This window comes from Cucumis melo, chromosome 5, assembly GCF_025177605.1.
Source record: "Cucumis melo cultivar AY chromosome 5, USDA_Cmelo_AY_1.0, whole genome shotgun sequence".
NCBI lineage: Eukaryota > Viridiplantae > Streptophyta > Magnoliopsida > Cucurbitales > Cucurbitaceae > Cucumis > Cucumis melo.
In genome coordinates, this window is record NC_066861.1 from 11402707 (window position 1) to 11474795 (window position 72089).

At 34.8% G+C, this 72089-nt stretch overlaps 3 protein-coding genes and 1 long non-coding RNA gene across 6 annotated transcripts; all 4 read left to right on the forward strand.

Moving 5' to 3' along the window:
* The first annotated feature begins 916 nt into the window (after positions 1 to 916).
* On the forward strand, positions 917 to 6119 carry LOC103496890 (uncharacterized). Of its 3 annotated transcripts, none has more exons than XM_008458922.3 (2): positions 917 to 1106; positions 3470 to 6119. In XM_008458922.3, the coding sequence occupies exon 2, from the start codon at positions 3912 to 3914 to the stop codon at positions 5826 to 5828; it is 1917 nt and encodes a 638-aa protein (XP_008457144.1). In that variant the 5' UTR covers positions 917 to 1106; positions 3470 to 3911; the 3' UTR covers positions 5829 to 6119. The 3 variants fall into 3 exon arrangements, with proteins under 3 accessions (XP_008457144.1, XP_008457145.1, XP_050940918.1); XM_008458923.3 differs by having other exon boundaries at positions 939 to 1106; positions 3572 to 6119; XM_051084961.1 differs by lacking the exon at positions 917 to 1106 and adding an exon at positions 2495 to 2610.
* A 12673-nt stretch (positions 6120 to 18792) lies between these two features.
* On the forward strand, positions 18793 to 19275 carry LOC127149541 (uncharacterized mitochondrial protein AtMg00860-like). The gene has a single exon (XM_051085321.1). It carries the CDS (start codon positions 18793 to 18795, stop codon positions 19273 to 19275), a length of 483 nt encoding a protein of 160 aa, XP_050941278.1.
* A 12930-nt stretch (positions 19276 to 32205) lies between these two features.
* Positions 32206 to 33953, forward strand: LOC127149312 (uncharacterized). The gene is made up of 3 exons (XR_007820754.1): positions 32206 to 32595; positions 33596 to 33749; positions 33847 to 33953. It is a non-coding gene; the product is annotated as an uncharacterized LOC127149312 (long non-coding RNA).
* Positions 33954 to 34216: 263 nt separating this feature from the next.
* LOC107992309 (sister chromatid cohesion protein SCC2-like) lies at positions 34217 to 35165 on the forward strand. Its single transcript, XM_051085322.1, has 4 exons — positions 34217 to 34248; positions 34414 to 34567; positions 34670 to 34739; positions 34970 to 35165. Exons 1-4 carry the CDS (start codon positions 34217 to 34219, stop codon positions 35014 to 35016), a joined length of 303 nt encoding a protein of 100 aa, XP_050941279.1. The 3' UTR covers positions 35017 to 35165.
* The last annotated feature ends 36924 nt before the right edge of the window (positions 35166 to 72089 follow it).

Below are 72089 nucleotides of genomic sequence, written 5' to 3' on the forward strand. Positions count from 1 at the left end.
AATGATTATTTAAACGATGTTGATACTCTCGAATACGATTAAAATGAAAGAAGAATATTGAGTCAATCGTGAAATAGCTTAAAAAATGTTGCTGAAAACGATGAAGAAGATTATTTAAACGATGTTGATATTCTCGAATATGATTAAAATGAAGAAGAATATTGAGTCATTAACGATGAAGAAGATTATTTAAACAGTAGAATAAATCGTTTAAAAATAAAAGAAAATCTGAAAGGAAAGATGAAATGAAAAAAATATGGAAAAGAAGAAAAACACGGAGAAAAGAGAAGAAGAAAGAGAAATGAAGAACTGTTTACGATATTCAAAAGTAAATCTAAAAATTATAAAAATAGTTTACCAAATTTATAGACTTTTACTTTAACATAGGATAAATATTTTGTTGATTTTGTTACATCTATCTAAATTATCCAAGTTTTAAAAGTGATTGTTGGTGAGTATTTTAGCAATATTTTCATTTTTGAGGAATTTTTTTTAATAAATAATGAGCATATAATAAAATTAAATATATTTGATACTCGTACCTAAGAAACATCATTTGCATTCCAAATGGGTGGTTAGGTGATTATAATGTATAGATATTTATATTTCTCAAAATGTATATATAAAAAAGAAAGAGAAAAGAAAAGAAAGTGTGGATTTACGAAAACATCCCTCCAACAAAAAACAGAAAAATGGAGGGAGAATAGAAGAAGTCATGAAATAATAAGAAAATAAAAGTTGTCGTTTAGTGTGAAGGAAAAAGGCTATTTATGGAATTGAAAGGGCATTAAAGAGGGGAGTGCCCCATGTATCTGAAATTGGTGTTCTAAGATTCCATATGAGCCGCCCACATCAAATTCCATTTTCTAAAAAACCAAATTTATTAAATTAATAATTATTTAATTACCACATCCTCTTCCACCACAATTTCTTTTCTTCTCTTCCACTTGGACTTCGAGTTTTTTGTTCGCTCCTTTTTTCTGTTTTTCTTTCTCTCTTTTTTCCCCCATTTCTCTCTCATTCTCTTACAACGTTTCCTCATGCCTTAGATTGCTCCTCTACTTTCTACTCTTCTCCGATTCTCTTCTACATATTGCTTCATCACGGTACATCATTTCTGTTTCCTTTTCCTTTCCTCCGATTTCCCGTTTCTACCTTCTCTTTTCTCTTAGATTTTCTTGTGTTTTCGAATTTCATTTCTGCGCTTTGTTTTGTTTCTATTTTACTTCAATCTATTACGATTAGGAGTAGAATCTTCTAGTATTACTGATTATACATGTGTGTTGTGCATTTTGTTGTTAGAAATCCTAACTTTTGGTTTTTGGTCTCGTCGTCTTTTTTTCTCTTTTCGATATGATGGTTGTGATTAAGCGTACGTATCTTCTTTTTGAATCTCTTTTGCTCTCTGTGTATGGATTTTTTTTGTTTTGTTTTGTTTTTTTCAAAATTTTTTCTTAGTTGTTGAGTTGTGATGTATTTGAAGATCTAACAAGGGTATCCTTTAATTATTTTTTATTTGCATGATTAAGCACTGTTTATACCCAAAAGTTCATTTTCTTGATTTTCTGTGGGAGTGCAGCTAGTGATTCGTGTCGCCTATTCTGATTCATGGAGGTTGACTTCCTTCTATTATTTGCTTTTTCTACGATTTGAGTGAAGTTCGGTTTTCTTTCTGGTTAAGGAATCCTTGTTTTGTTGTTTTGTTGTTTTTTTTTTTTTTTTTTTATCAAAAATGTATCTGCTACTACTTGGCCGGTTGTTACTTTATGGTTTCAGAAGATTTTGAGGCGACATGCTTTGATGCTAATCAGTGGTAGCTGTAAATTTAAAAAGAAATCAGGAATTGGAACATATTTACTGCAGAAGAATCCTTATTGCATTTTGAAACTATTGAGTCTTGTGTTCTTCTATATCAGGAAATTAGGGGCGATATAAAACTAGTTTTTGTCAAAAACATGAATGAACAAAATCTAAGGAGAGACTCACTAAAAAGATTGAAAGAATAGGGTCTTCTTGAAACAAGGGGGACACCGTCCAAAACAATTATTGAAGTGTTTCCCAACTTCTGGTAATAAAAAACAAAGGGTAGTCATATGATAGAGAGTTCATGGATAAGAATTGGATTGGATAATACCACATTCCAAATCTTCACATCCTTCCAATAATTGTTTTTTCAAGGGAACACTCCTTTTCCTTTCTGCTTTAAATAGGGAAAAAAATGCCTAGGAACTTACCTGCAGTGGAACCTGATCCCTTCCCTAGAAATGAGAATCTGCTACTTCCATTACGGGTTCTTGGATGTTCGATATTTGATGAGTGAATGCTAAACTGAACTCTTAACAAAAGTGATTTCAAACTCTAGCTGATTAGTAGTGCAACCACAAAAGATTATTCACAATTTCACATAAAATCAAGTAACAGTCTTTCCCAAGGAGAAACACAATTGAAGATATGTTATTATTATTTTTGTTGTGGACATGGTCATGATTTTATTCACAAGGAAGAATAAAAGAAAGGGTTGTTTCCACCCAAAGCGCTATGAGAGCTTCTGAGAAAGGATTTCACTCATGTTAGTTTGGGTTTCTCAATATCCTTCTTGCAATTTGAAAGGTAATTGTATATCCTATAAAACTTATAATTGTTATTGTTGCTAATTATCGAGGACATGCTATATAGTGAAATATAGGTGTCTCAATGAAATATGTTATAAGAAAGGTATTTCTAAGTGAAGTGTACAAGACTAAACCTGTTACTGAAGTTGGATGCTTAAAAGAAGTTGACAAAAAAATCGGTGTCATTTCAATAATCATAACAACTTTAGCTCATTATCTACATGTATGCATTCTGCATCAGCAAAAGTGCATCTGTTTCAACTTAGTTGTTATGTTGTTCTATTTCTTTTTATTTTACCCTCTTTACTGTTTGCTTTCTCATTAGTTTAGTTATTAGTTTTTCCGTACTTTCTGTTACATCCACATGACTTAAAGTGACTTTGACCACATCTACCATGCGTCCGTGATTCCAAATGCATTTACAACGTATATGCATTGAACTTTGTATATAATTGATTTTCCATTTATGAAGTTGTAAAGAAGCAACGACAATAAATAAAAAGGTCCATAGTAATGTTTCTGCAATTGTTGGAGTTGTGAATTGATATGTTTTATTACATGCTTCTCCAGTGCCATTTTTCAAGCATGTAACCAATTCATTTATTGTTTGCATTTACCTTAAATTTTGGATGAGCATCCTGTGACTGCACTCATTTCAGATTGGTGATTATTGTATCTGTTCATAACTTATATATCTTTCAATTAAGAAGTCATGTTATTTCAGAAAGTTGGGATGTAAAACTTGTGAATTGTTTCTGTAATGTTCTCAAAATTGTATTGACAGTGGTCATATGACTGGAGATTTATTTTAAAACATTCTTCCTGACATCAACTTTAAATCCTCTTTGCTTCAACAGTACCTACTATTCTGCTATTGTTGTGTCCAACAATGCGTTTGAATTGATGGAGAGGCATCATTTCATTGACATTGGTCGTGTTATAAGATGTACCATTTTCAGGGTTGATGAAGCTGAATGAGTTCTCATCAAGGAGCATAAGGAGCTCCCCAGATTTCTGCATATCAACATTACTCGTTCTCATCAAGGGGTTCTATCCAAGAAACGTCATTAGATACACTAGTAATTGATTAAAAAGAAATTGTTGCATTTTTGGTGGGAAGATCTTTGGTTAGCATATAAAGCTGATGGATAGATCAGATACGTCGGGCTTTGTTAGCGGTGGAGGTAGTAGTAATCTGTTAGAATCTGTTTTGGGTGCTGATATGTACATCTGCTTTTAGTATTCCTTACACCTTGTTGGCAAGATTATCCTATTAGTTTGAACTTCAGTGTTGAAAGAATGGATTTGAACAAGACTGTAGCACATTATTCTCAAAATGGCGATCTCACAAAAGATGACAACTTTGGTGACACTACTTTGAGCTTGAATTGTTTTGGCTTTGGAGTAAGAAAATCTTCTGGATGTGAGGTTGCTTTAAATGACCTCAACTTCAACTTCAGTTACGCCCCAGATGATGGATGTAGACTGGTACTTGGACTTGGTCCAACTCCAAGTGCTAACTGTGATGATTATTACAATGTTGGATATAATAAGACTAAGACACAAGTTGCATCTTTACCAGAAGAAATATCACCGAGTGACTCAATATTGCAGCTTGGTCTTTCTGGAGGGACTAATGAAGTTTCAAGTGTGGTCGAATGTTCAGTTTCAGCAGAAACTGATGTCAGTGCAACTTATCTGATAAACCAATGGACTGCTGAAGCTAATCAACTGTCTATCCCACTGGTTGATGAGGGTTCTACCTCAGCAAAAAAATCGGGTGGGTATATGCCATCACTTCTTTTTGCTCCAAGAATGGGCACTTCAAACCTTCTGATTCAACAGGAGGTTCTTGAAATTGATAGCAGAAATCAGCTGAGCCAAGAACTATCACCTACTGTAGAATACTCTTTAGGAACTGTAATTGACCAGACAACCAAAAGCGTGTGTTCAGATCATCAAGCAAATAATCCTAAAAGGTGCAAATACTTTGGCTGCGAGAAGGGTGCACGAGGAGCATCTGGTCTTTGTATTGGTCATGGAGGTGGACATAGATGCCAGAAACCTGGGTGCAATAAGGGAGCCGAGAGTCGTACTGCTTACTGTAAAGCTCATGGTGGAGGAAGGAGGTGCCAACATTTAGGGTGCACCAAAAGTGCTGAGGGGAAGACAGAATTTTGCATTGCTCATGGTGGTGGTAGACGTTGTGGATATTCAGGTGGATGTGCGAAGGCTGCACGTGGAAAGTCGGGCCTTTGTATTAGACATGGTGGGGGAAAACGATGTAAGATGGAAGGCTGCACTCGTAGTGCTGAAGGACATGCTGGTCTATGCATTTCTCATGGTGGTGGACGCCGTTGCCAGTATGAACGCTGCACAAAGGGTGCACAAGGAAGTACCATGTATTGTAAGGCCCATGGGGGAGGGAAACGATGTATATTTGCCGGATGCACAAAAGGTGCTGAAGGGAGTACTCCTCTTTGCAAGGGACATGGTGGGGGGAAGCGTTGCCTCTTTGATGGGGGTGGGATTTGCCCAAAAAGTGTACATGGGGGCACAAACTTTTGTGTTGCTCATGGTGGTGGAAAGAGGTGTGTGGTGTCAGGATGCACAAAAAGTGCTCGTGGGCGCACTGATTGCTGTGTCAGACATGGTGGAGGCAAGCGATGCAAATTCGAGAACTGTGGAAAGAGTGCCCAAGGGAGCACAGACTTCTGCAAAGCCCATGGAGGTGGAAAACGATGCACATGGGGAGAAGGCAAGTGCGAAAAATTTGCAAGGGGTAAGAGTGGTTTATGTGCTGCTCATAGTAGCATGATCCAAGATCGAGAAACAAACAAGGGTAGCCTGATTGGACCAGGACTTTTCCATGGTCTGGTATCTGCTTCTGCTGCGTCTACAGTTGGAGATAGCTTGGACCACTATAATACATCTTCTGCAATCAGTTTCATATGTGATTCAATTGATTCTGCAGAGAAGCCTACGAAGCGACATCAACTTATACCACCACAGGTATTGGTTCCATCCTCAATGAAATCATCAGCTTCATATTCTAGTTTCTTGAGTACAGAGAAGGGAGAGGAAGATGGGAACGGATATTGTATTGGCAAAAAATTCCTTGAATATTCAATTCCTGAGGGAAGGGTTCATGGAGGTGGGCTCATGTCATTGCTTGGCGGGCATTTGAAGATGAAGAATATGAATAATGGCATTTAAGGATATCTGATCCGAAAGCCACTGGAAATGGAGAAATCCAGGTAATTTAGGAGTTATTTAATAACGCATTGGTATCATCATGTACATAAAACTTCAGTTGGGGATTTGTGAATCGTGTACTGTGATAATAATGATTAGATTTGTAGTTTTACATTATGGAATTTGTCAGGGCTATCTGATTTAAAACATTATCAGTACTTTCGTGTCAATAGGCTCTTTTATTTGTATATCGTTATAAAAGCCAAGCCTATGCTTTGGTGATTTGTAGTGGTGGTGTTACTTTCTGAAAAACTTTGTCCACAGCTACTCCAAGTTTTGAGTGTTTGTTGATGCTTTCTGATCCGTACAGAATTGAGCTATAAATAGCATTTTATTTGGAAAGTAGGAAAAGCATGGGACTATGTTTATATATGGTAGCCAGAAATATGTATTTATATGCTTCTTTTAGTTGGTAACATTGTTTACATCTTTGAAGTACTGTGATTGCTATGTATTGTGCTGATGTAGATGAAGTCTAGAATAGTTTTGTTTTATTTGTGCAAAATGAGTCTTGTCTACAAGGGAGAAAGTAGAGTATATGTTACTAGTATCAATTGTTGTGTGCTACAAAAGGTTTCTATGAACTTTGTTTACATTATTGTGAGAATAGTGGTAACAAATATAAAGAGAGTACAAGAGAGTAGAAAAGGGATTAATGGGAAGATTAATAGATGAATCTGTGACAGAGGTTATAGACATCGACATTCTAATATTTTATATTAACGTTGTTATAAAATGTAAAAAAAATGAAAAACAGTTGCTACTCTTACCATGGTATTGGGTTTAATTTTGCTATAAACATTTTTTAGAGTCTATTTGAACTGGTTAAAATAAATTTTGAAGTGTTCCAAAAACTATTTTGAGTTGTCAAATAGTTTGATATCTAAAAATGTCTTATTTTAAAATTAAATACTTGAAAAGTTAAACCAAATAGAATTGTAAAATCTATTCTAAATTTCGACCTGGTCTCCATCTTTTTCTTCTGGTTTCTATGAGAATTGACAGATTTATTGAACAATGTTTTGGTGAGGATTTCGGGTATTCTTTTGTTAGCTTCCATTAACATAAAAGTAGATTTAGTTTTAAAGTAGATTTAGTTTTATTTAGTCTCTATATTTTAAAATCCAACATGTTAACCTTTGAGATTTCAATGATGCTCTATTTTAGTGTATGAGATGACTTAGGTTGGTGATTGATAATTGATGATGTGGGTATTTTTCTGAATAAATAATTAGAAAAACAACTCTAAGACACTCTTCCACCGCCGTACGTGGCACGTGCAATGCCACTCTTATGTTTAGGTTCATAATATGTTTTTGTCCAGGAATACGAACACCACCACCAACAATACCCACCATATATTTGAATTTGAGATTTAAAAACTGGGTTTGCAACTTCAACATGCATTTCATTCTATCCACAAAAATTTAATCCACTTCACTTCACCATACTGACCGACTCTTCTTTTCCCTACTCCATGGAACTTCCCTCTCCAATTTTTCCCCTCTTCTTTTGTTCTTTACTTATTTTCCCTTTTTAGGTTTCTCATCTCCCCAATTCCACTGCCCTATTTCAACACTTCTTTTTCTTCGAGTTTTTATTCAACCGGTTCTCTTGTTTTTTCTAAGGTTTTGGCCTCCATTTTGAACCGGCTAGTACCAATTTTGAACAAGTGGTTGGGTAGGGTTGTAAACAGGTTGGATTGGGTTAAAGGGTATTTTGGGATCAACTTAAATTTTTGGATTGGTTGGGTTGGTAACCTAAGTGACCCGAGAAGCATTCCCAACCCATAACTCAATCCTAAAAATAAGGATTGGGTCGGGTTGTATTATTTTTCTTTTTCCATTTTTATTATTTGCTAAATTTAAAAAACATTATGACATCATATCTATAAATTTCCACATCCAAAAACATTGATAAAGTACAACAATATGAACTAAACTTTTAAAATCATCCAAGAACCATATTATAAAACTTAATATAAATATATATATAATTTCATTAATTTAGGTTGGATTGAATTGAACCTAATTTTTCGATCCTCAAATCGGAAAAATGAAAAAAATAAACCAACCCAAATTTTAAAATAATCCAATCCAATTCTATGAGTTGATAATTTAGGTTATTCGAGTCGTCAGATTATTTTTTCACTTCTAGTTAGCAAAACACTTGCAATTGAGAATGAAAAGTTGACGAGGGGATTCTTCATTATTTTTAAATAACCTTTTGCTAAATTAAAATAGCCACATGATCCATCCATTTATATTTAAAATTAGCCTAATCAACTTTTGGTTAAGTCACTAATGGTTCCATTATCTCGAAGTAATAAAATTTAGCACTATTAAAATCTTAGAAACAAAAATGTTTAGATTTTGAAACATGAAGACCAAAATGTCTTTTTTATCCCAAACATGTAGAACAAAAATGTACAGATTTTCAAAATTACACTTTAGTTAGGACATTTCTCTTGTAATTCTCTTTCGAGATCAACAAATTTTTTTTCTTTCAAATCCATCAAGAATGTCTCCATGGTCCCCAATTGTTCTTGAAGTTACTTTGAGATCCATGAAGAACTAAGGTACTTTATTTGGGAATGAGTTTCTAGTATTTCTTTAATTCTTAAGAATCTATGTCTAAATTTCTTTTCAATTTCAATTTTAATTGAATTCAAATCTTGCTAAGTATCAATTCTTGTTTGATTGAATTGATCTCTCATGAAAGCATGAAACGACATCCCCATTGATTTTTTTGTTGGTTGTGATTTAGGGATCTTAGACCCTTTTGATTTCTTTTTAAAACGATATACCTATTTTCAAACCCAAACAAAATGGTGCAACTGAAAAATTTTGGAAATAGCATCCAAGTCTTTAATTGAAATCTTGAATTCTAAAGAAAAATAAAAAAGAAATTGTTTATGTTTAAATTTTCCTTTGTTGTATGACCAGCTCCTTGACGAGTTTTGAGTTTAATTGCTTGAGAGGAGAGGCGACTTAGACGGGAAAGAAGAGAAGAAAAATCTCGTCAAGACCGAAATCAAGATCTAAAGAGAGTTAGAAGAGTTTGAAACTCCAAGAAGAGAAGAAATGGGCGAAGTATAAGAAATTCATTGACCTCTTTTGTTGTCGGGTGATCCAAGTCAGTTGCTCTATTCCCTAAGCTTTAGGAATTTTCAGCCATTGTTGAAATAAGATCACTAGCTTCCCAAGGTGTTTTATCACCAATGTTCCTCCCGCCTCGATGTCATTAGTAATACAGTCTAAAGCCAACAATCCCAAATAAAAGTATTGGATCAAATATTGATTCGAAATTTGATAGGAGGAAAACTAGCATATAATTCCTTGTACCTTTCCCAATATTTTGGCACGGACTCTCCAAAGGCATGTCGAATATCATACAACTCTTTTCTAATGTTATGAGCATTTGAGGTGGGAAAAATTTTCTTCAAGAAATTTCTTCTCAAGACTAGCACATTTGTACCTTTTCCAATATTTCCATAGGGACTCTCCAAAGGCTTGTCGAATACTGTAGATTTCTTTTCTAATGTTATGAGCTCTTGAGGTGGGGAAATTTTTTTCAAGAAATTTCTTTCTTGTGTCACACCCCGCCCCTCACACAACCTTACTTGCCATGCGAGACGCGGTGCGACTTGAGTATCTTTGATGCGTATAACACCAAAGGCACTCATACCTGAGGTTCTTAAGTTTTGCTTAATCGCCCAATACCTTTTCTTAAACTTAACCTATAACTTAATAAACATCTCTAGGCGATAGGAAACATAACACACTGAGTCTCGCATGGCAAGTAAGGTTGTGTGCAGGACGGGGTGTGACATCTTGAGACTAGTCCATGTCGTAATTGAGACTGGCTCTAGGTAGTAGAGCCACTTTTTTGCACCATCGGTCAAGGAGAAAGGGAATGCTCTCAAATTTAATTATTCTTTCGTAATGCCATGTGATATCATTAAGTTGTATCACATGGAAGTCCTTAAGATGTTTATGAGCGTCCTCTCCCAAGCTCCCTTTGAAGATTGGTACAAGATGTATCAATCCCATCTTTAATTCAAATGGAACGGTCATCGAAAGGATGACAATACACAATGGTCTTTGTGTTAGATTGGGTCTGACAAGCTCTCTCAAGATCTTTTCATGTACTTCTCTCATCCTTTCTCTTATTTGATTTTTCTCTCTTGGCTCTTGGATGTCTTCTAGCTTTCTTGGTTGATTTTGATCAAGAAAATGGTTGTAGTGATTTCTTCCGTCTCTCCTCTTTCTTTGGAGTCATCATTCCTCTTGGTTTATAAAAAATCAAACTCAATGTTCCGGGAGAAGCGGATCAAGAAACTAATTATCCTATGGTAATGAATCAAGAAACAAAATTTAAAATAATACGAAATTCAAAGAAATAAGTTTCATCTTAGCCGTTTTCATGAAATCTTTAGAATTTGTGGTATGTGCTTTCAATTTCATTTATGTGTTACATCTTTACAAGTATTATGCTCGTAGATTTAACATGAAGGGCTCTAAATGAGCGATTATTAGTTGACTAAATAGGGTGATGTGATAAAATGTGCACTCCTATTCATGCGTTGCTAAACTAAGAAAGATAAATGTTATCGTGTAAGTTTTCCTCTCTATCGCCCAAGTATAAGCGAAGAGAGGTTTCCTGGTAAGTCTAGGATTGAACACAGGGAATTTAAGCTCTTAATTTATCCTATGGTGCACTGAATCATGCGGTATAAGCTATACAGTATAATTATGAACAGTATACTAATTATCCTAACTATTTACACTGATGGAAAAACATTAAGAAACATGCTACAGCGGAAGGTAAAGAATCAAGCTTTACTCTATATGCATCTAAACGATTTAGAAGAAAACATGCACATGCTAAGCGATGATCCTAAGCGAAGAGCCAAAAAGATAAACGAAGAACTTACCTTTTATAGTTCTGGGCTTCTTCTTCAATCCAAAGCTTCTTCTACACTTGAAAATCACGAGCAAGGACAGCCACCAAGTTGACCTACTATGCTCAGGACCAAGAACGGAGTTGTGGGACTCGATTTTATGAAGTAAAAAATAGAGAGAGATGGGAAGCGATGTATCGTTTAGGTGTTCTTTTTCGAAGAAAACGTCATCCTCTTCTCATTCTATAATGAGAAGTTTTATATGAAATTTACATGCAAATTGCATGTAAATTATTTCATACATTATTAACACCTAATCAATTCATTAACTCTTTAATGAAATTAGTGGCTTCAAATTCACAATAATCTGCCACATTTCCCATTAATCGTTAATTAATAAAGTAATTAGTCAAAGGGGCATTTTGGTCATTTGACCAATTAAGTCAAAGTCAAACTTTGACTTTTCTTAGTCAAAAGTCTACTTTTTGACTTTTTACTAATTTTTCCGACTTGACTATTTCTAGCCTCCCGAGTATGAATCCGTATTCATTTCTCTAAAATTCAAATCATATTTGGATATAAATCCGGTCAAAGTTCAAAGTTAAAAGTCAACATGTTGACTTTTACAACTTTGACTGTTTCTAAACTTTTCAAGCTTTTAAATATGAATCTATATTCATATTTATTTAAATCATATTTAAACACAAAACTTAAAGTTTATTTATACCGACTTATCTTATATATTTGTCGGTTTCTCTCTCTTATCTTTATTCGAACAATTCGAATTACTTCAACATACTTGTTCTTAGTTGAATCCATATGAGCTAGTAGGGGAACCTAATGGACCTATAGATCATGGGCTCCAACGATTCAAGATTAACTGGCTAAACTCTTTTAGACCAAGCTTAATCAACATTCGTTAATTAAAGAGTCATTCCACTAAAGACTCTTAGTTGCACTCCCCTCACTATAGATATATTTCTGTCCACCTGATATAACCATGATGAGTAAGTTGATTCTTCACAGGTTGTTCGTAATCTTGGCTGGGTTAAAATACAGTTTTACCCCCGAGATTACATCTTGTTCCTTAAGACCCACCGATCCACTATTGAATAATTGGTTTAAGGTCCAACCTATAAACCTGAATCCTTCTCGGGCTAATGAGAAGGTGGGGCCCCTTGTTCAAGACTTGGATTCAGTCCTTAAGGGAACAACCTATCTACTATCACATAAATAGGTAGGAGTGAATTCCGTCTTGAACTCTATGTCCCTAGCTATCCACTCGGTCTTATTTTTGAAATGGGAGGCTTATTGGACCAGAGATGATGAGCTGCCCTCACCTATGCAGATCTAAGAATACTACCGAATGAACAAAAGTTCATAGTTAGCTCAAGATTAAGATCAAGTTACCTAGGTCATCATAAATGAAATAGTCAGTTTATAGTTTACGGTGTTATAACAAAAAATGACTATTTCGTGGTTCCAGTCTTATGCAAACCATTTACATAGGATGCCCTCACTCCCATGTCTCTACATGAACGATTCAGGATTACATCGTTTGTACTAACTACGGAGTGGGCCACATCCATAGTGTTTATCCAGAATAAGGCGCCCAATCTTATTCATACACTATAGACTATTTGGGCTATTAACTTGAATTTAATCCATGTTTATGTCTATACATAAAGTTCAAGGGTATTTGACAAACTCAGTAAAATAGCCTCGAGACCTTAATTTATTGGTTTTAAGATTATAGCATTCCATAATAAATTTTATTGAATCAAATAACAAAGTATGAGTTTTAGGATACAAATTGCAACATACACTGCTGTGCTTGAGGGTGCAAGGAGAGCAGACGAGTTGAAATAATTGAATATGAACTCATTATAAGCATGACGAGGAAGGAAAAGTTTAATTGTCTAATCGCAATAATTTGTGTTTTAATACTTCAAGGCAATACAAAACATGTATTAACTAAGAATTAGGGCGAGCAACCTCTCAGTGCTTTTGCCATACTTGCTCGCCTTTTGGCATACAAATACTCAAAGTTAAGCTATGATTTGTATATGATCATCTTAAATGTTCTATTAGTAACTAATCCTTAATTAAAGCGGACAACCTCTCGGTACTTTTACCACACACAGTATCCTCTCGGTACTGTATGTAAAAGATGAGTTTGGCAATAAGATTACATTGCTACAATCTTCTCGCCACTCACTTAGTTAAATGCAATTATCACTTGTACTACAAGAAATTGGAGGGCTCCCGACGCACAAAATGGTGTCTAAAGAAGGAACGTCGGGATAGACGACTATTCTCGACGCCGTGTTGCTGCGTGGGGACACAACAAAAATATTATTTTAATATTACATTTTTCTGACGTGTCATGAAAAATATCGGGAAAAAAGCCAGTCTCAATGGTTTTCAACAAACGTTGAAAATAGGAATATAGTTCCCGACAGCTTGCATGAGATGTTGGGATAAACTCAAACACTGATTATGTGTCAGAGCAAGATTGTTTAGCCTAAGACATCATTCTATTATTTGCTCATTCACATATTAGTAGGGTGAATAAAAATTGAAGTTGATTTTTATTAATTTTGAATTTTAGTATTTAAAAAAATAATAAATAAAAATAAGGAAAAAGGAATTATTGAAAATAAAAAGAAAAAAGAAAAAAAAAAGAAAAAGAAACAATTGGTGAGTTTTGTTTGTTTTTCTTCAAACATTTTCCTCATCAATTCTCCATCATTTCTCCAGAATTTTTGAAAGGGAAGCTTAACAAGGAAGAAAAAGAAGTTTCCAGGGTTCTGAGGTTGAAGAAGAAGGGGAAAAACTCAATGGAAGTTGCATCTATGCAGATTTTGACACATACTGCACACTTCTAGTTTTCAATTTGGTTTGATCTACTTAATAACAACTAAGAGGTGAGGTTTGAATTTTCAAAAGGCTAAATTATTTTTGAACAATCTTCATCAAGGAAGCTTGAGCCAATTCTGTTGTTAATTGGGTGTTATTTGACATAGAAGACAGAGTAGGTTCTTTCCACGTGAAATAATCAGACACCTCTAGTTTTTTTAGTGTTCCGGTGTGTCCTCATTGAGTCAGAATCTCTATTTAATATGGTTGAAAAGCTTATTCAATTTCTTATAACTGTTATGAAGATTATGAGAGCCAATTATGACTGAAAACGTGTTATATTGTAGGGACAAGTTAAGGGGTTACAAAGTGCGTGGTTTTAGAATGGTTCTGTTTCGAAGTGTTTGTGAGATTATCGACTAGGAATTTGGTTTACATGTCTTCAGGTAAATTATATAGGACATAAAAATGAGGATTTTGACATAAAGAGCACTCATTTTGGTTAAATATTGAGGATGGTCATTTGACGTTTGTCCTAAAAATCTGAAAAATTCAGAAAGTTGTGTGGAATATGGTTCTATATCTTAAACTTTGAGTTCATGAGCGTCATCTTTAGTGAGACATGTTAAACCCATCTTTAGAAAACCAAAATATCTAGGATTCTATACTTAGTTTGGTTGTTGACAGGACGAGAAGAATTAAATCGAGCTTACAGACCAAGGATCTAGCTCAAGACTGTGAGTGACAAAACCAGTTTTGAAAATATTTTTCATAACTGTTATTTATGATTAAATGCTTTACACGTTATTTACGAAGCTATGAAATTATTTGAATTTCACGACTATTTTCAAGTATAATTTTCGAGACTAGATTTCTTAATGAAAATTTATGCAAGCAAGTGAATATTTAATCTGTAACGACCCAACTTTCCGGACTAAGCTGAGGTCACTACGTAGTACTAAGATTTGACAGTAAAATGCACAAGCTCATAAAAGATCGGTTACAATTCATTAAAAATGTTTAAAATATCACAAAAACAATTTCGGGCCCTATTTTAAATCACGTTCCCAAGAGTTCCAAAATATAGTTCTCAAATCATCAAAACACAAAGCCACTAATCAAATGTTCTAACCATGACTCGATCTGACAAATAGAAAATAACAAGTAACAAAATACATCAGCGGAAGCATAAAGAAAACCAGACGCGTCCATATGGCCTTCACGCATCCTTCTTGCCCCTCGCTGGTCTGCCCCTCGCCATACACCTACCTGAAAAGTTAAAGAGAAAAAGGGTGAGTATAAAATATACCCAGTAAGGGACCCACTACTGAGCCCGTTAGGGTGATAACAGTTAGCTTCCTATTAAGGGGTACCCTACGTAAACAGTGTAGTGGTTCTGTAGAACGCACACATCAATTAGTCTAGTGATCCCGTTGGATGTACATATCAGCCTCGTGATCCCAAAGGATGCACATAGCAGTCTCGTGATCCCGAAGGATACACATATCAGTCTCGTGATCCCGAAGGATGTACATATCAGTCTAGTGATCCCGAAGGATGCACATATCAGTCTCGTGATCCTGAAGGATACCGTGCCTATAAGGTACGCTACTCCATAGATAAAGCTAACTGTTACCCCTCAGTCCATACTAAACCATCTACAACAGTCACATCACAATAACATTCAAGTTAGCGTTTCAGTTTATAAGCTTAACCAGACCGACAGTTTAAGTTTAATCAACAGTCTCCTTGGTCGCTATATGTATGTCCAACCCACGCTTCATCGTGACATTCCCTAAACTCAGTCTAATAGTCAAATCACCACTTTTTAAATCCCCCTGAAGGTACTTCGTCTCAAATCAAACCCTAGCTCATCTACAGGTAATCTATTTTATGCATAACGTCCATATTAGGCATAACAGTCGTATTCAGTTTACAGCACTGCTCAACCGCGTATACACAATCTACCCAAGAGATTTCCAAACCCTTGGTACCTCCACGACATAATTCATAACCAGTATCTTGATAACAGATTTCAACTTTATATAACATTAAGATTTTCATAATCCATCGGCATTACTATTCCAATTGACAGCACAACCCATCAACATAACCACAATACATAGAACATCAGGCCATCAGTACCCATCAACAGAACAACTCATTATATATATAATAGTACATAGGCTACAACTAACAGTCACGTTACCTTTAATCAGTCAATAACATATAAGTGATATGTACTAGTTAACCATGCGTCAATCAATTCAGTACAGTTACTATTGTATAATTCCCATGTGGGTTACTACGTTTCCAGTCTCGGTCTGAGGTCCAGTAGTAAGAAATCCCTTACCTGAGATGTAGCTAAAATCTCGTTCAAGTCCGCGTCCAAACGAATCCACCTAAACGAAATCAAAAGGGTTTAAACGATGACACTAGTAAAAGTTGCCTTTAAATCGTTCTAAACAACATCCGCCGACTTACCCGAGTAAAAGAGAGCTAACTCCAATTAAGCCTGCCATGAAACCCGAGAACTCGAGCGTCAACACTCTAACACCTTCAAGGGAAGAAAGGTAATTCCATGTTTTACTCCAATATCTAAGCTAGAATCGGCTATAGCAACATTAGGAAACTCAGTGAATGATTCTTACTAAAGGCTCACCGTGACCCGAAGTGGAGGAAAAAAGGCTTAGGTGGCTCGGTGAACAAGGAACTCGGCTATAGCAACATTGTACGTTTGTGTGTTTGTGTGTTCTGACTTTTAAATATTTTATCTAGATAAATGTTTCAAAGTGGGCGAGTCAGGGTATTGATACTCGTATGTACTTGTGGATTTATTACCATTTCGTTGTGTTTTGTGCATAGATATCATTACATGTATGAAAATAGCCAGTCTATCAGGTCTAATAGTTCAATAGGGTCAACATGTATCGTTAGAGGATAACGATATTGGTTGACTTCACACCGTCTTTTGGGGTTAAGCTAGCAGGTAGTTTGGAAGAGAGTGTGACAAAGATTTTCGACCCTACATGCATGGCATTGGGAATGAGGACACCTGTTCCCGATAGTTCTCAATCAGTGTTGAAAATAGGTAATATAGTTTTACGGCTTGCACAGCCATCGGGGTAAACTCGAATATTAATTATGTGTCAGAGCAAGATCCCCGACGCTCTATGCATGACGTCGAGAATGGTTTACCTAATTTCGATACCATTAGTGATTCATCAAGACTATTTCCAACTATTCCCGATGAATTGCTAATGGCATCAAGAGTTCCCTTATACTTCGTTTTAATTATCTAAAAGATAGAACTAAAATTTCGAAGAGAAAGAGAGGAGAAGGAGAAGAAGAGAAGACGTCTGCTGCGTGTCATGGGCATACTTGTCCAAGGTGTTGTTTGCCTATGGCCGTATGCCCAAATACGCCTAATTCACTTTGTCTTTATGTCTTATAAGTAGTTTAGTCTATTTTTTTCATTTTCGTATCGTCGAGCCACAGTGTGACATTTCGGCTTTTCCATATACAAGCCTGCCAAGGCCAAAAATCTCAATATGTACTATAGGGGGTATTTGAGTAGTCTAACCCCCGTCGAGCCTTGTCGCACTCTTTGCAACTGACAGTCTTCAATGCTCTCTTTTATGATGTTTTCAACAATTTATTTTCTCTCTCACGTTTTATAAATTTTTTTTATCAAGAACGTGAAGGGAGGCTACATCATACTGCGAGTTTGTCCGTGGATTTTGAATTTTGAACGGCTAACTTGTTGACTGAGCAGAACAAGTGCCGTACAATCGTGTTTGAAGGGTTATGATTGTGACAAGTGGTATCAGAGCCAAATCGGCTAATTGACAATGAAATCAAAATTTGTCATCGGTGAATCCATCGGGCAAGGCCCAGAGAGACCGACAGGTAGAGCTAGAGGAGCAAATGCTCTACCTAGTTGAAATTCCCGACTCCATCTGCTTTTTGGAGTCCCGTCTCGAAGAAATTGCTGAGAAAACTGAAATGATCGATGCGGTAGCTGGCCGTGTCGAAGGATTACCGATACAAGAGTTGTTGGCAAGAGTTGACACTTTAGAAGGAAATGTTGGAAGAACTGGTAGCCACGAACGTTGGGATAGTTCGATGGGCTCTTTTGCCCATATTGAGGAGCGTGTCCAGGAGCTAGATAGCTCTCAGAAGACACTATTGGAGATGATAAGCGACATGTCGGAAGATTTTCGAGCTACCCTTGATGTCGTCAGAAATGAAATCGCAGATGTGAATGCGAGACTGAACCTTACAATGCGAGCAATGGCAAACCAAGCTCCAATTGGAGAAGCAATTCCAGTTAGTAGAGTAAAGATTCTAGAACCAAAGCCCTTCTGTGGGGCAAGAGATGCAAAGGCCCTAGAAAAACTATATTTTTAACCTCGAGCAATACTTTAGGGCCATAAACACGGTTACAGAGGAAGCCAAAGTTACATTGGAAATGATGCATCTGTTTGAGGATGCCAAGTTATGGTGGAGGTCCTGATATGTTAACATGCAAGAGGGACGTTGTACGATAGATACTTAGGATGCTTTGAAGAGAGAACTCCGCTCACAGTTCTTCCCCAAAAATGTTGAGATCTTGGCCCGAAGAAAGTTACGCGAGTTGAAACACATTGGTAGTATTCGGGAGTATGTGAAACAATTTGCGGGGCTGATGTTAGACATATGCGACATGTCTGAGAAAGACAAAGTTTTTTGTTTTGTCGAAGGGTTGAAGCCGTAGGTAAAGACAAAGTTATATGAACAAAGAGTTCAAGACCTCACATCAGCATACGCTGCAGCCGAGCGGCTGTTTAACCTATTTAACGATTCTCAGGATGTGAGACGTCATCCAAGTTCCTTATCTGAGGGAAATAAGAACAACCACCCAAGTTCTTCCAAAACTGCTGGAGGGGACCAACGCTTTAATGGAGATCGTAGGTCCCACCAATCAAATATTGTAAACACCTGGCGATGACCAAATAGCCAGAATGTGTCACCAGATATGGAGCGTTTGAGTTCCTTGTAATGCCATTTGGTTTTACCAATGCCCCTGCAACCTTTCGTATGTTGATGAACCAGGTCTTCCATGAATTTCTCGACAAGTTCGTAGTGGTCTACCTAGATGATATAGTGGTCTATAGCACGACCATGGAGGAACATAGAGACCACCTACAAAAGGTTTTTCAGAAATTAAAGGAGAACCAATTGTATGGAGAAAAATGTTCCTTTACACAAGAGCGAATAAACTTCTTGGGCCATGTGATAGAGTGTGGCGGAATTGGGATGGAAGAAGGGAAGATTGCTGCGATACGCGACCGGGCAGTACCGAAATCAGTCTTGGAGTTATGCTCATTTCTCGGGTTAGCAAATTACTACCGTCGATTTGTCGAGGGATTCTCCAAACGAGCAAGTCCACTGATCGAGTTACTGAAAAAAGATGTTCAATGGAATTGGGACCCCAAGTGTCAAGTCGCCTTCGATGGCTTGAAGCAAGCCTTGATGGAGGGGCCACTTTTGGGGATTGCTGATGTGACCATACCTTTCGAGATTGAGACAGATGCGTGTGATTATGCATTGGGGGGTGTGCACCTACAGAATGACACCCGATCACATACGAAATTCGAACGTTGAATGCAGCTGAGAAGAGATATACCGTGTCTAAAAAAGAGATGCTTGAAGTAGTACATTGTTTAAGGGTCTGGAGACAATACCTATTAGGTTTGTCATTTGTGGTGAAAACGGACAACAGTGCAACTTGCCACTTCTTTACCTAGCCAAAGTTGATTCGAAGCAAGCAAGATGGTAAGAATTTCTGGTTGAGTTTGACTTCAAATTTGAACATAAGAAGGGGTCGAACAATTAGGCTGCTGATGCCCTAAGTCGAAAACATGAACATGCGACTATATACCTATTAGCTCACCTCCGAATGAGTGAGATTGACGAGTCAGTCAGAGACACCTTGAGAAACTTTTTACAGAAAGATCATGCTGCTCAGAATGTCATGAATTTAGCTAAGGCGGGCAAAACACGACAATTTTGGGTCGAGGAGGACTTGTTAGTAACAAAGGGTAATCGACTATACGTTCCTGGAGCTTGGGACTTATATAAGAAATTGTTGTACGAGTGTCACGACACTCTATGGGCTAGCCATCTCGGATGGCAGCAGACGTACGCCTTGCTGAAGAAGGGCTACTTTTGGTCGAACATGAGAGATGATGTCATGCAGTACACAAAGACGTGTCGCATCTGCCAACAGGATAAAGTAGAGAAAGTGAAGGTTGCCAGACTTTTCGACCCTCTGCCAGTTCCAACAAGACCTTGGGAGAGTGTTTCTATGGACTTCATCACCCATCTTCCCAAGGTAGGCGACTTTGAGGCCATCTTGGTCACCATTGATCATTTTCAAAGTACACTACTTTCATCCCCACCACCAAGCAGTGTTCAGTCGAAATGATGGCTGAATTGTTCTTCAAGCATGTTGTTAAGTTGTGGGGAGTCCCAACAAGTATAGTGAGTGACAGGGATGGTAGATTTGTTGGCTCCTTCTGGACGTAGTTATTTACCTTCTTGGAGATGAGTCTGAACATATCCTTAAGCTACCACCCCCAGACTGACGGTCAGATTGAGCGGTTCAACTACATGCTCGAGGAATACTTGCGTCATTTTGTAAACGCAAGACAGAAGAATTGGGTCAAGTTGTTGGACGTAGCCCAATTCTGTTTCAATGCTCAGACAAGTTCATCTACTAGAAGAAGCCCGTTTGAGATTGTTTCTGGCAGACAACCTGTATTGCCACACCTTGTTGATCATCCCTATGTAGGAAAGAACCCCCAAGCTCACAATTTCACAAAATAGTGGAAACAGAAAAATGACATCGCCCGAGCGTACCTAGAAAAGGCATCGAGGCGGATGAAGAAGTGGGCTTATAAGAAGCGACAACCTCTTGAGTTTTGGGCATGAGACCAGGTACTCATCAAACTATGACCAGAACAGATCAAGTTTCGAGGATGCAAAGACCAACATCTCATCAAAAAGTACGAATGACCAGTATAAAAGGTAGGAAACACATCTTACAGAGTTGCATTACCCACATGGATGAAAATCTACCCAGTAATTCATGTGAGTAACTTGAAACCCTACCATCAAGACACCGAAGACCTGCAGCAGAATGTCGTAATTCACCCTATTATCGACCTTAGTCAGAAAGAAGACAAAGATGTTGAAGAAATTCTAGCTGAACGAGTAAGAAGGGTAGAAGACCCACACAAAGGATCCACAAGTATCTGGTAAAGTGAAAGAACCTTCCTATGGAGGAAACCAGTTGGGAACGTGTTGAAGATTTAGAAGCCCGGACGCAGAAGATAGAAGAATTCAAGCTTCGCCAGCTGACAACACGTTCCCAAATACCCCTAATACCCCTAATTCACTTTGTCTTTATGTCTTATAAGTAGTTTAGTCTATTTCTTTCATTTTCGTGTCGCCAAGCCACAATGTGACATTTTGGCTTTTTCATATGGAAAAGCTTGCCAAGGCCGAAAATCTCAATATGCACTATAGGGGGTACCTGAGTAGTCTAACCTCCGCCGAGCCTTGTCGCACTCTTTGCAAACTAAGCCTTTGCTTTACTATTGACAGTCTTCAATGCTTTATTTTATGATGTTTTCAATAATTTATTTTCTTTCTCACGTTTTATAAAACAATTTTCTCAAGAACGTGAAGGGAGGCTACATTATACCACGTGTTTGTCTGTGGATTTCAAATTTTCAATGGTTGACTTGTCGACTGAGCAAAACAAGTGCCGTACAATCGTGTTTGAAGGGTTACGATTGTGACACCGCGCCTGCCGTATCTTGCCCTCGCTGCCTCGCTGTGTTCTTCTATTTTTGGTAAGTTTCAAACCATTTAGATTTTAGTTTAGATTTTAGTGATAAATCTTCGTCAATAGTCTCTATAGTTTGATAAAATTCTAAAAATTATTCTTGTATTAGAGCCTATTTATCAAACCGTAAGAACGACGTTCTAACTTTCTTCGAACTATTTGAATGTAACATATTGAAACTGTTTAGGAATTGTAATCAATAAACTGTCCAGAATTTTAGTTCTGCTTTATTACTAAACATTCAAACTGAGTAACTAAATGGAAGGATCTGATGAGTTCAAATAGATTTAAGATGATGATATCATTAAACCTTTAACATATGTGCAAGCAATATACAAACACACTTTCTTAATACAGAGGAAACAAGTTGAGTAAGAAGAAAGTGAATTTATTTCCAATGCATTTTCCTCAAAGCAGACTGTTATTTCCTACAAAAGCATTAAAAGTTCGATGATGGTTTTTTTGATGGTTGTTCTGTTGTATGTGTGTTGATACTTTTGAATTGTATGTTCTGTTGTATGTATATTGATGCTTTTGAATGTATATTGATGGTTGTTCTGTTATTTCCTACAAATGTATGTTCTATTGTATGTATATTGTATGTATTTTTGTGTATTCAAAATTATGTGCAATGGAGGAACTCAAACAAAGGAAGGAAAGTTGAACATTGTTTTAGCTAGTATGATCACAGAGAAATGGGCAACATGCGTAAAGAGGCTAGTTGGACATTATTATGAGTCACGTCCGGAGAAATACAAATTTGCTTCAAATAGAAAGAACCTAACTCTGGTGGTTCATAAAATTGATTCAGAAGAGAGGAGTAGAAAATGACAAGATTGAGAATCGAATAGGTAAGCCATAGAAAGTTCCTCACTTGCATATTAGCTAAATATGATTGATTGTTAAAAAAGCTATCAATCACATTTACTTAATATGCAAGTGGGAAACTTTCTATGACTTACCTGTTTGGTTCTCAATCTTATCATTTTCTACTCTTCTCTTCTCAATCAATTTTCTAGAACCACCAGAGTAAGATTTGTTTTTGTTTGAAACAACCTCATGTTTCTCCCGACCTAACTCGTAATAATGTTCAACTTTCCTCTTTGCACATTCATCCTATGTCCCTATGATCGTATTAGCTACAATGATGTTGAGGCAATGTGCAGAAGTTGAGAAACTGGCATCGACGCTTATAACTATTTTTAAGTTTTCATTTTTACTTTGTATTATTTAGGTAATTTATATTTGAATTGCCTACGAATGTGTACTTTTTTTAATATTTCAATTAATAATAAATTCGATTTGGTATTTCAATAATTTATTTTTTTACGTTAGTTCTAATTCATTTTAGAATTTTAATAATTTTTTATTAAATTTACATTAATTAATAAAAGTTAGATTTTTAATAATTTTGTATTAATTTTACGTTAATTTATAAAAAATTTAATCAGATAACACTTTTGATGCCCCGTACTAGACGACGCTGATATACATGGCAACGTTGGCAGTGAGGTATTTGTGACGTCATTAACATGTATCAGTAGTGATGGAAAGCATACGAACGCAGCAGAAAACAAGATCAAAATTTTACCCTAGATGCATCTAAACTAATTTAGATGTTAACATGCTTAAGACAAAAAGCCCTAATTACACTAATTAGGGTTAAGATAAAACACTTACTTTTGTAGCTTCCTGAAATCTTGAAATCTACTCCTAAACTCAAACCAGACCACTACTAGAGTTGACCCGTTATTCTCTGGACTTAGAACCAGGTTGTGGGACCCGTTCAATGAAGGAAATAAAGAAAGATAGATAGAAATTGGAGAAGAATTTTAGAGTTTGAGATTTGGGAGAGAGAAAAACTTTAGGTTAATTTGTAATTCAAAATTACAAAATGGCAAAATCTTCTTCAATTTGAAAATTGTCCCTTAAATAGACTAATTACATGCAAAAATTGCATGTAATTGAATCACCAAAGCCCAACACCTCACAGTCCACTAACCATTAGTGGATTTATTTACCATTCCATTTTCTCTTAGTGGGCTTTGTGTCATCACCATGAGTTTCCACTTAGCCCACTAAGAGTTAGTGGAATTATCCAACAAAATGTTAGATTTTTCCACTAACTTTGGTCAAGGGGCAAATTGGTCATTTGACCATTCTAGTCAAAGTCAAACTTTGACTTTTCAAGTCAAAAGTCAACATTTTGACTTTTTACCACTTTTTCAGTGTTGACTAATTCCGACCTCTCGAGGATGAATCTGCATTCATTTTCCTGAAATTCAAATCACATTTGAATATAAAACAGATCATAATTTGATTTTTCAAAGTCAAAAGTCAATATTTTGACTTTTTACAACTTTGACAATTTCCATTAAATTCAAGCTTTTGAATATGAATCTCTATTCATATTTTTAATATTTAAATCATATTTAAACATAAAGCTTTTGCCCAAAGCTACAATTGACGACTATATCACTTGTACTTGTCCGTTTCTCTCTCTTTACCTAATTCGAACAATTCGAATTATTCCAACATGTTATTCTAAGTTAATTTTTTATGAGCTAGTAGGGGAACATGATGGACCTATAGATCATGGGCTCCAACGAGTTGAGATTAACTGGCTAAACCATTTAAACCAAGCTAATCAACACTTGAACTAACGAATCATTCCATTAAAGTCTCGTAGTTGCACTCCCCTCACTATAGATATATTTCTGCCTATCTGGTATAACCATGATCAATAAGTTAATCCTTCACAGGTTGTTTGCAATCTCGGCTGGATAAAAAATACGGTTTTACCCCCGAGACTACATCTTGTTCCTTAAGTCCCACTGATCCACTATTGAACAATTGGTTTTAGGTCCAATCTATAAACCGAATCCCTCTCGGGCCAATGAAAGGGCGAGATCCCTTATTCAAGACTTGGATTCAGTCCTTGAGAGAATAACCTATCTATTAACCCTAAAGTAGGTAGGTGTGAATTACGTCTTGTATCGTATGTACCTAGCCATCCATCTGGTCTTACATCTAAAATGGGAGGCTTATTGCGCCAACGCTGTTGAGCTGCACTCACCTATGCAGATCTAAGGATAATACCGTTTGAACATAAGTTCATAGTTAGCTTATGATTAAGACTAAGTTACCTAGGTCATCATAAACGAAATAGGTAGTTTATATAGTCAACGGTGTTATAACTTAAAAGTGACTATTTCATGGTTCTAGTCTTATGCAAACTCTTTACATAGGATGCCTCCACTCCCATGTTTCTACATGAATGATTCAAGATCACATCGTTTGTACTAACTACAGAGCGAACCGCATCCATAGTGTTTCCAGAATAAGGCGTCCAACCTTATTCATTCACTATGGACCGTTTGGGCTATATATTCAGATTTGATCCAAGTTTATATCTCTACATAAAGTTCAAGTCTACACTAGATAACCTCTAGACCTTAGTTTATTGGATTCAAGATTATAGTATTATATTTTCACTAATAAATCCTCAATATTCACTTTATTGGCTAGAATATAATTTTAACTACAAACTACGAGTTTTAAGATATAAATTCCTACAGGTAGTTCTCTATTGCCGACGTGCTCACTATGTCTGTGAATAGTGCATCGACAGTAATTCTTAGTCGATGCCGTTCCGTCACACGTCGTACGAGGCTAAGCCAATACTTTTCTCACGACGTCCTTGCTGACGTCAATTTTTGCATCGACGTAGCCTCTTTTGACGCATTTCTGGCTTTTACCGACGCATCTTTGCATTGGCATACCCCCTTCTTCTTGTAGTGTTGTTAGGTGATTACATTCTATATCATTGCTCTTGTCTTGAATGCGCAATGTTAAGATATGCACGTTTAACTTAGCAACACTCATAGTACATCCATTTTGATTCTTTAAGTATCAAAAACACAATTTATTACTAATTAGCTTACCAAATAGATTGAACAAGGAAAGAATAAGAAATATGAGAGAATGGAAGAAGAAATACATTTGCTTTAACACAAAAAACTTTAGGCCTCTGGGCCATAGTGTTCATCTTACAAAACAATAAAACAAAAATACAAAGTTAAATACAACAGAAGATGTTACATCGCTGAGTCTGATTTCTCGTACTCTTTGGCTCTGATTTTTGCCTATTGAGGAGGGAGAAGATGGAAGGGATGATTCTCTCTCTTTTATTCTAAGCTCTCACTTAAAACTCAAGAGAAGAGAGAAGATAAACGATGTGAGAACTTGCACTTCGACCAAATGTGCTTACTTTGTTATTGAATGAGAGGCTCTATTTAAAGGCGAGAGTTAATGTTGACAGGACGCCACACTCTATTAAGACATTTGAAAAACTGCAACAGAGCTCCGTAGACGTCCTTTTGTCCTTTTGCCGAATTTTCCGTCAACCACTTTTTGTTTGCTAGTGCCTTAAACGTCTAGCTTGTACTATTTTTACCGCAAAGGTTAAACAGGTCTTCTCGCGTAAGTTTGATATCGATGAGCTTCACTCCTTTTTGCCTAAAATCCTGCGATAAGAGCACTAAAACATAGTAAAACAGGGATAAGGTTCTTTTATATCATGCATTTCGCAGAATAATCAAATTGCCTACTTTTTCCTTCGTGTTCTTCTATTTTCATGCGATAAGATCTAATTATTTTACTTAAAAAATTATAATAACTTGTATATATGCAAATTATCAATTTACTTTAAGTTTTTAGGCTACAATGTTGTGACAATTAAGAGCAATGGATGCCTTTACCTCAAGAAAGATTTATTAGTTCAAATTCTAATTGAAAATTAAAGAAAAATCAATAGAAAATGACATACTAAAGGTCAATTAAAAAATTATCAATGATTCATACTTTAAAGAATGTGCTTAGCATCTCTAGAAATTAAAGATAATTTATGCAATCTTGGATGATCAAGCCAATCAAACAAGAATTAATTTGAAAAGTAAGAAAGGTAATTCAACTAAAGATTGAAATAACAAGCAATTAAAACATGGGTTCTCAAGAAAAATATGCTAGAACTACCATTCTCAAGAAAGTACCTTGGTTGATCAAAAGTAGCTCCAAACAAAATTACAAAAAAAAGTACCCATTTCTTGAAGAAAAATTGAGAGAATTTTATTGATGTGGTAGAGAGGAGTTTACAAGTGAATTTGACTCTAAGGTAGTGAAAATTTAAAATGAAGTGCTAACTCTTGAACTACAAGAGAAAATAACTTAAATAAGCCTTGAAGGTCGGTTGAATAGGTAAAGGGGCGCGCTCGTCTGGCGTTTTTCGTCAAAGTATGTAGTGTCGTGGCACTGAGGTTGGGCGTTGCGAGACTGCTTCTTGCCAACTTGGGCGCTATGGTGCTATAGAATTAATGCAGCTACTATTTTTCACCTTCGAGCTTTGGTGTCGCGACGCTAGGGTAACGCCCGATTGCTTGTGTTCTATCATGTAATATGCATCACAAAATTCATTTGTGGATGTATCATGAAAGGTTCTAATAATGTGACTAAATTGACGTTGAGGTTAGGGTTATGCAATAAAAGATGCATGTCCTATCTATGCGTTGCTAAATTCACAAGGATTAATGTTTAGCACAATTTTTCCTCTTTCTCGCCCAAGTACAAGCGGAGAAAGAGGTTTACTGGTAAGTCCAAAATCAAACATAGGGAATTTCTATCAAACTTAGTTATAATGACTACTCCTAATCCTAGGTAGTATAAATCTATACAAAATAAAAGTAAAAGTATACTAATCCTAATATTTACAAAGAAGATTCTGTAGAAGGTGGAATAGGATGATCATGGAGTTTGAACTAACTTGCATTAAGAAAGATAAAGGAAAGTCCCCACATTGTAGGCGATTTAACCCAGACAATATGCCTTTTGATGCGATATAGATCGTTTAACTATCTTCTAATTAAGGCGAGCAACCTCTCGGTACCTAAACACTACACTTGCTCTCCTTTCGGGGCACAAATGATAAAGATAAGTCAAGCAATATATATCTAAGATTCTTTACTTACAAGCTTCAAATTTCCCTCTTTATTTAAGATGAGTAATCTCTCGGTGCCTAAACACCACACTTGTTATCCTTTTAGGACACAAATGATTGGAGTCAAAACACCAAAATGAAGATTGTTTCCAAACTTCCTTCTGCGTGTGTTTAGCGAGGTCTTTGCTACTTACTCTCTCGAGCAATTTGCGACCAACAATTGATTCTTTCTCTAGAAAATAACTAGAAACGAGTTAAACTCAGGCTAAATATGATGAGTCTTATTATCACGTCCCGCTTCAAATTAATCACTCTTTACGACTAAGTAGAGGCGCGCCGCCTAGACATCTAACATGTATTACACTGTGTAATGAACGCTGAATGCCTAGTAAGCGGAACAACTTCTTAAATAAGCTCAACGCAGAGTTCCAACTTAGAACTCACGAGACTTTCTCAACACAATACAGTGGAAAAACAAAATTTAAGCTTTTAAGCTTCTAAGCAATAAGCACAACACAACACAATAGAATAGGAAATACAACTTCACTTTGATTATGGATCTAATGCTTTACAATTACATTTTCCTTTCTCGTCTAGTACAAAGGTAAGTCTTAGGCTTTGAACGCTTTGCTTGACTCCCACCAAACTGGGACAAATACCTCCGCGCCCAAAATGTTTAGGAGTATAATTACTCATTTCCACTCTTCCTTCTTGATCGCCTAGACACCCATCTTAAGACAAAGGCTCAACCCTCACACAAAACTGTGCTGCAACCCTCTTTAAATATAATAATTTTGAAATATCCAAAACGGATAAATTGATTAGCTTTTCCATGTAATGATCCATCTTGACCTTTTTTACTTGGCTTCAAGCCTGAACACTTAAAGGAAGGGAAAACTCAACACATAAGTTAAATACTTAGAGTGAAAAAGCTTTTAAAAAACATTTTTGGGAATACAATACAAACACACATAAATGCTGGAATTTGTGTCATAAAACTCTTAGTTTGTAATCATATTTTATTCAATAAAGTCGTTATTAAAAAATTGAATACTATAATCTTAAATCCAATAAACTAAGATTTAGAGGCTATTTTGAGTAAGCTTGAACTTTAGGTAGAAACGTAAACATAGATTAAGTTCGATATATAGCCTAAATAGTCTATCGTATATGAATAAAGGTTGGGTGCCTTATTTAGAGACACTATGGATGTACCCGCTTTTTAGTTAGTCTAAACGAGGTGATCTTGAATCATTCATGTAGAGACATGAAAGTAGGGCATCCTATGTAAAGAGTTTACATAAGAATGAACCATGAAATAGTCATTTTTACGTTATGACGCCGTTTATTGTTTAAAATTGACTATTTCGTTTTTTGATGACGTAGGTAACTTAATCTTAATCCTGAGCTAACTATGAACTCCTGTTAATATGAGATTATCCTTATATCTACATAGGTAAGGGTAGTGCATTAGCGCTGGTCCAATAAGCCTTCCATTTGAGGGGTAAGACCTGATGGATAGTTGGGGACATAGGGTGCAAGATGAAATTTACTCTTGCCCGCTTTAGGGTTAGTAGATAGATTGTTTCCTTAAGCACTAAATTCAAGTCTTGAACAAGGGATCCCACCCTCTTATTGGCCCGAGAGGGATTCAATTTATAGGTTGGACCTTAAATCAATTGTTCAATAGTGGATCGGTGGGACTCAAGAAGCAAGATGTAGTCTTGGGGGTAAAACAGTTTTTTGATCACACTGAGCTTACGAAAAACCTTTGAAGGACTAACTTACTAATTATGGTTATATTAGATGGACAGAAATATATCTATAGTGAGGAGAGTGCAACTACAAAACTTTAGTGGAATGACTTGTTAGTTAACGAATGTTGATTAGCTTTGTCTAAAAGCGTTTAACCAATTAATCTTGAATCCTTGGAGGCCATGATCTATAGGTCTATTAGATTCCCCTACTATCTCATAAGGAATAAACTTAGAACAGTATGATGGATTGATTCAAATTGTTTGAACTAGGCAAGAAAAGACAAACCGACAAGTATATGTGATATAGTCGTTGATTTAGAGATAGAGCTTTATGTTTAAATACGATTTAAATATAAAAAATATGAATAAAGATTCATGCTCGGGAGCTCCGAAATAATGGAATTGGTCAAAGTTTTAAAAAGTCAAAATGTTGACTTTTGACTTTCAAAAGTCAAACTTTGACCGGCTATAGATTCAAATATGACTTGAATTTTGAGAAAATGAATGCGAATTCATGCTCAAGAGGTCTAAATTAGTCAAGGATGTCAAAATGGTAAAAGTCAAAATGTTACTTTTGACTTGAAAAAGTCAAAGTTTGATTTTGACTAGAATGGTCAAATGACCATTTTGCCCCTTAACTAAAGTTAGTGGGAAAGTCCAACATTTTTTTTGGATAATCCCACTAACTCTTAGTTGGCTAAGTGGAAGTACATGGTGATGACATCAAGCCCACAAAGAGTAAGTGCTTTGTGAGGTGTTAGGACGTGGTAAAGTAATTACATGCATTTTGAATGGAATTACTTTATAAAAGAGTTTTGAAAATTTAGTTTTAATTTTTGGATTTTTGGTTAAATTTTCTATTTTTCTCGTTTATTAAAATTAAGTTTTTCACCTCTCGCACCAAAAAGGGAAACCATACCTTCCAATTTTGATATCTCTCTCAAATCTCTATCTTGGTTCTTTCATTAATCGGTCCCATAACCCGGTTCTTTGTCTAAAGAATAGTAGGTGACTACTAGTGGTGGTTCAAGTTTGTGATTGAGGAGTAGACAATTGTTCTGAAACTACAAAGGTAACACTTTCCTTAAACTCTAATTCCTTTAGTTTAGGGTTGCATGTTAATTAGGATCAATTTGGGTAATTATCAATTGTTTTTTCCGTCGCGCTTGTCTACTTTCCTGCAATAAATTCATTTTCCATTCATAAATATAGGCTTACCGCACCTTTTTCACAAATCACATAAATCACACATTAGCTTCTTATTCCTTTCTATCAAGAACATGAATCGTTCCCCATGCCAAGACTACTGCGATTCACATTCGCCAACATCCTACGTGTTGACTATTGTAATGTTCACTCTATCTATCTACAGTGTCTGAGAATTTTCCTGATTCTTCTTTCTCGTTGCATAGGTCGTCTACACAACCCTTTACACATTGTGCACACAACATAATAGTTCCTCACATGACAGAAATAAGTCTAATAGTTTGCTCATACACAAGCATCACAATCAATACATATAAATCAACATTTTTCTCTTTTCAAACAATAACATCCATATGCAACAATATATAAGTAGATATACATAACGCATTATACATAACTACAGACTTGAATGAGATACATTCAAATTTATTTCTTTGGGAAATCATTCACAAATACTCAGTTTTACGAAAATCACTCACGAAAACACTTGATTTCCTTCTTTCTAGGGCACCTAGCTCTCTTCTCATATTGCCTAACTTTTTCAGCAACAACTTAGGTCTTAACACTTTCTTAACAACTTTTTTGAGTAACAACACTTCTCTTGATGTCTTCACTCCTATTTATATTAATTCTTTTGATCAGTTCCTCTTTTAGCCTACCAATTTCGAAACTTTACATGCCTCAACTCACTTGTTTTCCAGGTCATGCAACCAAGTATAACTTGACACGTTACCAACGATCAATTCAGGATTAATTACTTTTCTTGGAACTGTAAACTTATCTTCTTAGAATGTAAATCTCCGGATTAAACATCTTCCTTGAAACGCTACACTTATCTTCTTGGAATGCTGAACTCTTCCTCGACTGTCTTCTCCTTGTGATAGACAGTGAATGTCCACTCCTTCTTGCCAAAATTCATTCTCTTCTGCTATGCAAAATGCCTAACTTTCACTATCAAAATGCCTACTTCCACTAGAAGAAATCTGGTCTTTAATGTCGGGTGGAAAAAATGAAAAATAAGCTTTAATGTCGGTTTTCAAAAGGCGGATGTTTAATGTCGGTTTTAAACCGACATTAAAGCTTTATCTTTAATGTCGGTTTAAAACCGACATTAAACATCATGTTTTTTAGAACCGACATTAAAGGTCTTTTTTATTTTATTTTTTATTTTTTTAATTTTGTAAAAAGTTGAATTTTTCTCTCTCTTACTTTACTCTTTTCTCCTTTCTTCTCTACCAAACCCTAGACTTTACTCTTTTCTCCTTTCTTCTCTACCAAACCCTACGAAAGAAGGTTTTCTCTCAACATTTCTTCCCTTTCTTCCTTTCTCAATCTCATCACTTTCTAATCTCCCCTTGGCTTCCAGTCAAAACCTTCATATTCCCCACCTTCACCATCGCCGCCGTGAAATCCGCCTTCCAGAGGCTCCGAATATATAAAAACAGACACACAGATAGAGGAGTCCGTTCCTCCGGCGTCCATATGTCCGCCAAGGACCGTCTCGACCTTCTCATGCTCTCCCGCCGGACTATGTCCGAGATTGCTATTACTAGGCCTTCTTCAACGGCGGCCTAGTAATAACAACATCTTCTTTCACCTTCCACGGTGACACCATCTTCGCTCTACTCGACTGCTCAAGCTCCTCCCCTGTTTACTCCCTAACCGGTATGTTCAACGACCGAAACAACAACAACAACTCATCTCGAGTGTCGCTTTGCGACAGCAGCCGAGGAATGCCGATTTTGGGCCAATAGTGAGCCTTAATATTCCAATATCAGGATGTTGTGTTTATACACCTGTGAATTTTGGGCCTTCTTTTGAGATGGATTTGGAGAAGCTTAAGTGTGGTTCTTATTCTGGGTTTTATAGCTTTAATGGAAGAGAAACAGATGCTGAGAGCTGGAAATATGGAATTGCTATTAAGTATAAATTTGCAATTGATAATGTCTATCCAAGTTGGTGTTCGAGTTGTGAACAGAGTGGTGGGGTTTGTGGGTATTCAGGTCCCGTTGGTTCGTTTATATGTAATTGTCCTCCTGGATTTAATACAACTACTAATTGTTTCTTTGGAGCTTCTTTCAATGGCGTTTCTAAGTTTCTTCCATTCCAACTTCCATGTAAGTTTACTTCCAACCCACCTCCTTTTACACCTCTGTTTTTTCTGCCATTCTTGATTATCTTTTACCATTTCGCTTTTTTAAATTAATGTTTGTTTGTTTGTTTTATTATTGTTTTCGTAACCATTTGATTTTTGGTGTATGTTTATATTAACCAAAAGAGATGAGTTTCTAGTGGAATTCTAAAAAATTAAAAAACAAGTTTTTTAATATTATTTTTCTATGTTCTCAATTCTTTGTCTTTGTCTTTGAAGATATTGGTAAAAATAGATGATAAAGCAATGCTTTTAGTTGGAATAATTGTTGCTAACTTGTAAAAAAACACACACACACCCACACAAAAACACAAAAACAAAAAATCAAATATGCAAATGCCCTACAGTATGAAATTGTAAACTAATTGTTAAATGATTAAAGTTTTCAAAATGTTTTGTTTTGTTTTTCAAGACGTGAGTAAAAGACGCTAACTTTTTTTTTTTTTTTTTTTTCACATTAAAATGTGTTTGAATTAATTAAGTCTAGTTTGGTTTGTAAAAATTGTTTTAGAAAATAAAGAATTCAGAAGAAACAAAAACAATTTCCTCTTCTATCACTACATCTAAAAACATGTTGTATTTTTTAATTTAAAATGATATGAATTCAAAACTTGTATTTTATTGTTAATTTTAAAATGCAATAGTGTATTTTAAGGTCGTAATTTCTAAAAACCAAATTAAGAAATCGATAGTTTATTGTTTTAGAAAATGGGTGGTATATTTCAACGGTGATTCTTTGAAATCTTTTTGTGTTGTTAAACATGTTTTAATTATTTTTCTTGTTTTTTTTCTTTTTTTTTTTTGAAATATAAAAACTAAAATTCAACTAAACTTGTTTATTTAAAAAAAAAATTAGGGTATTCCACTGAAAATTAAAAATTTATTTAGGATTGTTCAAATTGTTTTAAAATGAAAAAAGAAAAACATCTCATAAGTCATAACTTTAAAGTTTATTCTCCAACAAGGTCATTGACGAAAAAAAATAGCAATCTGCTTGCCATGGTTCTGATGCCTCAAAAGTTTGCCATCTGCTTTACGCTTGGATGTTGCTTCATCATTGGATCCTTTTTTGCTCTCAAGGGTCCGAAGAATCAGCTTGCACATATGTTCTCAAAAGAGGTATGCTTGATATTTCTTTCATTACATTTCTATCAAAACCCTCTCGATATTTTAGCTGATTCGCTTCTGTTATTTGTTCCTTTGTTTCATGATGCAGAGACTTCCTTTTATAGTGATCTTTATTGGTAGTATGTTGGGCACCTTATATGTTTCCATGGGCCTCCACAGCTATATTCTGTCAGTTTTCTTCTCTGTATTACAGGTATTTAAACAAAATACCTTATCTTTCTTCATTATTGTGCAAACTTTTATTCCCATCATCCAGTTAGTATCTCTCTACTTTAGATTAGTGATGTAATTAATTTTAATTAGTTTTCTTAATTGTTAAGGTTTAGTTTCCTAATTGTCTCAGTTAAAGGTTTATTTTCCTTTTCAGTTTCCTAATTGTCTTGTTTAATTTCCTTTTTAGTTTCTTAATTGTCTTAGTTAAAGATTTAGTTTCCTTTTTAGTTTTAGGTTTGTAACCTATGGAATTAGGCTATAAAAAGGCATCTTCTCCGTCCTTTTCTATTCATTCAATAATTGAAGTATTTTTTAAAAGAAACAAATTTACCAAGATTTAAAGTATTAGTTTAGGGTCCTTGAACTTTAAAAAGCATCTCATAGGTTTGTGAACTTTTAATTTATTGTCAAAGTCCCGTTGGTGATGGAGCTGGTGATGGAGTGGCCCTGACACTGTGGAGAGTGGCCAAAGTGTACCTGTTGCTGCTGGTGCCGGAGATACCAACATTTGTGGTGGTATTGTTCAGTTGTATTGGGAAAGGATTCTGGGACGAAGCTTAGATTTAAATGGCCAAGTTCATCAAATTGCCCTCAAGGTAAAAAGTTCTGGATTATGATTCTACTAGAAAGCTGTCTGTGACAACCATCTTAACCTGGACGACTTTTTTGTGGATACTTTAATGTGAATGTATTTCCAGGCCATAGTAAGCTTGTGGGTTGGTGCTGTGATTAGTAGCTGGTGCAATTTCATAATTGTCTTGTATGTTGGTAAGTGTTTATAGATTTTGCTTCTCAAAACATTTACATCTTTAATTTCTTTGATGATATCATTTACCTATAACCACTAAAGAGATTTAGAGTGTTTTTGGTTGATTTAGATATTTGATATCATTTAGATATTTGTACAATAGTGTTCTTTGAGCGTTCCGATATTATATGTAGATAACAATTGTTTTTGTCGTGCTTGATTGAATGTAGATAACTGTATATTTTTCCAGGTCATTTTCTACTAGAGGAGGATGATAAGTTTCTAGATAAGGTTTGAGCTATAGTTCAGGAAGAGGAATGTCAAGCCCTTGCTGCATTTGGTGCCTGTTTCCAATATTAATAATTGTTTGAAGAAGCATTTTCGAGACCTTTAAAATGTTGTGATCTTTGAATTTATATAATTCTGTTTGGTTGCAGTTAATTTTACAAGCATGTTTTCATTGTTGGTGGAACCAGACTTGAATAATATGGGATTTATGTGCTTTAAGATATGAATGGGATTTATTGTTGCTTTAAGATATGAATGGGATTTATGTGCAAGTGCTAATAGCATTTTCATTGTTGGTGGAATCAGACTTGAATAATATGGTTTCCTACGGAATGTGACTTGTAGTTTCAAGTTTGTAGTTAATTTCACTTGTTGGATTCAATGTTGGTTTATAAAAAATGGACAATAATACAACAATTAAATAAATATAAATTTCTAAAAATGGACAAAAACAAACCTTTGATGTCGGTTTTAAACTGACATTATTGGCCTCTTTAATGTCGGTTTTAAAACGACATCATAGCCCAATCGACATTAAAGGGCTTCAATAACACTATCAAAGATGTCGGTTTAAAACCGACATTAAAGCCAAACCGACATTAAAGGGCTTCAATAACACTATCAAAGATGTCGGTTGAAAACCGACATTAAAGGCCTTTAATGTCGTTTTTAAACCGACATTAAAGAGGCCTTTAATGTCGTTTTTAAACCGACATTAAAGTCCAACCGACATTAAAGGCCTTTAATAACGCTCGCAAAGATGTCGGTTTTAAACCGACATTAAAGGTCAAATTTCTTGTAGTGTTCATTACGACAACCCTTAAATATGGACACTTATTCTCACGTCATCTTTCCTCAAAATGCAACCTATTTTCCTCGAAATTTATCTTTAGAATGATCTATCTTTTCCATTTAGAATAATCATTCCTTTCTTCAACGCTTCTTGTCAACATGACTCTTTTCTTCGGATCTGGTCCTCACACTTATAATTAAAAAATCTTTCTCAAGCACATAATCACGTACTTAATCTACTTAAAATACTTCATCAAGACGATGAACAATAAAGAGATGAGAGAATAACAATGAGTAAATCTGCATTGTATTGATAAGTGTAGGCCTCTTAGCCATAAGAATAACATGATCAAATAATACATCAAAAGATACAAAATGGAAAATAGAGAAATGTGTTGAGCTGTAGGATGCATTGCTATGCATTATTTGGCTCTTTTACAAGTTAGGGAAATAGTTTGTGAGCCTCTTTCTAATCTTTCTCTAAGCTCTCACTCAGAAATTGATCGGAGAAGAGTTGGAGGAAGAGGACTTCTACAGATGGGGAAGGATTCTAAATCTTTCCTTTCACCGACACTCCTTAAGGGAGGACTGTGAGATTTGTTCCTCAATAAAATGTGATTTAGTTAAACTATCGTATAAGAACGTAAACGATCTTGTAGGATAAGCTAGACGATCAAGTAAGCTAAGCTAAATGATCGTGTAAGAAAATAAAAACGAGGATAATAGATTGTGTAAAAGTGATAGAATGATTGTATAGTGTATAAGAGATTAAATGATTGTGTAAAAGGTTAAATTGATCGTGTAGAATGCTAACGATCATGTAGGAAACCTAAGAGAAGAAGTCATTAGGGTTATGTCGGTCAAAGTGTTATAATTACTGAATCAATGGGACGATTTCCAGGGTTATGGCACACAAAAATTTAGGGCTTAATTAAGCATGAGTTGGCAAGATAATAGGAGTTTAAGGAATGACTAATCCAATTTAGGTTTAATATAGATAAGGAACGAAGACAAAAAGGAATGAGGTTTTTATTTGGAGATTATTTTTTGGTAAAAGATAGAGAAACTAGTGAAGTTGCTGCTGAGAAGCTTTTCGGTGATAGAAGAAAAGGGAACCTTAGAACGGTGAGTGATTTTTTTAAAATGTTATTAGATCTCAAAAGCATTCTTCTAATCTTAATACTCATTTGTATTAACCTTTCATACATGTATGTTTAAGAGCTTTCAAATGAAAGCTTATATTATGTTTTATGTCATTCAAATGAATGTGAGATTATGGTGGTATGAGACGGGACAATGTATAAAAAAATATGTATTGTATCGGAAAGCCTGAGCAACAAGGGATGGTTCGAGAAATTCTCAAGGATGCTGTTGATAAAAGGCCATCACAATAGTCCATGCATGAGAATGGTTCATGTCTTTAAAAAAGACTATCTTTAAAAAAAAAAAACCATACTCCACACATTTCTCAGAATTTTCCATGTTCGCAGCATGAAATTCAAATGATCATAACTCTTCCAATATGTAACAAAAATGAGATTTCTTTATGTCAAACTTTCATTTTGAGGTGCCCTAAAACTTACCTCAAGACATGAAATTCTGATTCCTTGTGTATAATCTTAGATATCCCTTGAAACAGAACCACTATAACAATCACGTACACCACGACCCCTTTAATATATCCCTACAACTGATTCCTTGTGTATAATTTTTAGGTGTTTTTGGTTCATGATTTCTTTATAAGAGTTGTAGTAAATTGAATAAGATTTCCAACCATACCAAACAGAGATCGAAACGCTACTGGTACACTCTGAAATACTAAAAAAACCAGAGATCTTCTGATTTCGCATGAAAATAATTTGCCCTGTCTTCTTTGTCAAAATTCACCCGATGAACATCAGAATTTGCTCAAGCTTTCTGTATAAAATTTATTTGAAAATGAATTAACTTTCAGTAAATTTAAACCTCACCTATTAATTCTTTTTGTGTAGCTCAGAATCAATAAAACACCAAGATATGCTTAGTGAACTATAGAGAAGTTGATCTTGCAAACTCCTTGTCTTCTTCAACATAAACTTTTTGAACTTCTTCTTCTTCCTTTCTCAGCTTTCTATCATTTGAAATCTCCTCTGAAATTTGGTGCAGAAATGGTGAAGAATGGGTTGAAAGAAGCTTGGCGGTGGAGAAAAAGAGAAGAAGAAAAAGAAAAAGGGAATTTCTCTTCTTTTTTTCTTTCCTTTATATCCTTTCTTTTCTTTTCTTTTATTTTTCTTCTTTATAAAAACCATTAAATACATATATAAAAAATATTATATACTTTTTTTTCCAAGTTCTTTTATTCCTTTCATATATATTTTTTTAAAAAATATCCTAAGAAAATATCTGGTTTACATCTTGGTGAAAGGAATAAGTGAAACTAATGTGTATTTATAATTTGAAATGTGTTATTGGTTTTCTGTAGTAAGCTTGTGTTAAATGAAATGATTTATTAACTATAATCCCAAAAGGTTTTCAAAAGCATCACTTACTAAGTGTTTTGACTTACGTTTTAAGTTTTTCATTTTCAGGTTATATGGGGTAAATGATCATTTAGAAAGATAAGTGATCGGGTAGATAGGTAAATGATTGGAGTAACTGATTGTTTAGAAAGCTAAGCAAGTGTGTTTAAAGGGGTAAACGATTAGGGCTAGGCGATCGGTCAAGGAGCTACACGATCGGATTGGGAACCTAAACGAACATTGAAGGTTGAAGACTTTGAAGACTTTCAGCATTTATTTATTTAATTTTTGTTGAGAAAATTTGTATCATGCCCTATTCTATTGTAGAAATTGTTGGGTTGGAAATAATGAGAGAAGTTTACTGATTTAATTTCTGTTGCGTGGGTTATAGTTAAGTTTAATTTAAGTAATTTGGAATAAGGCGTGATAAGGACCCTTCTTCCTTTATTTACTGTGAACTTGGAGGTACTTATTGGCAGATTTAAGCGGTAAAATATTAATGCTTTGCTGTACAGTCGTCCTTATCCTCCGCAAAGCACATAAAGTAGCTATTTCTCGTCACATCAACTCGAACTACCATTCTTTGTCTTTTAGCGAATCATCTCATGTAATGATGTGTTGGCATCTCGCCTAGCGATGTTAATTGTCAGAAAAATTCTTACCGCTAAGTTCTTAGATGGGTTCTTTTGTGATTCACTTAATGTCTTCTTTTCACCATCCTACGCGTAAAAACACTTAAAAACATAGTTAATCAGGCGTGACTTATGCAAGCTGTATTCTCTCAACATTATAAATTTGCAATAGAAGCTACGTGTTTTAGTCTTTTATCTCACGTTTTGACTCCATTATTTTACCTCAAATGCTCAATAGCTTGTATGTCTACAAGTTAGCAGTTACAAACCATTGTTTTAACATACCAACTATGAAGTGAATAGAGGCAACCAACTACGAGCAAGTGTCACTCTTTATTTAACTTTTACCATGATTATTTAAAATGCACTGACATTGGAATTAGTTGTTTTTATTTTGGTTTGATTATTGATAGTGCTAAAAAAAGCATTATTTTCCTAAGCCTGAATGGGGTTAGTTCTCATGAATTTAATGTTTATTTTAGTGTTTATACAAAAAATTAAGCATCTTAGGATATCAAGACTATTATGATGCAAAAGGAGCTTAAACAGGAGAAAAGTAAGCAAAATAGGGCAAAAGCATAGTGAAGCTGTCAATGACCATAATATTGCAATGCTAGGTAGATGAGGCACGTACAACACAAGTAGGATAACACCATAACGCTACCTAATTAAGGTCAAATTCATTTGGTTAAATAAATAAAAAGATTAGATAAAGCACACGTTTTGCGCGTTAGGTAGCAGTGTCGCAACGTTACGAAGACAGTGGCATTCTGTCCTTCGTAAAACAGAAGATAAATTTTCTCTTCTCTTTGTCTTCCCCTTCCATTTCTCTCCCAAAAATCCCTTTAAATCAATTTCTTCTCCACCTAATCTCAAAGAAAACTCTTGTTTTCTTCCAAATATCAAAACCATTTATGATTTCTTCTCCATTCAACAACAAATTTTTTAGTTTTTCTTCCTATTTGAAGAAAACCTAGGCTATTCTTAACCATTAGGAGTTTTTCAACAATCAAATGTATAATCTCTTGTTTACTTAAAGTTGACTTCAATTTTTGCTTTGAAATTTTCTTATGCTAGGTTGAAAGACCCATTTTTAGTTGACTTTTGCTTAAATATTGGAGGAAGGGGTATTGAAGTGGTGGAGGTTAGTTTTTTTTTTTTTTTTTTTTTTTTTTTTTTTTTTTTTGTGAAAATTGATGCCTGAGATTAGTTTTTTGCGTGCAGGTGAATTTTCTTGAATCGGAGAAATTTGGTGAATTTTTAGCAAGATTTTACTAAGTTTTTTCTAGGATTGTTAGTATTTCTCGAAAAATCCTTAATATAGCACTTAAGAAAAGTAAGAGGAAGGGAAAAACTTGCAGCTTTAGTGCATAGCCTTAGCTTCAATTTGATAATTTTAGGTTCGTTTGCTTTTATGTCCCTCAAAGATATGATAGAGTTTTTTTCTGTCACGCCCTGCCTTGCAATGTGAGGTTGCGTCCTAAATCTTGCATTGCGGTATCTGGATGAAACTTGAGCAGTGCTGACGCCTCAAACGAAATGCCAGAATGCTCACTCTTAACTTTGAACCTTAGCTTTATCGCCTAGTTCCAACTTAAACTCTTAAGCTACTAAGATGTAATAAAATACAATGCTAGATAAAAGAATCAAACTTTCTTTTATTAACTTAATAACATGTATTTCATAAAATACATGTTACATGCTCTCTTTTACAATAAGGACTTAAACAAAGACTTTAGGCCTTGAACACCTAAGACAACTTCTTAGGTCTAAACTTAAATGTCTGGCTAACGCCTCAACGCGCAGCTACTCATCTTACCCTTTTAAACTTGGCCTTAAAGTCTTGTAACTTGGGAAGGAAAACTTAAAATGTAAGTCAAATACTTAGTCAGTGAGGTTTTAGAAATCCTTGTAAGGAATAAAATACAACCAAGTAAATTCATTTTTATTTATAGGCTCACAACGGCTCAATAAAAACATAAAACACACGTTAGCTTCCTCTTATTCCTTTCACCAAGAACATGAACCATTCCCACCCATAGACTATTGTGGTTTCTCATATCAACAACATCCCTTGGGGATTTTCTTGATTCATTTCTCGTTGCTCAGGCTACTAACTCAATACGCTCCTTTCAACACATTGGCCAACTTCTTACCACCATGTGGTCCCTTCACCCATGGTTGCCTTGACTCATTATGTGCACATAATAGTTGGTTCATTGATAGAAATAATAGCCAATAGTTTACTTGCATACAATCATCAAACATGAATCTTTAGCTTGAAAATATGACTTAGAGACTATCTTTAGAACTCATACTTTCTCATAAACATTAACATATATTGACCCATACAAGACAACACGAGACTTTAGAAGAAAGCTTTAATATCTCTGCTCATCTTTAGAAAAATCACTCACAAAACAATAAGTTCCATTTTTCTCACCTGATGACTTTCCCAGCAGGTCCACACTTAGTAATTTTTCTTAGTAAATTCTTAGAGTCATCCTTCTCTTCAGACATTGCCCTTCTATTTATACTAATCCTAAATTGGATTAGTCACTCCTTAAGCTCCCATAATTTGCTAGCTCCCACTTGAAGTATTACACTTGTAAGCTTATTAGTTTTCAAACCTTGCTTAGCTTAACTTTTAACATGTCATGAGCTATGTAAATTCTCAACGCCTACTCTTTTTGCGATAAGGCATCAAAATGCCTACTTCCTCTTGAACGCAACTTCGTTCATTGCATCGCCTAGCTTTAACACAAATCGTCAAAACATCTATTTTCAAAATTCCTTCTTCTTCAAAAGTAAAACCCTTATACTTTAGACTCGAGTCTCAAATATCCTTTAGATGGATTGTTCCTTAAAGAAGTTTTTGAGGTAGGGCTCGTTATTGGTATTAAAGATGCTAGAATAGGGTCAACTGCTCAAAATGAATGATTGGTACAAAAATAATATCATGTCATAGTAAAGAAACAATGGAAATCAAAAAATTGATATTAGCTGGGTACAAGAAAATACTACAACTTCAAAACTCTTCAAGAAAATACTGAAACTTACAATGGAAAAACAATATTACCAAAGAGTGATAGAATAATGTAAGAAGTTGTCGAATCCACGAGGATTTCATAAATAGGCTACACAACTTAAGAAATAATAAAAATTAGAAAGATTCAATAATCAAGAAAAGGTACGAAATTGGGGTTTTTTTATGTTAAGCAAGAAAGTAAAGAAAAGACAATAAAATGTTTTTTAGATTTTTGAGATTTAAAACTAGCACAACAAGTGATATTGATTCTTTAAAAAAAGATGGAGATTTGGTGTTTTTGTAAAATTCTTATCAGTGAACAAAAAGATACATTACTAGTTAGATCAATCCTCAACCAGAACTAATTGTCCTATGCTAATGAACTAAGACATGCATCAAAGGAATCGAGTTGAGACTTCCTAAAGTGAGGGATCCCTCTATCTAAAGAGATTATTTTGGGTAAATTTCAAAATGACAATTAATGAGAATTCAATAGGATGATTATGCTAGAGAATTATTCTAAAATCATCAAACAACCATGCTTTAATTTTGTGCTTAGTACCTTTAATGTTAAGGTTTAATTCATAAATCATTAGATGACCAAACCAAAAAGAGATGAATTCTTTATTAAAAGAAAGATAGGAAACAACCCAAAAATTAATCAAGTAAATCAATTTAGATATACATTCTTAAAGAAATCTACTAAAAACAATAATTCCCAAGAGGGTCCATGACCTTCAAAATAGCCTCAAAGATTGGAGTAAAAAAGATAGCCATTGTTATAAGAATCTTGAGAAAATTTATTGAATTGTAGAGAGAGTTTACATATGATTTGAAAGTAATTTTTTTTTTATTGAAATGAAACAAATGAGTGCTTAGTTGAGTTTACAAGTCAGAAATGAATAAGCCAAAATGTCTGTGGAAGGGGGGAAAGACGCGAGCATTTTTGTGTTAACGTTCAGTGAATCATCATGCGCAATCCATTTTTTCGCTTCTGTTCTCAAGCATCGAGCTTCGGCACTATGTCACTAGGGTTGGCGCTTGGTGCCTAACTTTTGGTAATTTCGAAAATGCCACTCTATCTTGTTTTGGCCCATTCTTGTTTGTTTTCACTCCGTTTTAAGCAATTTTCGTTGCATTGGACTCGTTGCAATGTCTAGATCAATATTTCCTATAAAATGGAAAATTTAGTGAATAAGTGAGGAAATAGAAAGAGAGTTTAGTTATAAAAAGTAAGTCAAATATATCCCAAACAGTTTCTAAAAGTGCAACTATCAATGATGATTTTCCATAAATATTTGCTAAAGTACAATGATGAGGTTGGAGTTGGTTCACCCATCAACCCAGAGTTACCATTGTCTCAATTATTAGAAAATTCTATGTACTTATTGGTTTTGAATTTAGTGAGATAAACTATATTTCATTCTTCATAATGGTATAGTGATGGAAAGAAATACATGCACTGCAGAATAAGGATCTAATCTTACTCTAATTGCATCTAAACACTTTAGAAGTTAACATGCATAATTCTAACCTAATTAAACTAAATTAGGGTTAAAGAAAATAGTTACCTTCGAAGCCTCTCGATCCTCGAAATCTCTTTATGAACACGATCCCAAAATCACCATTAGAGTTGACTCGCCATCCTCCAGACTTAGAATCGGATTGTGGGACCTATTAAGTGAAGGGAATTGAGAAAGAGATGAAAATTGGATGGTTGGGATTTAGGGTTGAGATATTTGAAGTGATAAATATTTAGAAATAATTTTTTTCGTTAAAATTGTCAAAAATGACAATTTTTTTTTAATTTTGAAAAATGATCTATTTATAAGCAAATTACATGCAAAAATGCTTGTAATTTGTTTATAAAAACTCAACACCAATTATTCTACAAACATTTTTCTGAAATTCAAATCATATTTGAATATAAAGTAGGTCAAATTTGACTTTTCAAAATCAAAAGTTAAAATTTTGACTTTTTATAACTTTGACCATTTCCATTAATTCTGAGCTTCCTTTATGAATCCGTATTCATATTCTTAATATTTAAATCACATTTAAACATAAAGCTCTATCTCAAACTTATAACCGATGGTAATATCAAATATATTTGTCGATTTCTCTCTCTTTACCTAATTCGAACAATTCAAATTATTCCAATATATTGCTATAAGTTAATTTCATATGAGCTAGCATGGAAACCTAATGGACCTATAGATCATAGACTCCAACGATCGGAGATTAACTGGCTAAACTCTTTTAGACCGAGCTAATTAATACTCGTTAACTAATGGGTCATTCCACTAAAGTCCCGTGATTGCACTCCTCTCACTTTAGATATTTTTCTTTCCATCTGATATAACCATGATGAATAAGTTAATCCTTCATAGGTTGTTTGTAATCTTGGCTGGGTCAAAATATCATTTTACCTCCGAGATTACATCTTGCTCCTTAAGTCCCACCGATCCACTATTGAAAAATTGGTTTAAGGTCCAACCTATAAACCAAATCCCTCTCGAGCCAATGAGAGGGTGAAGCCTCTTATTCAAGACTTGGATTCAGTCCTTAAGGGAACAACCTATCTACTAACCCTAAAATAGGTAGAAGTGAATTCCGTCTTGCACCCCATGTCTCTAGCTATCCATCTGGTCTTACCCCTGAAATGAGAGGCTTATTGGGCAAGCACTGTTGAGATGCCCTCACCTATGCAAATCTAAGGATTATTTCGTGTGAACAGATGTTCATAGTTAGCTTAGAATTAAGATTAACTTACCTAGGTCATCAATAATTGAAATAGTCAGTTTTATATAGTGTTATAACTTAAAAGTATTTCATGGTTTTAGTCTTATGTAAACTCTTTCATAGGATACCCTCACTTCCATATCTCTACATGAATGATTTAGGATCACGTCATTTGTACTAACTACAAAGCGGGCCACATCCAAAGCGTCCCCAAAATAAGGGTCCAACCTTATTCATACAAACTATAGACCGTTTGGGTTATAAACACGAACTTGATCCATGTTTATGTCTCTACATAAAGTTCAAGCTTACACTAGATAGCATCTAGACCTTAGTTTATTGGATTCACGATTAACAATGCAGAAGAAGAAGTAGGTCGAGTTGAAAAGGGTAAAGAAAGGGAAAACAAATAGCGATCCGTGACTGCAGGAGGAGGTGGTGGTGGCGATGGCGGTGGAGGAGGTGGAGATAAAAATGGGACATCGAAATTCTTTTGGAAGCCAACAAAATGGGGAACCATCTGCATTTTGGGTTTTGAATTACAAGGAAAAAGGGCAAGATGAGACTGGTCAGACGTTAATAATTTGTTAGATTCATCACATTGTATTTCCAATTTACTTGCTAAGTTCGCAGTTGGTACTGAACAAGTAGAATTTGTTATCACATTAGCAGAAGAAGTTTCTGAAGCATTTGAAAGGCGACGATTTAAAAAATTGGAATCACCACAAGAATGGAATGATTCCTCGTCATTAGATAAACAACATTGAACAAGAGTAATCTTATCCCCAGATGAGGAATGAGTTCCATTAGATACACATTGTATTGATTTACTATCATCTTCCTCACGAGCATACATCACTTCCTTGGTTGAAGAAACACTTACATTATCAAATTTTGAATCCAACATCTCTTCACTCCTTTCTCCCTCTTTATGAACAGATAACTCCTTCTCACTTTCAGAAGTATGAGTCTGTTCTTCAACATCCATACCTAGCATACCAAGATCGAATAGATCAAGGCTAGATTTTGGTCTTGCTGTCTTATCTTCTCTTTCACTCTTAACAGAAAGCTTCTCCATGGATTCCTCTCTCTGACTTTTGAACTTCTTGTAGACCCAAAAGGCAATAATAGAGCACAAAAAAATGTAATAAGACCCAAAAGCTCTTATACTATTTTCACTAATAAGTCCTCAGTAACTACTTTATTGAATTAAATGTAATTTAAACTATAAACTACGAGTTTTAGGACATAAATTCAAACACATAGATGCTTATGTAAAGTGTATTTCTAAATAATTATGTTTTTTCAACATAATTATGGCGTTTTGATACACTTCTTCTATATTTTGACCTTGTTATAAAAGAGGCTACAATAACTAGTATTTCTACAAGTTATCATTATGCTAACATAAATGAGGTGCACGAGACCTTCTATGTTAGAGGTGTCACTGTTTTTTTCTTTTTATATGTAATAAACACTTTCTTCCAACTCCTAACCATAAAAGAAGACCAATATATAGAATATAGGAGAGAGAGGGATTTGAAGAGGGTGATGTTGTAAGATCCCTTTGTGGGTCTGATAAGAACTGGGTTAGGATTTCAGGATGATCTTCAATTAAGAGTACGAATCTCCTGTTGACCAACCCAATCTAGCACGTCTTTATCCATGCAAGGTTGATGCACAAGTATCACATCTCATGAAAGTCACTATGGATAGGACAATTTTGCTTTATGCCTTAGCCGTGAAATTGTCAATAGATGTGGAAAAGATAATTAAGTATCCTATTAAGCACATTTATAAATGCTCTACCACAGGTGGTCTTGGGCATCCTTCCTTGATCATTAAGCTCTATCAGTTTTCTGGGGTAAAGTTCCACGAGGGAGAATGAGGATAGGATTAAAAATCTGTCTTAATATGTTAAACCCCATCCTAGAGCCCCTCCTCACTAGGTTTGAAATGCCGGCGTGAAGTCGACCGACATCATCTCCTTCTAATAATACCTATTGACCCTGCTTGACCTGAACTTAAAATTATCTCTTACAAAAGATACAACTGTGAAAAATATCTAAAACCTAAAAAATATAAACTTCCTAAATCACATTCATATTCATTCAACCAATGAACAACATGTTAACCGAGTCCAATATAGACATAAATAAATCTAGAATCCCAACTAATGGAAAAGCAATAGACATGCACAACAGAATCACAAATCAATTTTACTCTAATTCCATCTAAACCATTTAGAAATTTAAATGCATCAATTACCATAATTAAATGAAATTAGGGTTAAGGAAAATTCATTCCTTTGAAACTTTTCGATCCTCGATATCTCCTCACGAACACAACCCGAAACCACCACTAGTGTTGACCCGTTATTCTTTAGACTTAAAACTGGGTTGTAGGACTTGATAAGGGAAGAAATTAGGTAAGAGAGATGGAAATTATATTAGAGATAGAATTTAAGGTTGAGAGTTGAGAGAGAAAAGGACTTAGGTTTTATTTTGTAAGTCAAAATTACATAATTTTCCACTAGTCTTCAAACATTTGAAAAATAGCCTTTAAATAACATAATTTGCATATAATTAGTTCATCAAATCTCAACACCTAATATTCCACTAACCATTAGTGGAACTTAGTCGGCTAGGTGTTTGCATTTCCATGTAACCACTTATTCCACTAAGTGTTAATGGGATTAACCAACAAAATGTAGGCTTTTCCTACTAACTTTAGTTCAAGGCCTATATGGTCATTTGATCATTCAAGTCAAAGTTAAACTTTGATTTTTTCAAGTCAAAAGTCAACATTTTGACTTTTACCATTTTTTTTCTGTATTGGCTAATTCCAATCTATCGAGTATAAATCCACATTCATTTTTTTTAATTTCAAATCACATTTGAATATAAAGTCGATCAAAATTTGACTTTTCAAAATCCAAAGTCATTTTGACTTTTTTCAACTTTGACTATTATCATCATTTTTTAGCTTCCAAATATGAATCCGAATTTATATTTTTAATACTTAAATCATTTTTAAACATAACGCTCTATCTATAACTGATAACTAACAATTATATGACATATATTTGTCGATTTCTCCTTCTTTACATAATTTAAACAATTCATGTCACACCCCCTCTTGGACTACCTGCTACCTTAGATCGAAAGCTGGCGTGAAGCCAACGAACAACGCTTTTTTGTACATGTATCTGTCGACTCTGCTTAAAACTTTCATGTCATGAACTTGCCAATCTAGTATATAAACTATTATACATGCAACAAAACACAGCGGATCCTAGGCTAGTCAAACACAGCTAGTCGAACACATACATGAAGTGTACCTCAAAATTTACCGATTTCACGAGTAAACCTAAAGACACCTTAATCAAAATATAACCAACAAAATTTACACAACTACAGCTCCTAAAGCTTATACAAACTGTGGAGTATCTATAACATACAAGGGTGTATATACATCACAACACAACAGACTCTATGCCCAATTCAAAACACGTACTGGCAATCGATAATGGAGCTTCAGCAGACTAAGGCAGTCTATCAGGCACCGGGAACTCGATCTCTACCTAGAAAATGGGTAAAACATTTTGGAAAGGGTGAGCTATGAAGCTCAGTGAGTGACTCTGTTTAAAACTATGAATTTAAAGATAAGAGCACGTGAAAACTTTACACATATAAATCTATTTATACAAGTCGTAAATGTAAACGTGTAGTAGTAAGAATAGCTTCCTTAAATACTCAGCATGTTCATCATTGAAATCTAGCAAGGCATATCAAGTATATCGAAGAATTTTAACTAACATGACAAGTCTACGTTGTGTAGGGTACACCCAGTACAACAACGTTTACAAGCCTTACAATGTAGTGGGGCCCGCCCAGCACTCCCATCGTCTTTGTCGTAGTGGGGCCCACCCAGCACTCACGACAGCATCGGTGATACGGAGTACACTCAACGTCAACAACGGAATCTAACCAATGTGCACATGGTAATCTCTAGCCTCAGGCTCAAGATCTCAGTCATGTAGTTAATGAAAATTTCATAAATCATCTAAAAATATTAAAAAAATGTCTGCTTATAAATTTTACCCAAAGCTCGAACTTTACTCAGCTCTTTCGTGGAAAACTGTAGTTCTTAAAACAAACCTTCTTACTAATTCATGCTTTGCTTAAGACATTATGGTTTAAATACTTTCCAAACATTTAATATCTACGTGCTAGCATAATTTTCTTTAAGAAATCTAGTCTCCAAATGTATACTTGAAAATAGTCATGAGTTCAAATACCTTTCATGGCTTCATAAATAAACATTTATCGCATTCAATCATAATAACAGTTATGGAAAATATTTCAAAGTTGGTTTTGTCACTCACAGTCTTGGGCCAGATCCTTGGTCTATAAGCTCGGTTTAATTCTTCTCGGCCTGCCAACAATCCAACCGAGTATTAAAACTCTTAAAATTCTGGTTTCCTAAAGATATACATAACATGTCGCACCAAAGATGACGCTCACGAAAACAAAGCTTAAGAAATAAAATCCTATTTCAACAATTCTCTGAAATTTCCAAATTTCTAACATAAACATCAAAGGACTATAACTTTCTCAATACTTAACCAAAATGAGTGTTCTTTATATCAAAATCTTCATTTTGAGACCCTCTAAAACTTACCGGAAGACATGTAAATCTGATTCCCCGTGCATAAACTCAGATAATCCTCGAAACAGAACCACTTTCAGAATCGCGCGCACACGACCTCTTTAACTTGTCCCTACAATTTAACTGATTTTTAGTCGTTTTTGGTTCACAATTTCTTCATGAAAGTTGTAGTAAATTGAATACGCTTTCCAACCATACCAAATAAAGATTCTAACTCTACCGGTACACTCTGAAATACAAGAAAAACCTGAGACCTTCTGATTTCGAGTGAAAACCAACTGCCCTGTTTTCTTCATCAAAAAGCACCAAATGAGTATCTGAATTTGCTCCAACTTTCTTCATAAAGTTTGTTTGAAAATGAGTTAAATTTCAGTAAATGTAAATCTCACCTCTTAATTCCTTTTGAAGAGTTCAAACCGAATTAAAAACCAGTGATGTGCAGAATGAACTAAAATTTAGCCATGGATACACTTTGCTTGAGTTCTCCTCCTCTTCTTCAACCTCAAAATTCTAGTAAAATTCCTATTCTTCTTCCAAACTCTCTCTTAAAAGTTCTCTGCAAATTGAAGAAGGAAAAAAATGGAAGTTGGATGTCTTCAAAATTCTTGGCGGTGAAGGGAAGAGAAGAAGAAGAAGAAAAGAAAAAAATGAAATTTTCTTCTCTTTTTCTTCTTTTTATCCTTTCTTTTCTTTCTTTCTTTAATTTATTTAATAAAACTATTTAATATATATATATATATATATATATATATATATATATATATATTTACACTTAATTTTCATTTTCTTTTTCTTTTTTTTCCACATTTAAAGAAATTAAACAAAGAAAATATCGGGTTTAGAATTCAAATTATTCCAACATACTGTTCTAAGTAAATTCCGTGTGAGCTAGTAGGGGAACCTAATGGACCTATAGATCATGAGCTCCAACAATCCGAGATTAGCTGGTTAAACTTGTTTAGACCGAGTTAATAAACATTCGTTAATAAACGCGTCATTCCACTAAAGTCTCGTAGTTGCACTCTCCTCACTATAGATATATTTGTGTACATATGATATAATCATAATTAGTAAGTTAATCATTCACAGGTTGTTCGTAACGTCGGTTGGGTCAAAAATACCATTTTACTCTTAAGATTACATTTTTCTCATTAAGTTCCACTAATCTACTATTGAACAATTGGTTAAGGTCCAACCTATAAATTGAATTCTTCTCTGGTTAATGAGAGGGTGGAGCTTCTTGTTCAAGACTTGGATTCAGTCCTTGGTATGAGTGAATTCTGTCTTGCACCCTATGTCTCTAACTATCCGATTGGTTTTACCCGTGAAATATGAGGTATAATGGGCCAACACTATTGAACTGCCCTCACCTATGCAGATCTAAGGATAATTTCGTGTGAGAAGGAGTTCATAGTTAGCTCATAATTAAGATTAAGTTACCTAGGTCATCAATAATCAAAGTAGACTTTTATATAATCAACTGTTTTATAACATAAAAGTGACTATTTAATGGTTTCAGTCTTATGTAAGCTCTTTACATAGGATGCCTCCACTTCCATGTCTCTACATGAACGATTCAGGATCATATTGTTTGTACTAACTACAAAGCGGGCCATATCCATAGTGTCCCCAAAATAAGGTGCCCATCTTATTTATATACCATGCCTAGTCTCTATATAAAGTTCAAGTCTACACTAAATAGCCTGAGGACTTTCATTTATTGAGTTTAAGATTATAGTATTCAATTTTCACTAATAAGTCCTCAATAACCACTTTATTGAATAAAATATAATTTTCAACTACAATCTTACGAGTTTTAGTACATAAATTCAAACACCAATGACACAAAAACTAAATCCGAACAAGCTCAACTTAAGAGATCTTTACTAGCCTATTACAGACATGAAGTACTAGGTCCTTTACTAATATTTACAGACCAAAAATGCATGCATAGAAGTGAGCCATACACAAAACTAATACTCAACTTCTAGTAAAGTAGGCAGAATGTAGCCAGATATCAAAACTGTGGTCTCTATCTTTAGAGGAAATAAAGCATTGAAGAGTGAGCTATAAAACCTCGTCAGTGATAGTTTTTCTAAAACAAAACTCGTTTATAAATCTATGAGCAATAAATAAACTTAGTGAAGCAAACTCATTTCCTCAAAGCTTATCTTTTAAAATTTTCACTTTTCTTTCTTGCTATGCCCTGAACTTTCTATACGACTACAAAACGAGATTCTAGGCATCAGTTGTGCCCTATCTCGTTATAACTACTATGAGATGAAAAATCTAAGCATCCATAGAGGCACTCATCTCTGTCTAGTCTCGATATGAAAACTCAAGGCACACTGATCATGCCCAGTGGCCTTCATCTCTACCTTATCATTTGGACCTCTGTGCAAAAGATAACTCCCTCGTAGAGTTACTATGACTCAATAGATCTCAAGGTATAGATTAAAACATTCTCATCAATTTCATGCTTAACTTCAATTCAACTAAAGTAGCATGCTCATATAAATCTCTTGCATCAAGTAAGTTTCAAATCTAGCTTTGCTTAAACAATTATTTACTTAAATACTGTTAGAAACTCATCATTTAAATACGTTGTACACCCCAAGTCTAGGATTTGGATCAGGTTTCAAAATTTGGATCCTCGCAGAATTTGGATTAGAGTTTTGAATTCATATCCCCGATATTTTCCTACATCCCCTACGACCTTGCAACATCATCCTTACTTATCTTAAAGGCTTATTAGAGTGAAAGTCGTCCTCTTAAACCAACACGAGTCCTTTTAGTATCCTTTGTCCTCACTCACATGTATCCTAGGAAATTTATCAGAAGGTCATCTCACATAGAATTGCTTCGAGCTAAGCACACTTAACTTTGGGGTTCCTTTGATCGAGCCACCAAAAAGGAAGGTGCACCTTGTAGGTATAGGTAGTAACTTTTCTAATTCTTTTAAAAGTCTTTCTTAATCTTACTTTGATCATGTCCTCAGGTTCCCTCTTATTCAGATGTGATATCGTTTCATTCATGTCTCCCAGCTAAGCTAAGGGAGTTACATACATATTCATAAATCACATGTTTAAAGAAACATTTCTGAAACTTAAATGCTTTAGAAACTCATGTTAAACATGCTTGCTCACACTTTGTAAATCATTTATAAATCTAGTATATCAAAAATACTTTAACTCAAAGCATGCTAGAAATATAATTTAGTAAATCAAGCCTAGAAATTCGTTTAGAATTCATTTTCATCACTCACAAATTGTTGGTTAGGTCTTCGGTCTATAGATTTTCCTTATTTCCTCTTCACCTGCCTAAACAAACCATAAATTGTGAGACCTTAACTAGGTTTTGAAGCTACGCTATGAAACTTTGCGATGGAAGTTGATTTGCATATCACGTTCTAACTATGAGATGAGAAATAACTATACGATGAATTAGGAGCGATGTGAACTTCCTTCTCCATGAAGTAGCTGATGCCATAAGGTTGGTGAGTTGATTTGACCTTACTGCCCAACTAAGTTTGGAATAAGATGTGACATTATCACGTGACATTTTTTATGTTGGATGATTTTCACCGTTGGCAGAAGAAATCATTCCGACATTGAAAAATTTCACTAGAGAGGCTTATAAATAGGGAAAATTATGATTAGTTTAAGAGCTTAATTACCTTGTGTTTTCTTGATAAAAGTTAGAGGATTTGCCAAGATTTTTAGTGAGCTATAGAAGTTGGAATCCAGCAAGAATTCGCAAGATAGTGCAAGGAAACTTGGCTAAGGACTTAGGTGAGGAGATTAATTGATTGTAAGTTGTTTCTTCTTAAAATATTTTCAAATTAAAAAGAATTTTCACTGTATTTTTGTTTCTCAGGGTATACGTGCGTAGATTTGTCATTTTAATATTCCTTTGCAAACCTCTCTTCGTAGAGTCAATAGGATATGCTTATTCATGCGAGATGGGCATGTGGGTATTATTGCACCTCTCATCTGCTTAATAATGAGTCTGCTAATGTGTTATTGAGGTTCTATGTCTGCAACTATGCTACGCAAGGAGATATGGTCATCACATGCGATGTGCTCACTATACCTCTAAGTGAGGATTGTGCAATAAAAGGTATACATCCTTTCCACGCATAACGACTTAATCTAAGTTGATTACAAGTTTTCCTCTTGCTTACTCAAGTATAAGCAAAGCGAGAGGTTTTTTAGGTAAGACAGAGTCAAACTCAGAAAATTTCTATCAAGCTTAGTGATAATGTTTACTTCTAACATAAGGCGGTATACATATCTATACAGTATAATGTAAATGTATATTAATTCTACTATTTACACTAGAGATTCTGTAGAAAGTGGTATGGAATGACGTGATTTTGAAAAGTGAGCTAACTTGTATTAAAGAAATATATAGGAAGAAAAGGTCTCCGTGTTGTAGGCAATTAAGCCATGCAGTCCTTGATGCGATTGATATCGCTTAATTATCTTCTAATTAAGGTGAGCAACCTCTCGGGGCCTAAACACCATACTTGTTCGCCTCTCGAGATACAAATGATAAAGATAGTTACGCGATAGCTATCTAGGTTTCCTTACTTATATGGATTACATTACCTCTCTATTTAAGGTGGACAACCTTTCAGTGTCTGAATACCCCACTTGTTCTCCTTTTGGGACACAAATGATGGAGGCCAAATGCTAGAACTAGGCTTGTCGCCAAGCCCCTTTCTACATATGTTTAACGTGTTCTTCGCTACATATTCTCAAGGATAGTTAGAGAACAACACCCAATTCCTTCTCTCGAAGAAAATCAAGCGATAGGATGTAGTTTAGGCTAAACATGATGAAACTTATAAGTGAAGATCCCTTATCAAGTACTTATCAAATGCTTAAATTGCATATAACACATCGACAAGATGAATAATAAAGAAGTGATAGAATGAAAGTGCATAAACATGTGTATTGTATTGATTGATATAGGTCTTTCGACCATGAAAATATAAAAGCCAAAACCTTACATTGAAAGTTACAAAAATGGAAAGTAAAGAAGGAGCCCAGCCACAGAATGCATTGTTAAGCATTGGCTCTTTTACAAGTTAGGGGAATGGCTGGTGAGTTTCTCTCAACATTCTCTCTTTAAGCTCTTACTCAAAATTTGACTAGAGAAAAGGTGAAGATGGGAAGAACTTCTACAGAAGAGGAAGGGTTATTCCCTTTCGCCGACTCTTAGAGAGACAGACCTCCTAGAGCCTCCCTCTTTTATAGAGTTGGAGGTATTTATAGGCTTATTTGAGTGGGAAGCTTTTATTCTTTATCCTCTACACTTGTCAGTGTCTAATGCAGCCTTGCCATGTCACACCACTCCGACTACCATTCTTGTTTTCTAGTGAATCTCTATGCTTGATGAGGTGGCATCTCGCCTAGTAATGTTAATTGCTAGGCACTTCTTATTGCTCAAGTTCTTGCATGCGTTCTTCTTTCGATTCACTATATTTCTTATTTTCTTCATCATCCTGTAATGAAAACACTAAAAAGCATAGTTAATCAGGCTTGTAGACTTATATAAGTTGTATTCTCTTATCTTTACAAACTTAAAGTAAAAGTTACTCATTTTGGAACTTTATATTGTGTTCCGACTCCATCATTCTACCTAAAAAGCTACAATAACTTAAATTTATACAAGTTATCACACCCCCAAATTTAAAACAATGCTTGTCCTCAAGCATAGCTCCATATCTAAGACTTACCTTCCTCCTCCCATCTACTAAACTTCTCATGATGCGACCTAGTTCTATTTGCCAATCAACTGCACTCTCGTCGTGTACTCCCTACTATGAAAATATTTCTAAGTTCAGGACGCAACAAACTTAAGTCTCAAAATGACATTGGTCATTTCCTAGAAAAGCTTATTTTTAATTTTTAGAAATGGCTTAAATTTTTCAAAAAGTTTGGTTCCTTTTGGTGTAGAAACTTTTATTTAGTTATTTGGGTTTGGTGTTGAGTGGAAAATCATGGGTATTCTATGAATCTATTCCTCTACTCGACTATAATTCTTATCGCCGCTTTTTAACTTTTTCTCTCATATTTTTGAAGTTTTGCTTCTCTATTTTAGAGTGAGAGGCAACAACATTGAAGTTTTTATTTGAATTGAATTTGAATAAAAGAATTCTAATTTTACTTTGTTTTTTTGACAATGTTTTCATTTTTGTTAAAACACCTAATTGAAACCACCTTGTAAGGATTTTCAAAATTTTTGAAAGCTTTAGCTCGAACGTCGCACACCCCCAAATTTAGAATGCAACAAGGTCCTCATTACTGAAAAGTGAATGATAAGATTTACTTAGAAAAATCTTACAAAAAAGGTTTGAGGTAAAGATTACTCGTCTAGTGAACTTTCTAAAGATATTTCCTAAGTAGTTTTTCTTAACAAGTTGGCCGCTTAAGTGTCAAATAAAACTTGGCGTACATAATTATATCATTGAAGTTATATTTGCGGGACAAAGAAAAATTAATACACATAAATGGAAGAAGCTAATACTTGTCACAAGGAAAATAAAATGCAAAATAAATGCACCAAAATTTGTACTTAAATTACAAAGGATATAATTTACAAGAGAACTAAAATTACATAAGTACAAAACTAAATTTACAAAAGACGAAATAAATAATACCCTCAAGTTTGTTCTTGACGCGGTTCAAAAGGTTCTACCATGAACTTGGTTCAGGTTCAAATTTGAATAGGGATTCCTTTAATTTATGCGGATAGACAGGCGTGGGCATGAGGCTAACAATTGCCACGTGGATGTAATTCATTGGGGTCTTAGATTGCTTATTAGTTTGCAATGATGCTCGCTTGATCAATGTGTTCAATGCCAGAATCTGAGTTTGGGCTGCTTCATTCTGCGTTTTGAGCATTGCAATGTCAGACTCTATTTTGTCAAGCTGAACTTGGTGACAAAGATCTCGATTTTCGATCGAGTTGTTTATGATTTTTCAATTAGCATTCTTGCAAGTTAGCTTTGGCATTGGAACATGTCTTCAAATCCATCCCGTATCAGTTTACCAAAGGTGTTTTCGATGAAATTGAAGTATTCAGCTTCGTCACCACTTTCCTTTGCTAAGTCTTATTGTTTGCTTGTTTGTTTAGGTGGTGAAGAAGGGTGTGTCTTGCCTTCTACCATAGAGGCAATTTGCTTACCTTTTGAGGAGTGAGCCATCAACAACCTTCTGGAAGCCTTCTTTATTAAGCGACCCAATAGGAACTAAGGTCGAATCTTTTGGATCCTTAATCACATATCTTCTAGTGGGATTAGAGGATGGTAGAGTGAATTTTCGAGTTGAGGAGGGTACAAAGATATAATTAAGCATGCAGAATACTTTTGCGATATGATCCATATAATGCGATATGCAAAATATATTCCTATGCAATATAAGTTATTATGAATAATTTGAAAGGAAAAGGATTCCATATGATTTATAAATATTGTTAATAAGATTTGACTTGTGTAAATTGCCTAGTCCATTGAGATGATTTGATTTGAACTAAAAAATTAGTGTGAAAAAACTTGCAACGCTTTACGACTGATAGTTATTTATTAAATGTGTTAATGAAAAATCCCACTCACTAGACACTTTTGTCTAATCTTTTAGATGTTTTATTTTTCCCCCAAGTAGCGAAGGACACCGGTTTAACTTGCTGTCCTGATTGCATGTCGTGCCATACACAAGTCGTATCATTTTGGTAGTAACCATTGTTCGCTCATATAGCATATAGAGTTAGGCAAGTAGAGTGAAGAGTTATTTTGAGATTTATATATTTAAGTTTGAAGAAACTCTCTGTATTTGTTTTAAATGTACTTTGCTATCAAATATCAATAAAGTCTTGGTATTTCAAATGAAATCTTATCTCGTGTTAAGTTTCATATTTGTGTTTATTTCGCTACTAGGCGTTCTGTGTGCTACCTCGTGGAGAGATTCATGTTGAATGTTTAGGTGGTCACGCCTCTACATGGTCGTATGGAGTAATCTTGGGGAAGTGAGTGACAAGTTGGTATTAGTGCGTAAGCTCTTGGGAAAAGTCTTAGAAGTTAGGATCATGCATATAGAGAGTCACATGATGAGTCATGAAAGTCTAATATATTGATGCACTCTAGGGCGTTATGGCACCGCGAGAAAGGGTAAGGATATGCAGACAAGTGACAATTGGTGTTCCCGCTACTGAGAGTGCTAATAAAGTGCAAGAATCTAATGAGATATCCAACAACCCCTATGACCCTATTAAGCAAAACACAGAAAAAAGCATGTTTGATCGCTTTGGTCAAAGGTTGGTCGATCACTTTATGCCTACACCCTTTATCGTTGATAAGAGATTTAACATTGAAAGATTGAGGGCATTGGGAGCAACAACCTTTGAAGAAACAAAAAACCTTGCTGACACGAAGAAGTGGTTGAATTTGATAGAAAAATATTTTGGGGTGATGGAGTGGCCTGAAGAAAGAAAGGTAAAGTTAGCAACCTTTCTGTTGCAAGGCAGTGTCAAAGACTAGTGGACTCTCTATTTCGCAAAAATGTTGGAGGAACGGGCTCTGTCTCACAGGAGAAGTTTAGAAAAACATTTTAGGATAAGTCTTTTCCTTGTTCATTCTGTGATGCAAAGACAAATGAATTTATAAGTTTAGTACAAAGCGACATGATGGTAGCAAAGTATGAGAAAACGTTATCAAATTGGCTAAGTAGATGTATTAGCTTTTATGATTGATGAGGTGGACAAATGCAAGCGTTTTGTAACGACCAAACTCCTTATACTAAGCTGAGGTCATGACTACTAAAAGAAATAACAATTTGATTCCATTTAAATGAAAAAGAGGAAATCAAGTTGTTAAATAAAGAATTTCAAATACTCGTTTATAACTCATAATTTGGTAAAATAGAGAAAATACTAGAAAATTTAGTCCTAGTCTGGCCCCTATCTAACTTTTAAAGAAAAAATAACATAGAAATAATTCATGAGTTCGATAATTTCAAATAAAATACTAAAAATCAAATACGGAAAACATGGAAGAAGGAATCAACATTAAATTTCCTTATGGCACACATAGACCCTTCTTGCCATTCGCCAGCTTTTCTCTACCTCTAACTTTACCTGTAAAATTAAACATAGAAAGAGTAGTATAAACATATAATCAGTAAGGGACCCACTAAATGAAGAGTTATTGATCAAGGTCATTGCATACTAGATGCTCTCTATGTATCTCTTCATCATGTAACTCTTAAGTCCTAATTGAGTACAAGTTTTCCTATTGCTTGCCCAATTATAAACGAAACAATAGGTTTATTTGGGTGATTTAGAGTCTAACAAAAGGAATTAATATCAAAGCCTAGTTCTAGGATTTTCTAGGTGTTTTGGCTGTAAAAAAAATAAACTAAAAGTGTAAATGAGTATAAGTTTAAACTATATCTACTTATCTACACTAGAGAATCTGTAAAGGGGAATTAAGATGGATGGAAGATGGAACTGTGAACTAACTTGTATAAAAGAAGGGTTGAAGGAAAGCCTGTGTATTACTAGGTGATTAAGTAATAAAATATCCATTATGCGATATAACTTGATGAACGAGCTTCTGATTAAGGTGAGCACCTATCGGTGTCTTTAAACGCCACACTTGCTCACCTCTCGGGATCTAAATGATCAAGCTGTATTAAGCAAGTTATATCTAGAATGCTTCACTTACACGACTTATAGAGCATCTCATTTAAGGGTGACAACCTCTCGGTGCCTAATACCCTTACTTGTTCTCCTTTCGAGACATAAGTGATGGAAGTTATCTTGCCAAGGTGGAGTTTGTCTCAAAACTCCTCCTTTCACGTGTTAGCTATACCTTTACTATTTACCCTCTCGGTTGAGTATTTGGCTATATACACTGGCCAAGTGATGAAAATAGCTCAACTAACGCGATAAGAAATCTAAGCTAACCTTCTTATCGAGAAGTTATCATAAATCTTAAACTACAAATAACACAAAGACAAGTAAACAGTAAAGAGATGGAGGATTGAAACTTGTATAAATATGCAATATATTAAAGAATATAGGCCTTAGCCATTGTGCAAAATGAACAAATACATTACAAAGAAATATACAAAAATGTAAAGAATAGAACTAACATTACAACTTACGGGAAGATGGGGATGAGATCTTCTTCACTCAACCTCAAGCTTTCACTTGTTGACTAAGTGAAGAAGATGAAGAAAAACTTTATAGATGGTGGAAAGGCTACTCCTTCCCACCACTCTCTAGGGTTCAGCTCATTCACGCTGGATACTTTCTTGATTGTGATGAAGTTCTTTTTATAGGTAGATTTAGGTGAGAAATTTAATCTTCTAAACATCTTAGCGTCGAAACCTACCTTTGTGTTAAGTCACATCAACTCCAACTACCACTTTTGTCTTCTAGCGAACCTCTTCTCACCTAGTGATAAGGTCTTTTTACATAATCGTTAGGCGAGTTCCTCTACGATTCGCTAGCTTCTTCTTTTGTTTATAATCCTGCATTAAGACACAAAAAAAGGTTCAAACAGGCATGAATGCTTAATTAAATTGTATTTTTGAATATTTATGAATTTACAACATAAGCTCCGTGTTTTGACACTTTTCTTATGTGTTTTGATCATATTATTCTATCTAAACGGCTATAATAACTTATATTTCTATATGTTATCAGCTAAGGATTCCTAGCATGGACTCAACTTGGACTATTTGTGACTGGCGCGTGCAACTTAGTTGATTTTTTCGGCAACCACCAACTTTGATTTGTAGGAAAGAATGGGTACCTGACAATGAACTAAAAATGATGTCTTTGATACGAGACATCGTAGGGAGAATAAAAGGAAGCGAAGCCTCAAGAAAATCTCAAAACATCCTCTCGGGAGAGCACTCGGACACTTCCACTTTTAGACAACTAAAAAGGCGCTTCAAGCCAAGAAGTGAAGTAGCGGAAGGGGAAAGGAGTTCCCTTTTCTCCCTTATGACAGCCCTTTTGAAGCTACTAAGATAGTGGATTTTTTTCTATTTGCTTTGATTCAAGGAGTGGTACTTCCAGATCCGGGCAGAGCTTCAATGATGGAAAACACAAACAGAGACTTCTTTGATGTGGTAGACGGTCCGGTGGATGGTAACCAAATTGAATGAAGATGGTACCTCACGACGCGAAGAGAAATCGGTTCAATGCGGAGGATACAAGACGAGGGGCGAAGGAGACGAAACGTTCGATTGTGGATAGAGACGAAACTGACAAACAGAGATTGAAGATGTGGACAGAGGAAACGACTATGCTTCAGATGGACAGAGAGAGATGGAGATGACAACGAAGTGGTCGACGACGGACGCGAAGAAGACGAGCGGCGAAGAAGAATGGTGAATGGAGATGAACGACAATGGCTAGGGTTTAGTGAGGGTGAATAAGATGATGAATAGTGAGATGGGAATGGTGTATGCGAACCAAGGATGAAATATTTAAAATAATAATAATAATAATAATAATAAATATTACTATTATTTCCCTTTTTCTTTAATCCTTTTCCTTTTCCCTTTTTCAAAATAACAAATCAATCTTCTCTTCCTTAATAAATTTTCCATCACATCAACCTTTCTCTCTTCCACAAATATAATATATTTCCTTTATTAATTATATTATGACCAAATAATATAATTATTCTTAACCTTCCATAACTTAATTAATTATATATACACAGATATATAATTACCCATAATTTCACCGATTTAATCAACCAATAACAAATCTTTAACAACCAAAATTCAAAAATTCAAAATTAATTAAATTTAATCCAAAAATATTTAACTAATTCTAATTTTAATAAATCAAACAACTCTCAAATAACATCCAAAATAATTCCAACATAATTATATAAACTAAGATAATTAAATTTAAAAATTACCTAAATTCTGAAGGATAAACAACAAAGAGAGCATACGACAGCGGAAGATTAGGATCATGCTTTACTCTAGATGTATCTAAACAATAAGCTTACCTTTGTAGTTCTTAACTTCTTCGTTCCAAAACTTCTTTTTGCCTAAAGTTCACGAGCAAAGAACAACTACTATGTTGACCTACTAATCTCAGGACTAAGAACCAAGTTGTATGACTCGCTTTTATGAAGGAAATCTTAGAGAGATGGAAGGAGAATGGTGTATCATTTTGAGAATTTTCATGAAAACTTTATCTGCGTATCCTCATTTTGTAAATGGAAGTTTATAAACAAAATTACATGCAAAATGCATGCAATTTACTTCATGAAATCTCAACACCTAATTAATCCATTAACTATTAATGGAATTAGTGGCTTATAAATTTATTACAAGCTACCACATTTCCCACTAACATTTAGTAATAAATATATTAGACAAAGGACAATTTGGTCATTTGACCAATTAAGTCAAAGTCAAACTTTGACTTTTATTAGTTAAAAGTCAACTTTTTGATTTTTTGCTATTTTATCCATCTTGACTAATTCCAACCTCCCGAGTATGAATCCGCAATCATTTTTCTAAAATTCAAATCATATTTGAATATAAATCCGGTCAAAGTTTTGTTTTTCAAAGTCAAAAGTCAACATGTTGACGTTTACAACTTTGACCGTTTCAAAACTTTCCAAGCTTCTAAATATGAATCCATATTCATATTTTTATTATTTAAATCATATTTAAACATAAAGCTTAAAGTTTATATTTACCGACTTATATCATATATACTTGTCGGTTTCTCTCTCTTTACCTAATTCGAACAATTCGAGTTATTCCAACATATTGTTCCAAGTTGAATCCATATGAGCTAGTAGGGGAACCTAATGGACCTATAGATCATGGGCTCCAACGATTCAAGATTAACTGTCTTAACTCTTTTAGACCAAGCTTAATCAACATTCATTAACTAATGAGTCATTCCACTAAAGACTCGTAGTTGCACTCCCTGCACTATAGATATATTTCTGTCCACCTGATAGAACCATGATGGGTAAGTTGATCATTCACAGGTTGTTTGTAATCTTGGCTAGGTCAAAATACCGTTTTACCCCCGAGATTACATCTTGCTCCTTAAGACCCACTGATCCACTATTGAACAATTGGTTTAAGATTCAACCTATAAACTTGAATCCATCTCGAGCCAATGAGAAGGTGGGGCCCCTTGTTCAAGACTTGGATGCAGTCCTCAAGGGAACAACCTATCTACTATCCCAGAAGTGGGTAAGAGTGAATTTCGTCTTGCAACCTATGTCCCTAGCTATCCACTCGGTTTTATCCCTGAAATGGGAGGCTTATTGTCCTTAGCTATCCATAATGTTTTTCCAGAATAAGGCGCCCAACCTTATTCATACACTATAGACTATTTGGGCAATTAACTCGAACTTAATCCATGTTTATGTCTCTACATAAAGTTCAAGTGTATTGACAAACTTAGTAAAATAGTCTCGAGATCTTAATTTATTGGTTTTAAGATTATAGCATTCAATAATAAACTTATTGAATCAAATAACAAAGTACGAGTTTTAGGACATAAATTCCAACAAATTCTTGCTACGTTACACGTTTTAAAGAAGGTTTGAGAACAAAAATTCAAGCACCGATGACGACTAGTGCAGACTAGTCAGATTTTTCTAAACTGGTTGAGGCTGCCATGGGTTAAAAGTTGCTTGGTGGATGAAGAGAAAAACAACAGTTTGGAGGGAGGCAATTGCAGTCAAAGAACTAGCACTACGCGAGTAAATGAATGGCATGGTGAGCACATGCGAACATAAAGGAAATTTTAAATCTGATCCTCATGTTCCTTCTGGAACAAGATTGAGTTATGATGGGAATTTCTATTGACAAAATAAGAATTAAGAGAGAGAAAATATGCCAGTTTGGTTAGAAGAAGCTTCCCAAAGAAGATTGATGGCTGGACCAAGTCACAACTTTGGAGGAAGGCTTGGTTTTCTAAAGGTTTGTTTTAGTCATGATCAACCATGACATTTTGTTGTGTAATGTCCTAACTTGGGAGCTTACAATACCCAAGAGCTGTATTGCAATCTGTAAACCAACCTTATCTTTCAACTGGAGTTTAAAAGGGGCCATGTCGAGTAAAGAGACTTGAGAGACCCAAGTCACAAAGGAAGGTTTGCCCTATGACTCAGAATGAGGCCAGAAACAACCTTTACATGATTACAAGTTCATTAATGATTAACTCTTCTACCCTTTGTGTTGATTGATTTTGGAACTACACATTCTTTTATTTTCATATCACATGCTAAGTCCTTGAACCATAAGGTAGGACCTCTAGAGGGTGAAATTGTGATCAGTATGCCTTCTGGTGAGGTGTTTGTAGTAGAATTAATGTGTCAGAATTGCGAGGTGAGGATTGAAAATGTCGTCATTCAAGTAGACTCAATTTTATTTGAACTTGATGGGCTAGATGTGATTTTGGGAATGGATTTCCTCATCAAATATCATACAACATTAGATTGTCTCAATAAGTAGGTAGTGTTGAAGGACCCTAGAAAGTTTGAAGTTAAATTTGTAGACGATGAGAAGGTGGAGTTGGCAAGCATAATTTTAATATTCAAAGCAAGGAAGTTAATAAGAAAAGGGCATACTGCTTACCTTGCTCACATGAGAGACACTTAGGCGATACGAAGGAAACCTGAAAGTGTGCCAATAGTTTGTGAATACTTGGACGTATTTTTCAAAGAAATGAGTGACTACCCCTAAGAAGAGAAATTGAGTTTACTATTGAAGGTACCGGGAATAACACCAATTTCGCAAACCCCTTATCGTATGACACTAAGTGAGTTGAAGAAACTAAAGAGCCAGATAGAAGAATTATTGGAAAAATGTTATATTCGACTTAGTACCTCACCTTGGAGAGCCCTTGTCTTGTTTGTAAAGAAGAAAGATTGTTCAATAAGGCTATGTGTTGATTACTCACAATTGAATAAGGTAACAATTATAAATAAGTATCCTTTGCCACAAATAGATTCTTTGACCAGCTTATGTGGGCCTCAATATTCTCAAAGATAGACTTACGTTCAAGTTACAATCAACTTTAGGATCAAGGAGCCAGACATATCCAAGACAACTTTTAGATTGCATTATGTACATTACAAGTTTCTAGTAATGCCTTTTGGCTTGACCAATGTCCCATTGCTTTTATGGACTTGATGAAGTATTTCATCCCTACTTGTATCAATATATCATTGTTTTTATTGACAACATTTTGATTTATTCACAAGACGTGGTAAGACAACAGAGCACTTAAAGATTGTGTTACAAACCTTGCGAGAAGAAAAAATATTCGCAAAATTCACTAAATGTTAGTTTTTGTTGAATCAAGTTGTGTTTCTTGGGCATGTAATATCCTTAAAAGGATAGAAAGTTTATTCATAAAGGGTTGAAGCAATTGAAAGCTGGAAACGTCCTAAAACAACTTATGAAGCTTGAAGTTTCCTTGGATTGGCAGGTTACTATAGGCATTTTGTTGAAGGATTCTCTAAAATAGCTCTTCCTTTAATGGAACTCACAAAGAAGATGACAAAATTTGTATGGACAAAGGAATGTGAGAAGAGTTACCAAGAGTTAAAATGCCGACTTACAAATGTACCCATTCTCGCATTACCTACATCTGGAAAGGATATTGAAGTTTACTGTGATGCCTCCCATCAAGGTCTAGGATGATTTTTCATGCAAGAAGGGAAATTAATACCCTACGCGTTGAGACAATTGAAGCTGCATGAACATAACTACCCAATGCATGATTTAGAATTGGCAATCAATATTCACGTGTTGAAAATTTGGAGACATTATTTATTTTAAAAGAAGTGTAATATTTTCACTGATCATAGAGTTTGAAATACATATTTGACTATGAATGCAATGGATAGAGCTCATCAAGGACTATGAATGTACCATCACATATCACCCTGGAAAAGTTAATGTTTTTAGATTTTTATATTTTAGTTTGAAGAAACTCTTTGTATTTGTTTTAAATGTACTTTGTTATCAAATATCAATAAGTCTTAGTATTTCAAATGAATTCTTATCTCGTGTTAAGTTTGATGTTTGTGTTTTTTTCGCTACTAAAGCGTTGTGCGTGCTATCTTGCGAAGAGATTCACGTTGAATATCTAAGCGATTATGCCTCCACATGGTTATGGAGTGATCTTGGGGTGGGGTGTGACACAACCAAGTATCCAAATCCTAAATTGTCCTAGTCATTCCATTATGTACAAACTTTGAAATACAAAAGATGTCATTTTCTACTTCCACCTTAAAGAACATAATTAAACTCTTCACAACTTTAACCTTAACTTTTAGATTCACAGTTTTAATCCACAACCCATAACTTACTCAATTCTTAACTAAATTAAGTGAAATTTATATCAAACTTTTTATTTTCAAGTCTTCCATAACTTATTTAAAAGGATAAAGACCTAAAATGTAACAAATTTTCCTAGAACTTCCCCAATCAGAGACAACTCCAATTTTGTGTTTTCAAACAACCTTTAGATTCCTCTTACAATTTCACCTATTTCCAATCATTTTCTATAAGGCCCTGGTTGCACACCGCCAACACGAAAAAGGCTCTATGATAAGGATATTGCATGAAGTGATTATGTGATGAAAGGCCTCTACACGAAGAGAATTACATGGTGGACAATTCGACAAGATTAAGCTACTTCACGTACAAACAGTGATATAACCCTGATGCTAATAGGTCAGAGATTGATTGGACCCTTCTGCCCAATCCGAGTTCAGGATAAAAGGATGACAGAGACGTGACATTTTGAGATTAGGCCACTTCTTGCCGCCGACTATGATAATCATTCTGACATGGAAAAACTCACTAGAGAGATCTATAAATAGAGGAATTCAAGTCATTTTGAAGTTACTTTTACCCTGAATTTATTAAAGAAGAACAAGGGGTGTATCCAAGGATTCAAGACGTGGAACGAGCTCATTTCCGGCAAGGATTCAGAGAAGTGAAAAGGAGGCTCTTGACCAAGAAAGCTAGGCTAAGGAGCTAGTTGACTGTGACAGTGAGTGATTCTTTTTACAAATACTTTCCAAAATAAAAAGGATTTCTAAGACGTATTTGAATAAACATATTTCCATTGAAACATCATGTTATGAATTTTCTCTTGCTTTCAAATTCTATGTATGACATATGAATGAGTTGAAGGACTAGAATGAGATAATAAACTACTTAAGGAGTATAATGTGTGAACTTCCAAGGGAAGGAAATGTTTCAAAAACCATTCTTCTTAACCTCATATGATAATCATGATTTAAACATGTGACATATGTTATTTACAATGTTGTTTTAATTGGAAAATGCTTATGAAGTGTTAAAAAGTTGAAATAAGAATATCTTTGTACCCTGTGCAATAAAATGTCTTATTTATGTTGTGTGATCATGAAAAGGATGTATCATACTTGTTGTGTGATCTGGTACAAGATCTCGTTTGCTTGGTGTGTGATCTAGCATTGGAAGACACATTTTGCATAAGGAAATTGATGATAATTTCTAGTGCATTGAGATTTCTCCGCATGGCCGTAACTTGGCAAAAGAGTGCGGTAAACACTTGAGCCAAGGAGAAGGTACAAAAATGAAATTGAATATGCAGAATCAATCTGCGAGATAAAAACTTAGTAAGCAAGAAGCATAAGATGCAATAAATGTTGTAATGAATAATAAAGCTAGGGAGTGATCCCTAAGATTTATATAATGTTGAATAAATAGAGATGACGAACATTTTGAACAAATGTTTCTCTGAAATGTGATAATTGATTTACCTTTTTCTATAACGCTTGGTTGGACAAATGATCATGTTGCAATAAAGCAAATTTGATTTGATTACAAGGATTGATAAAAGATCCCACCGACTAGGCATTTTCGTCTAACCTTTCAAATTTTTTGTTCCCTCCCTCCCCCCCCCCCCCAAGGTATTGTAGGACTTATGGCGTTGATTGCCTACCATGCCTCCTTAATCGCATCGTTTGGTAGTGATCACCGTTTACTCGCATAGCATATAGTAGCAAGATGAGGGTAGTATAAGTCTTGTTTAGTCATGTTTACTGGTTTTGTGATGAATGTTGTAAAAGTACTAAATGTACCTATAGTCGAATTATCAATTGTTAAATTTTTTTGTGATTGTCCTTTAATTCCGCTTACTAGATGATTGACGCGTTACTTCGCAGAGAATCTCGTGTAGGATGTCTACGTAGTTGTGTCTCCTTTCCATCACATAGAGTGAATTGGAGCGGGACATGACATTTTCAGCTCAAACTTACTTTATAAAAATTGTGGGAAATTGAATAAGCTTTCTAACCTGACTAATAAGAGCTTTTAATTCCATTTTAGTAACTTCTCAGATTCGTGCGTAAATCAGGGGTCTGACTTCTCCTTCAATTTTCATTAACTTCTCATCAGTTTGATCTCAAGCATGAATCGAAAACGTTGTTACAAATTGAAATACCTTTCGAACTCGACTAATTTTGGCTTATAATTCCACTTATACATCTTGAAATCACCAAAATAGCAGGTTGCTATCAAGAAATTTGATAAACTAATATGCTTGCTTTCTTTCCCTCTTCACTTCAGCTTTCTAAGTTTCAATCCCCAAAATTTTCTTCTTGTTATGGCTACTAGAAGGTTTTGCATTACTTGGGAGAAAATGGTAGAAATGGTGAAGAAATGAAGAAGATGGATAAATGACGAAATGATTTGAAAAAGCTCATTTTTCCTTTTCCTCTTCTCTTTTTTTTTTTTTTTAAAAAATTACATTATTCTAACCCTTAATTGCTTGGCACCTCTAAGTATAGTTTAATTTAGGTAATTAAGCATAACTCACATTTCCTTCCAATTAAATATCCAACTCTTTACTTAGTAAATTTTTCTTTCTTATAAAATTTACTTTAGTTTAACGCACCAATCTTAGCTTGAACTTAACTTAAGTAAATCAGACAATTTATTAATATCATAAAAGGAAACAAAGTTTAAGTTTACATAATAGGTCTTCTATCCTTCATTTTCATGGGCAAGCTAACATGGAAGAAGATGAAGAAATCCTTGACAATTGGAACATTAGAAAGAGACACAGAAAGAGGTAGTTAAGGAATCTTTTAGATTCAATCGTCGATGTGTGCTCTTGCCAACTCTCCATCGGAAGCAAGTGATCTGATCTCTACCGTGGTGGAAAATTCTCAAAACTTTAGGAATTAAGTAACCGTCGTGGATTTTTCGTCTTCCTAAAAGATAAACGAACTTAGATCTCAATTATTTAATCTGACTTCTTATGACACAGATGGCAAAAGAAGCAAATCAATAAGTTATGGTTTGTGATGTTTGTGGAGTGCTTGGCCACTCTTTGAACAAATTATCTGAGCTCACAAAGGAGGTCATTGCGATTGGAGGGTTCAATAGTAAGTACGATCTCCATAAAAACACGTACAACACTGGATGGGGAGGCCATCCACACTTGAGATAGGGAAATCAATGACAAAACAAATCAAGACCTTTCGATCCATTTTCTTCTTCTTCTTCGAGTATTTCTCTTGAATATATAGTAAAAACTTTAGCTGACTACTCTTTTATATTCCAACAAGAGAAACACCAATTACAAAAAGGTTTTATTCAACTTTCTCAAGAAACCGAATCATTAGAACATGAAACAAGGATTGACTTTAATAATCTTGGCAACTAAATAACATAGTTAGGGACAATTGTAAACAAATTAGAAAACAAAGGTAAACTAACCACCCAATCAAAGCAAACCAAGGTTAGCGCTATAACTCTTCGAAGTGGAAAGTGTCTTCCTCCAACCACTACAATGTCGGATGTTAGCCCCGACCCTCTTCCTTCTAAAATTGAAACAAGGTAAAGAAAGATGAGAAAAAAGAAACAAAAGACATGTCATCTTCAACAAAGATTTGTGAGAATTCCTTACCTTTTGTTCTTCATTATATTCCTAAAGCTCCTTTTCCTAGTAGGCTGACACCCAAAAGGAAGCAGGCTAGTAAAGATGAAGAGCTTTTGGAGGTTTTCAAAAAGGTTCAAATCAACTTTCCTCTTCTAAAATGTAATTCGAAGAATTCTAAGGTATGTCAATTTTCTTAAAGAGCTTTGCACCACAAGAGGAAAGCTAAAGAAAAGGAAAAAGTCATCGTAAGCGACAATGTTTTGTCTGTTTTGAAATGAAATATCCCAAAAAATGTAGAGATCTCGGTATCTTCACTTTAACTTGTACTATTGGTGATAGAATGATTTCTCATGCAATGTTAGATTTAGGTGATTCCCTTAATGCAATGCCATTTAATGCTTATTAAGACTTAAAGCTTAACAATTTATAGAAATACAAGTTTTTATATTTAATGCTTATTAAGACCTAATGCCATTAATGTGATGTCATTTAATGCTTATTAAGACCTAATGCTTACAACTGATAACTTGTAGAAATACAAGTTATTATAGCCTTTTTGATATAATAATGAGACCAAAATACATAAGAAATGTGTCAAAATGCGTAGCTTATGTTGTAAATTCATAAATATTTGGAAATACACTTTACATAAGCATTTGTATGTTTCACCCTGTTTCTAGTGTCTTAACGCAGGATTATGGATAAAAGAAGAAACTAGCGAATCACAGAGGAACTTGTGTGAAGACTAGGCAAGAAGACCATATAGTAGGCGAGAAGAGGTTCATTAGAAGATAAAAGTGGTAGTTGGAGTTGATGTGACTACAAACAGAGGCAACTTTCAATGCTGGCATGTTCAGAAGATTAGATTTCTCGCTTAAATCTGCCTATATCAATAACTCCATCTCCATCAAGAAAAGGAAGTCTGAATGGGACCACTAAAAGGTCGGCTATGTGAAGAGCCAAAATCTGAACCGACCAAAATCTAGTCTTTCCACCATCTGTAAAGTTTTTCTTCTTCTCAGGTCAGTCAACGAGTGAAAGCTTGAGGTTGAGTGAAGAAGAACCCATCCCCGTCTTCCCCTAACTTGTAATGGCATTTCTATTCTTTCCATTTTTGTATATTTCTTCGTAATGTATTTGTTCATATTGTACAGTGGCCTAAGACCAATATTCTTTAATACATTGCATATTTATACCAGTTCCAATCCTCTATTTCTTTACTGTTCATTTGTCCTTCTGATATTTGTATTTTAAGATTTATGATAAGTTCTTGATAAGAAGGTTAACCTCTATTTCTTATCGCTTTAGTTGAGTTGTTTTTATCACTTTGCTAGTGTATATCGCCAACTACCCAGTTGAGAGGGTAAATAGCAAAGATATAGCTAACGAGCGTAAGGAGGAGTTTGAAGACAAACTCCACCTTGGCAAATTAACTTCCATCATTTGTGTCCCGAAAGAATAACAAGTGTGGGTATTAGGCGCCGAGAGGTTGTCACCCTTATACACGAAGCTCTATAAGTCTTGTAAGTGAAGTGTTCTAGATATAACTTGCTTAATGCAAGTTTGTCATTTGGATTCTGAGAGGTGAGCAAGTATGGCGTTTAAAGACACCAAGAGGTGCTCGCCTTAATCATAAGCTCGTTAACTAAGTTTATCGCATCAGGAATATTTTATTGCTTAATCGTCTGGCGATGCACAAACTTTCCTTCACCCCTTCTTTTATACAAATTAGTTTACAACTCTATCTCGCATCCATCTTAATTCTCCTTTAGGGGTGTAATTGGGTTGGGAGACATTCTCAACCCAACCTATATTTTCAGGTTGGGTTGGGTTGTTGGGTTTTTTTTTTCATTTCTAAATTTTAATTTTTGTAAGGTTTAATATTGTTCTTTTTTGAAAAAAAAATTCAAAATCTCTATACATTCAAATATCAAACATACATAAATTCAAAGTTTCAAGAGTTACAAACATACATAAATTCAAAATTCTTAAGCATACATAAATCTAAACATTTGTCCTAAATTCAAAGTTTTTAAGCATACATAAATCCAAACATACCCATAAATGTTCATGAAATACAACTTTAATAATAATCAGAAAGTTCTTAAACATTCGTTGAGAAGCTAAATATAAATTTCTAAAGATCCAATAAGCATCCCAAGCATTCAAATTTGTCCTAAAAATTCAAAAAACATACCAAGTAAGTAGTTTAAATATATAAAATAAATGAAATGAAGAAAATACGAGTATTCAACTTACCATGAAAATTGTCAACCCATAGATAATGTTTAGGTCATATTTGTGATGTGACGGAAGACTTGATATTATCTAAAAATACAAAATTTATAAAATGTGTTATATAAGAATACAATGTTCAATAAAAATAAAAGTTGAAGACAACACTTACCGTTCTCAATTTTTTCACAAATCTCTATTTCTTCAAGCTCTGGAGAAAGATCCAATAAGGTTGTTTTGCCACGAACCCAATTTTATGTACAAATCAAAGCTTCCACTTTTTTAGGTGATAAGGAACTCCTAAAAGAATCCAAAATCCTTCCTCCAGTACTATATGCAGATTCAGAAGCCACAGTAGACACCGGAACGACAAAAATATCTTGAGCAATTTTTGATAGAATTCGGCATTTAACCTCGTTTAATTTCCACCAAGTCAGAACATCAAACTGATCATTTAGCTCCTCACAAGGGTCAGATAGATAGCGATCAACATTATTCCTCAATTCTAAAGTATTTTGTTCTTGT

Bases quoted from the DNA above. Each gene is read 5' to 3' on its own strand.
- LOC103496890 (XM_008458922.3), top strand. From the start codon at position 3,912: ATGGATTTGAACAAGACTGTAGCACATTATTCTCAAAATGGCGATCTC.
- LOC127149541 (XM_051085321.1), top strand. From the start codon at position 18,793: ATGGAGGAACATAGAGACCACCTACAAAAGGTTTTTCAGAAATTAAAG.
- LOC107992309 (XM_051085322.1), top strand. From the start codon at position 34,217: ATGGAATTAGGCTATAAAAAGGCATCTTCTCC. The intron at 34,249-34,413 runs GTCCTTTTCTAT...CTGGTGATGGAG, and splicing joins TATAAAAAGGCATCTTCTCC to TGGCCCTGACACTGTGGAGA. The intron at 34,568-34,669 runs GTAAAAAGTTCT...ATGTATTTCCAG, and splicing joins TTCATCAAATTGCCCTCAAG to GCCATAGTAAGCTTGTGGGT.